Here is a 72089-nt window from a genome sequence, read left to right as displayed (position 1 = left end):
CTTCAATCCACATTTCTATTCCCCTAGGAACGAAATTGTTACCCGCGTACGTAGTCTTATTTTTACGTCCATATAAAGAGGAACGAAAACATGATTTCGGATGCAAAAAAGAAGTTACCCCATCAATGGACGATTTACTGGCCATCCATCGTGAACTCAAATCAACGAACTTGAACAATTATCAAGTATGCTATAAGGGTCCTCGCGTTAGTATTAGTAAATAGCGCACACACACTGCACGCTATTTTATACGTGTGAGTAATTTTCGTGTACGATACAAAAAAATCTAGCTCACCTGTAGCGTATGTGAAACCACGTTGAACTCAAACATCGATGCATGCACACGTACATGGGAGAGAGAAAGAGATGAACGAATTCGTTTTGGGGGAAGTCACTTCAAAATGCAATGAGAACAATTTGACTGAGAAGAATGAATTGATATAGTCGAGTCGGTATAGGGGGAAAGCGACTAAACACCCGACTGACTGTTTAGTCGCTTTGGCGAAGAAACTGCGTGAAGAAGCCAAAAGTCATTACTAACTGAATACGGATATAGTCAGTCAGATAGTCAGCTGATTATCCTTAGTTGACTATGACTATGCCCTGCTTGCAAGTATCAAATATCATTCCACATGTTATTTAGTATTGCCTCAATAGAATCGCATCTCAAGACGTCGTTCGTACAACGTGAATCAACCAGCACCAAACAAGCGTTCAACATAGCATGCATACAGAGCCATACATTAGTCACTTGAAGCAACTAGGAATATAAACACTTCTCATCATTTTACGCAATTCTCAAAAGAAACACTTCTATAAATATTACTGGCCTCGAAAAAAAGTTGCATTACTTTATCATGCTCAAGATAAACGCAGCAGTCATACTCAGTGAAGAAAGTTTTGCTACTGGCAGGCGAAACCAAATCACATACAAAATTCCAGTATGACATTTACTTTCTTAGTGACTAAATAAACGAAATAAACTCTTTCTGTTAATCTAAATAACCTCGAAAAGACTAGCATTGCCTTGCATTGCATTGCAGAAGCATTATAATCAAGATTCGCGCAAATGCAATACTTGAAGGCAGTTTTGCAACTGGCACGCGATCCCGAATAACTCGTAATATTCCAGTAAGACGTTCACGTTGGTCTAGCTTGGTATTCAACAAATATTTTTTTGGCGCACAACCTTAACGCCTGCTTCGCCATAGCGTCAGTTCAATGTATTGATGCAATGTCGAATGTACCAATGGAGCTTTTATGAAGACGGAAAACAAGGGGTGTTAACTGCTTGAAGTAATAAAAAAGACAGAGTGTTTGCCTCAGCTATCTCCCCTTTTTGTTTATATTTATCATCACGTCTGCATAATTAGCACCACCAAACAATCATCCATCATAGCATGAAAAAAATCAGACGATTGTTGCATCGAGACAGGACCAATGTACAAGGGAGCAGATACAAAGCGAAGCGAAGTTGTACTATTTTCTGGTACGGGTTATGAAGCACGCACGTACGCACACACATATCCATAAATCGATGGCTTGAAGTAACTAAATATACACACACTTATCTCCGCTTTGCGCTCTTTTTAACTTTTAAACGCAAAAAATCCGGATTTTTGACCCCCTCCCCCCCTACGCGTTACGTAATTTGTGCACGACGCCAAACAAGGAAGAACAAGTGGTGTTCATTGCTTATACTGGACGAGACTGAAAATTTGCCTCCACGAGATCCAATATGTATACTCTAGGCCAGGGATGGCTAAACGGTAGTCCGCGGTCTACCGGTCGCCCGCGTAGGTACTCCTAGGTGCTCGCCAGCTGGTCTAGGATAGTGTCACCTCCAAAGGCAATGGATGTTAATTTGTTGAATGACCAATCTGTAAGATATAGTCATCAATAGAGCACCTAGTAAAGGAGAAATTATAAATTTCTAAAATTATAAAATCTTGAAGCACATGTGGTTTTGCATCTGACCAATAACATATATTTTGCTTGTTGACCATTGTTGGCCATTGGGCCAGAAATGGGCCTCATACATGAAGTCGCCAGAGGCCAATCGGAGAAGTTTCAGCGCTAAGCACAATCTGCCTGCTGGGACGATTATTACGGCCGAAAATTGGAGTAAGCGCTCTTAAAGTTACAACCACCGACTCCGAATTTCGGTAGAAATTTTAGAAAATTATTAAGTGTTGCTCGTACGTGTACTTCACCATCTTAAAAATGTTAATTTTGACTAACGTTTCGACTTTGATAAATCATTACAATGTTTTATGGGTTAGTTCACACGAAGACACTAAAAAATAAAAAATTACTATCATTGATAGTCATTGTTTACTAGTATTATTATTAATCATCTAGTAACCGATAATTATTTTTATTTGATAAAATTATTTATCTATGAATATTTATTAGTATGACCTATGTTTTTCCTTTAATCAATCCTCTCACAGTCTCGGTCGCACAGACTCAATAATTTTATTTTGAGGAGGCTTGCATGACTATAACAAACAGAATGAAAAAAAAATTCTGGAGTTTTTTCATTTAATAATATATTTTTTTTACTTAAACGTATAAAATTGCAAAATTACAGAGAGACGCACAGTCTGTGACATACGAGTTATAATTTCGCACGCGAGTACAGGAGGGTTAAAACTATGTTTTATTATCTAGTACTGCATTCGTTTTCTAATGAATTCTTGCTACAGTCAACGTTGGTAGATCGCGATCTAAGATTTAAACAATTAGTCGCCCGTACTGGTCAAAAGTTTGGCCACCCCTGCTTTAGGCAAATATTTCCCTTCGTTGCTCGTTATTGATGGCACGGGTACGGAAGCTCTTAAATCAGCTGAGCAAATGTATGGGAAAATGGAAACGTTTCAAGTTTTCATGAATTTTAACCATTTACACATCAGGGGATTGTGATGTATAGCATATCTTAAGGAATCTTAGGGAATTTCCGATTCGTTTGGTATGAAAATCGCCAAAATCCGTTCATGGCAAAAACAATTATTAACGTTAACGTTATTTCATAAAAACGTGACCTGTGTCTGATTTGGCACTCTTAATGAAAGACGTAGTTCTACGTCAAAAAAACAGCCAATTCTATTAAACTACACGATTGACGAATTGATCTTAAAGAGAGTCAGTCAGGTCAACGACTTGGACGTAGTTCTCGAACATAAGTTCTTTTTCGATGCACACCGTTCTGTGCTGATCACTAAGGCTACACGTCAGCTTAGGTTTATATCAAGAATTTCTAGGTACTTCACTGATCCTTACTGCCTGAAATCACTCTACTCTTCTCTTGTTCGGTCGAAACTGCATCGGTAGTATGGATCCCTTACCAGCACATGTGGAGCATCAGTATTGAGCGGATTCGAAAATGCTTTATTCGTAGAGCGCTCAGGCATATGTCTTGACGCGATCCCCGGATCATGGCGCCATATTCAACCAGATGACGCTTGCTGAACTTGAGTTGACAAAGGGGTATTCAATAAGCCATTTTCATTGCCAAACTTCTTTGTGGTTAAATTAATGCGCCTTACTCACTTGAGGGGGTGAACTTTCGCACTCACAGCAGAATTCTGTAGTCCTGATACTTGCTGCTACCACTTCATGCCGTTTTCATCATCTGAGACGTCCACTGGGAACTTGAAAGGTATTAAGCGGACCTTACACGGTCAATATGATAACATTTGAGAGCATAATGACAGCTGAACATAGATGACGACGCACCAATCTGGATTTTCTGATTTTCGAGCATTAATATCGTGACCCGGCAAACTTCGTCCCGCCCAAAATTTGTTTTTTGTCATCAATACCTTCAAACATTCACCTTCTCATACTAAGCGCATGTTCATGAGTCCAAACGCAGAACTGTTCATTGATTGATCTTCTAATCGACCCCGTTGAATTTACCTTTTACTAAAAAAATTCCTAGTACTTCTATTCTCGTTCAAGATTTTCCAACCACTTGCTAATAACATGTTTCTCTGTTACATGGAATAAATGTTTGATACAGAAAATATGATAGAATGAAGACGAGGTTTCCCCTTAGAGAGGGGGAGGAGTGTCTATCCACCATAGAATCATTTATTGCATCCTAAAACCTCCAGATGCCTAGTTTGGTGGCATTTGCTTGATTAATTCTCGAGTAATGTATTTGTGCTCCATTTGTATGGCAGTCCCCTCTTAGAGAGGGGAGTGGAATGTCTAAACACCATAGAAACATTTATTGTACCCTAAAACCTCCATATGACTAATTTCGTTTCATTTGCTTGATTAATTCTCGAGTAATGCAGAAATTTGTGTTTCATTTATATGGCAGAAACTTGCGTTAATTTAAGGTATACGGTGAATATGATCTGTAAATTATATATGAAGGGCTCAATAAGAAAAGGGGTGACTCCGCTGCTCGGATTGTGTTTGCAGCTAAGTAATAAGCAAAAGAGAGAGAGTTATGAGTGAAAATAATGTTTTTCGGATAAATAAGTATTCTAGGTAAATGCAAATCACTTTTTTTCTGCAAGTGGTGAGAAAATCCCATTCGAAAATTGTGTCTGAAATTGATTTTATATTATAAAAATAAGTTTTAGTAAAACTACCGGAAAATTTAGAGGGAATATGTTAAGTTAGGGTTAGAACTACGTGCGTAAAAAATGCCAAGTAGAAATTTTCATTCAAATTTTGCCAATAAAAAATTGCCTTTGAACCTTATAATCTGATGAAGAATAGTTTGGATCCCAAACTCGAAATTCGTCACTAATCATCGCGGTTGACACGGGTTAATGGGGATATTGACCGTGTAAGTTGGCAAAATATTGATTGAGGTTAGATAGAACCAGAAAGCCTGGCTGTCATAATATTGGAGACATTTTATTGTCAGTATTTTTGATCGTGTATGGTGCCCATTACTTTCAAACCGGTTTTGAACAACCAAAAATGTTACAGAAGCGATGTAGAATATAAGAGAGTTCCCTGTAGGGTGTAGCGTATTATACACATTTTCCCTAGTTAGAAAATCAAATTTTGTTTATTTACTTTCGTTGCTAATATCCGAAATCGCCAATCAGTAACAAGTCCGAATTGAACAGAAAACTGGTTCGGAATCTATTGACGAGTAAATTTTATTAAATGTCAAAAACAAGTACATCCTCTAAATTGCCTGTTAAAGCCAGAAATACCAGTTTACCAAGCTGGCTGGACCGCTAGGGAAATTAATATGAAGGATTTAAAAACTGAATATATCTATTTCTATTGGAAAATGCTTGTGGGCAAACAACAGTTTTCGGTTTTCCTCTATGCAATATATCTAAGACTAAGCATTTATCCATCTAGAATATGGTCGATGTGTTTGTTGAGTAGTTTTTTTGCCATAGACATTCAAACATATGAGATTTTTCGGTGACAAGAGAGGGTAGTTTTTTAGAGGGCTGCGGAGTCGTACACCTAACCAAAAATGCGTTCGCATAGGAGAATGGGTGTCACAGTGCCAGTCTACTGACGTTTCCGTCCACATCCATCATTCAGTGACAAAAATAAGCCTCCACTTTCAGTTTCGCAAAGGGGTCTATCTTTTTTTTTTCCTTTTTTCTTCATCCGTCGGTGTCTGTAATGAACGCTGGGCGGTGGTATACTGAATTATTCATATCCTCATTCCGCAGATTTCCATTTGAGATTAAATTGTGATGAAGATAAAATATTTAAATTCACCTAAATGTATGCTGAATAGTATGAAGGTGAGGAAAAAAATAGATGCGCTTCTCGGTTAGCGCTGGATGAAACGGGTGATGATCCCTGAAGAGAGAGTGTTAAACAGAAAAAAAGTTTACTTCTAGAAGCGCTAGCATAACTGCTTCAATGAGAGCCCCAGGCCCATTCGAGATAGTTCCCTGCAATCTAGTAGATGCATTTTGTTTATACATTTATGACTGGCAGAACGATTTAAAATATGTCAATGAATATTAGAATATCTAGTAAGTGACCTTAATGGTCTAGAACTTGACTCCATTTTGAAGCTGAAAATAATAATCAAGTTAAATCAGCTTACCACAGAAAGTGTCATCACCGCGAATTGGAGAGAACTCCCAGCAAACGAAGTATACATCAAAAGAAATCACCCACTAAGTCTAGATCCGAGCTTTCCATCCGTTATCTGCACTTGTTGACGATTTTTATGCAGCGTTTCTTTACGAGCGCAATTCCAACTGAAAGATGTTTTTTTCTCTTCTTTACAGACACTGCCCTCATCCCTCAATACATGCCGGGTTTTTAAAAAGTCTCAGTTTTATCATGTTTAAAAATCTTTTTCATACCATCAAGTATGCTGACGACAGTAAATAGAAATATTGAGGTGGGTGAGGCTGTAAAAAACTTGCGCATTTGTCCTCAATATCAGGACAACTATTCTCTTCATGTTCCATAGTAATACTGCAACGCATATAAATGGAAAAGCAGTATCATTTCCTATTGATAATGTGTTAAGTAGTTGAAAATTGGACCCGCATTTTGAGGCCTTCCTACTTTCCAGCGCCACGTTGAAGAGCAGACAGGAGAGTTTATCGCCTACAAAATGACGTTCGGGTTTACTATGTCAGGTCTTTTCTAATCTTTTCTAATGAAAATTAGTTCAGTCTGGATAGTATTTTTCTATCTGGTTCTATAGTTATGAAACCATCTTTACAGGGCTGCTGACCGGCATCTTGCAACATTTTCTGCCCATCGCACAAGTCCAACCTTGGCGACTTTCTGGACTTGCTGGGTTCGCCGTAGAGTTGCGCCAGTTCGTGATCCATCCTTCTTCTCCATACTCCGTTTTCCTGTATACTGCCGTATGTTGTTCTGCGTACTCGACGTTCGAAAACGCCAAAAAGAATACTCCCGAACAGCTATTTGAGCTATTTGTACATGGTACACTTCGTTGGCGTTTGTTGGATCTTAAGGATCTGTGGAGCCCGTAGTAGGCTCGAGTTCCGTTGACGGAATTTAACGGTTGTTGTTGTTGTCGGTTGTTATCAACGAGCCAAGATAGCGAGATTTCTTGCCCACTTCGAGCTCGTAGCCGTCGATCACAACACTACTAGGGAAAAGGATTCTGTTCCGATCAGCCTTCACTTTTAGCATATATTTAGTTCTAAATCCCAAGCTCGCATTGATCCCAAGCTCAATCAGCCCTGCTTGGTGCTTTAATCGGTTATACAAGTCCGCTACCGTCGCATGTATTCTTCCGATTATGTTCACGTCATCGGGGAAGCAGATAAACTGGCTAAACTTGTTGAAAATCTTACTATAAATAAAATCGCTAAAAAATAAAGCGCGGTCGTCGTGAACAGTCGTAAACGGTCGTAAATGGTCGTATTCTTGACGTAAACACAAACAGAGTGAGAGAGTGAGCAGCTGCGATGTGTTTTTTGTGTGAGAACGAGCCAGCACCCGCAGTACGCAGTGTGTATAACACTGCCCCGTCGGCGATGAAGGTGATATTTACAGAATTCGTTTGCATCTCGTTCTCGTTGGGAGACTTGCACACCAAACCCGTCGAGCGCGATTATGTGACCGATGATGTCAAAAATGGTGTCCCAACGTTGAAGGATTTGGGCGTGAATTTCACACTGATCAGTATACAATAATTAAGTTTTATTTGGTGACTTATCGTGTCTTCTATCACATTGGTTCCACTATAGTATGTGAAACTTTAATTCATTAACTAGGGCTCGCATAGAAGTATACAAATAACACCTGGTACATTTTTTTGCTCTTTATTATAGAGATAGCGGCCCGTCCCATGTTTTCCCAAGTTTCCCGCATACTCATTGAAACAAATGAGCCCTGGTGTTTGGTTTGTTCAAATTGATTATTCAATCTTTCCACTTAAACGCGCTGGAAAAGGGAGTTGTATGTATGTAGTGTGTATGCATGTCTTCTATCTCTCTGTCTCTCTGTCTCTCTTTTCTCTCTCAGAAAATTTTAAAATTACCTTTTAGCCTCGAGGAAGCCTGTTGACTGACTGGCTAGAGCGAGAATAGAATTTAAATTTTCTTCTTACTATTATAGAGGTTTGAAACACCAAAGTTCATTTTCCTCTTACCTTGAAAAGTCCAATGAGGATAGCAAAACTAACTCTCTCGTAACCTTTGAAAGAACGATTTTTAAAGTTATTTAATGGCATATTCATTCTACAGTTTTGCATTTTTATTATTATTTGTAGCATTGTGAGAAACATATCAGCCATTTCTCCATCAAGGGGGGACCCCGATCTGGAAAATCGAAAAAATCGAATTTTTGTTTTTTGCATTTTTGAGTACTTATGCCCTAGGAAATGTTATCCTAAAAGTATTTTTCGTAAAAATGGATTATCTGAAGCGTTACATAACCGTTTTTCATATTCCTTTATTCCATTTTTTTGAGCTTCTAAACAACGATTTTTCATGTAAAATAACTTATTTTTAAAAAAGACCGCCATTTTGGCATTTTTTTCGAATTTTCAAAAACTATGCAACGCCTCAGGTACTGCCTTCAAAATATACATTGGAATTTGTTCTACGACACCCCGTTGCTTCTGTACTACGGATCCAGCTGTCAACAGTGTTATAATTATTATTCGTGCATTAAAAAAATGAAAAATACAACTTCATATAAACCTTAAAAAATAACCAAAATACCTGAACACAGAAGTGTATATAATATTGCCATGCCTGGAAAGCATCTAATTATTTGTTAATTTGTGTTGTGTTATTTGTAGTACCGTAAACCAGGGGCAAATCACGATTTTCAGAAAAATGTAAATATTTCCGATTTTTTTTGTTAGATTTAAACCTAATTATTTTTGAAATCAGTACTGGTGCTAAGGCCACAAAACGTTATGGAATTTGTTGAAAAAAATCCTTGAGCGTTAATTTGGAAAATTTTTAGCAGAAAATTTCAAAATTTTACTTCGGGGTGAAATTGATAAATCTATGTTTTTCAGGATTTTCTAGTGTCATACGCACAAAAATGAATACAAAATCTATTATTTCTTCACCTACGGTCATTTGAATGAGATTTGAACACTGAACTGTAGGTCATCCGGAGACCATTCCGGTTATCCTAATGTGAAATCCTTGAAATTGTCACCAATAAGCTAGTTTTGCCAAACCAAGATGTTCGATATGTCGCATGATGGGATTCGGTTCTGGTCATGCGTCGTGCTGTTTTTGTAAAATAGTATGTTTTTTACTTGTTTGAATAGTAACTACAAGTATTTGAATGCTTATTCAACTCATCAAGTATCGGCTAGAAGTGGATTAATATGTTTAGCGTCTATAAATATTGTTTTGATTTGTAGAAAATATGTTTCTTTACCATAGTTGAAAATGAAAACGAAAATGCTATTTAGAAAAATATTGTTTTTTATGCAATTTAATAAGGGATTCGTTGAGAGCCATTGGCAAAAAGAACCTTCAGATGATGCTTGAACATGTCAGATCAAAAAATTATAAAATTAAATTAAACTAAATTGATCTGAAAATTTATGTTTGTTTTCATCAATACGTTTGATCAATTTGCCCCCGGATGACGGTACCGTGTTCTTTGTAGCACCGGGGTGAGATTGGATCAAATCGAAAGAAATGGCAGTTAGTGATATCTAGACAAGTATTGCAAATATTTTTGAAAGCTGTGAACCGTTTAGGAGGAGATATATTTTCACTACTTCCAGTGCATAATACTTTACTGTAATACAAATAGTTATTGTTTAGTAATTTATCAAAATTTGATGTATTTACACATCAAGCTTAGACCCATTCTCATCCCCATCGACGGTACTTTAGCGAATTAATCTAATCTTACTATAAATAAAATCGCTAAAAAATAAAGCGCGGTCGTCGTGAACAGTCGTAAACGGTCGTAAATGGTCGTATTCTTGACGTAAACACAAACAGAGTGAGAGAGTGAGCAGCTGCGATGTGTTTTTTGTGTGAGAACGAGCCAGCACCCGCAGTACGCAGTGTGTATAACACTGCCCCGTCGGCGATGAAGGTGATATTTACAGAATTCGTTTGCATCTCGTTCTCGTTGGGAGACTTGCACACCAAACCCGTCGAGCGCGATTATGTGACCGATGATGTCAAAAATGGTGTCCCAACGTTGAAGGATTTGGGCGTGAATTTCACACTGATCAGTATACAATAATTAAGTTTTATTTGGTGACTTATCGTGTCTTCTATCACATTGGTTCCACTATAGTATGTGAAACTTTAATTCATTAACTAGGGCTCGCATAGAAGTATACAAATAACACCTGGTACATTTTTTTGCTCTTTATTATAGAGATAGCGGCCCGTCCCATGTTTTCCCAAGTTTCCCGCATACTCATTGAAACAAATGAGCCCTGGTGTTTGGTTTGTTCAAATTGATTATTCAATCTTTCCACTTAAACGCGCTGGAAAAGGGAGTTGTATGTATGTAGTGTGTATGCATGTCTTCTATCTCTCTGTCTCTCTGTCTCTCTTTTCTCTCTCAGAAAATTTTAAAATTACCTTTTAGCCTCGAGGAAGCCTGTTGACTGACTGGCTAGAGCGAGAATAGAATTTAAATTTTCTTCTTACTATTATAGAGGTTTGAAACACCAAAGTTCATTTTCCTCTTACCTTGAAAAGTCCAATGAGGATAGCAAAACTAACTCTCTCGTAACCTTTGAAAGAACGATTTTTAAAGTTATTTAATGGCATATTCATTCTACAGTTTTGCATTTTTATTATTATTTGTAGCATTGTGAGAAACATATCAGCCATTTCTCCATCAAGGGGGGACCCCGATCTGGAAAATCGAAAAAATCGAATTTTTGTTTTTTGCATTTTTGAGTACTTATGCCCTAGGAAATGTTATCCTAAAAGTATTTTTCGTAAAAATGGATTATCTGAAGCGTTACATAACCGTTTTTCATATTCCTTTATTCCATTTTTTTGAGCTTCTAAACAACGATTTTTCATGTAAAATAACTTATTTTTAAAAAAGACCGCCATTTTGGCATTTTTTTCGAATTTTCAAAAACTATGCAACGCCTCAGGTACTGCCTTCAAAATATACATTGGAATTTGTTCTACGACACCCCGTTGCTTCTGTACTACGGATCCAGCTGTCAACAGTGTTATAATTATTATTCGTGCATTAAAAAAATGAAAAATACAACTTCATATAAACCTTAAAAAATAACCAAAATACCTGAACACAGAAGTGTATATAATATTGCCATGCCTGGAAAGCATCTAATTATTTGTTAATTTGTGTTGTGTTATTTGTAGTACCGTAAACCAGGGGCAAATCACGATTTTCAGAAAAATGTAAATATTTCCGATTTTTTTTGTTAGATTTAAACCTAATTATTTTTGAAATCAGTACTGGTGCTAAGGCCACAAAACGTTATGGAATTTGTTGAAAAAAATCCTTGAGCGTTAATTTGGAAAATTTTTAGCAGAAAATTTCAAAATTTTACTTCGGGGTGAAATTGATAAATCTATGTTTTTCAGGATTTTCTAGTGTCATACGCACAAAAATGAATACAAAATCTATTATTTCTTCACCTACGGTCATTTGAATGAGATTTGAACACTGAACTGTAGGTCATCCGGAGACCATTCCGGTTATCCTAATGTGAAATCCTTGAAATTGTCACCAATAAGCTAGTTTTGCCAAACCAAGATGTTCGATATGTCGCATGATGGGATTCGGTTCTGGTCATGCGTCGTGCTGTTTTTGTAAAATAGTATGTTTTTTACTTGTTTGAATAGTAACTACAAGTATTTGAATGCTTATTCAACTCATCAAGTATCGGCTAGAAGTGGATTAATATGTTTAGCGTCTATAAATATTGTTTTGATTTGTAGAAAATATGTTTCTTTACCATAGTTGAAAATGAAAACGAAAATGCTATTTAGAAAAATATTGTTTTTTATGCAATTTAATAAGGGATTCGTTGAGAGCCATTGGCAAAAAGAACCTTCAGATGATGCTTGAACATGTCAGATCAAAAAATTATAAAATTAAATTAAACTAAATTGATCTGAAAATTTATGTTTGTTTTCATCAATACGTTTGATCAATTTGCCCCCGGATGACGGTACCGTGTTCTTTGTAGCACCGGGGTGAGATTGGATCAAATCGAAAGAAATGGCAGTTAGTGATATCTAGACAAGTATTGCAAATATTTTTGAAAGCTGTGAACCGTTTAGGAGGAGATATATTTTCACTACTTCCAGTGCATAATACTTTACTGTAATACAAATAGTTATTGTTTAGTAATTTATCAAAATTTGATGTATTTACACATCAAGCTTAGACCCATTCTCATCCCCATCGACGGTACTTTAGCGAATTAATCTAATCCGGCGAACAAAACAGTAGAAAATTAGTAACTTCGATATACCAGGTGAGAGACGAACCAACCTACGGCTTAAAGTCTCTATAATAAAGAGCAAAAAAATGTACCAGGTGTTATTTGTATACTCCTATGCGAGCCCTAGTTAATGAATTAAAGTTTCACATACTATATTGGAACCAATGTGATAGAAGACACGATAAGTCACCAAATAGAACTTAATTATTGTATACTGATCAGTGTGAAATTCACGCCCAAATCCTTCAACGTTGGGACACCATTTTTGACATCATCGGTCACATAATCGCGCTCGACGGGTTTGGTGTGCAAGTCTCCCAACGGGAACGAGATGCAAACGAATTCTGTAAATATCACCTTCATCGTGAAAGTAGGATCGTCCCGTAAACGCCAATAGCTCTACCAGCTTTCATTCTTGCACATCACCTGGTGGAACCAATCGATCATTTCCGACAACTTGTACCGGCGTAGACCAACAGTCTGATAGATTTGGTCTGGCTGTCCGGGCAACATTCGAACAGTATTGCTGTTTGTCGGTGCGCTTGGACCACAATGGCATGTCGCGGAGCGATCTTCCTGGTACATACCTAATGGGCGGAATATGACCGCCTCGAGGAACTCACAAACCGCAAGTTCACATATTTACTCTTGTGAGTACCTCCGAGGAGAAAATTTTTGTCGATTAGATTTGTGACATAAGTTGAATTTTGTCACTGTACACTTTAATCGATTTACGTGTTGGCTACTCATGCATTTGCAGATATTCAGCTGATTTTCTTCAACATTTCATTGACATGCAACAAAGCAAGCTGTTCACTGCTAATTCTCTTTCTCTTTGTGTGTTAACAAAACATGCTCTCTGTTTATTTACACCGCGCTTTTGGACACGAAATTTATAGTGAGAAAACGAACACATGCACACACGCAGACGCGCACACTTCGCGCAGTGATAAAATGAACAAACTGTTGTGTGCTGTATGCTGGGGGGACTTGGACTTTAAGCCGTAGGTTGGTTCGTCTCTCACCTGGTATATCGAAGTTACTAATTTTCTACTGTTTTGTTCGCCGGATTAGATTAATTCGCTAAAGTACCGTCGATGGGGATGGGAATGGGTCTAAGCTTGATGTGTAAATACATCAAATTTTGATAAATTACTAAACAATAACTATTTGTATTACAGTAAAGTATTATGCACTGGAAGTAGTGAAAATATATCTCCTCCTAAACGGTTCACAGCTTTCAAAAATATTTGCAATACTTGTCTAGATATCACTAACTGCCATTTCTTTCGATTTGATCCAATCTCACCCCGGTGCTACAAAGAACACGGTACCGTCATCCGGGGGCAAACTGATCAAACGTATTGATGAAAACAAACATAAATTTTCAGATCAATTTAGTTTAATTTAATTTTATAATTTTTTGATCTGACATGTTCAAGCATCATCTGAAGGTTCTTTTTGCCAATAGCTCTCAACGAATCCCTTATTAAATTGCATAAAAAACAATATTTTTCTAAATAGCATTTTCGTTTTCATTTTCAACTATGGTAAAGAAACATATTTTCAACAAATCAAAACAATATTTATAGACGCTAAACATATTAATCCATCTAGCCGATACTTGATGAGTTGAATAAGCATTCAAATACTTGTAGTTACTATTCAAACAAGTAAAAAACATACTATTTTACAAAAACAGCACGACGCATGACCAGAACCGAATCCCATCATGCGACATATCGAACATCTTGGTTTGGCAAAACTAGCTTATTGGTGACAATTTCAAGAATTTCACATTAGGATAACCGGAATGGTCTCCGGATGACCTACAGATCAGTGTTCAAATCTCATTCAAATGACCGTAGGTGAAGAAATAATAGATTTTGTATACATTTTTGTGCGTATGACACTAGAAAATCCTGAAAAACATAGATTTATCAATTTCACCCCGAAGTAAAATTTTGAAATTTTCTGCTAAAAATTTTCCAAATTAACGCTCAAGGATTTTTTCAACAAATTCCATAACGTTTTGTGGCCTTAGCACCAGTACTGATTTACTAATAATTAGGTTTAAATCTAACAAAAAAAATCGGAAATATTTACATTTTTCTGAAAATCGTGATTTGCCCCTGGTTTACGGTACTACAAATAACACAACACAAATTAACAAATAATTAGATGCTTTCCAGGCATGGCAATATTATATACACTTCTGTGTTCGGGTATTTTGGTTATTGTTTAAGGTTTATATGAAGTTGTATTTTTCATTTTTTTAATGCACGAATAATAATTATAACACTGTTGACAGCTGGATCCGTAGTACAGAAGCAACGGGGTGTCGTAGAACAAATTCCAATGAATATTTTGAAGCTTTAAGGCAGTACCTGAGGCGTTGCATAGTTTTTGAAAATTCGAAAAAAATGCCAAAATGGCGGTCTTTTTTAAAAATAAGTTATTTTACATGAAAAATCGTTGTTTAGAAGCTCAAAAAAAATGGAATAAAGGAATATGAAAAACGGTTATGTAACGCTTCAGATAATCCATTTTTACGAAAAATACTTTTGGGATAACATTTCCTAGGGCATGAGTACTCAAAAATGCAAAAAACAAAAATTCGATTTTTTCGATTTTCCAGATCGGGGTCCCCCCTTGATGGAGAAATGGCTGATATGTTTCTCACAATGCTACAAATAATAATAAAAATGCAAAACTGTAGAATGAATATGCCATTAAATAACTTTAAAAATCGTTCTTTCATGGTTACGAGAGAGTTAGTTTTGCTATCCTCATTGGACTTTTCAAGGTAAGAGGAAAATGAACTTTGGTGTTTCAAACCTCTATAATAGTAAAAAGAAAATTTAAATTCTATTCTCGCTCTAGCCAGTCAGTCAACAGGCTTCCTCGAGGCTAAAAGGTAATTTTAAAATTTTCTGAGAGAGAAAAGAGAGACAGAGAGACAGAGAGATAGAAGACATGCATACACACTACATACATACAACTCCCTTTTCCAGCGCGTTTAAGTGGAAAGATTGAATAATCAATTTCAACAAACCAAACACCAGGGCTCATTTGTTTCAATGAGTATGCGGGAAACTTGGGAAAACATGGGACGGGCCGCTAGTCCGGCGAACAAAACAGTAGAAAATTAGTAACTTCGATATACCAGGTGAGAGACGAACCAACCTACGGCTTAAAGTCTCTATAATAAAGAGCAAAAAAATGTACCAGGTGTTATTTGTATACTCCTATGCGAGCCCTAGTTAATGAATTAAAGTTTCACATACTATATTGGAACCAATGTGATAGAAGACACGATAAGTCACCAAATAGAACTTAATTATTGTATACTGATCAGTGTGAAATTCACGCCCAAATCCTTCAACGTTGGGACACCATTTTTGACATCATCGGTCACATAATCGCGCTCGACGGGTTTGGTGTGCAAGTCTCCCAACGGGAACGAGATGCAAACGAATTCTGTAAATATCACCTTCATCGTGAAAGTAGGATCGTCCCGTAAACGCCAATAGCTCTACCAGCTTTCATTCTTGCACATCACCTGGTGGAACCAATCGATCATTTCCGACAACTTGTACCGGCGTAGACCAACAGTCTGATAGATTTGGTCTGGCTGTCCGGGCAACATTCGAACAGTATTGCTGTTTGTCGGTGCGCTTGGACCACAATGGCATGTCGCGGAGCGATCTTCCTGGTACATACCTAATGGGCGGAATATGACCGCCTCGAGGAACTCACAAACCGCAAGTTCACATATTTACTCTTGTGAGTACCTCCGAGGAGAAAATTTTTGTCGATTAGATTTGTGACATAAGTTGAATTTTGTCACTGTACACTTTAATCGATTTACGTGTTGGCTACTCATGCATTTGCAGATATTCAGCTGATTTTCTTCAACATTTCATTGACATGCAACAAAGCAAGCTGTTCACTGCTAATTCTCTTTCTCTTTGTGTGTTAACAAAACATGCTCTCTGTTTATTTACACCGCGCTTTTGGACACGAAATTTATAGTGAGAAAACGAACACATGCACACACGCAGACGCGCACACTTCGCGCAGTGATAAAATGAACAAACTGTTGTGTGCTGTATGCTGGGGGGACTTGGACTTTAAGCCGTAGGTTGGTTCGTCTCTCACCTGGTATATCGAAGTTACTAATTTTCTACTGTTTTGTTCGCCGGATTAGATTAATTCGCTAAAGTACCGTCGATGGGGATGGGAATGGGTCTAAGCTTGATGTGTAAATACATCAAATTTTGATAAATTACTAAACAATAACTATTTGTATTACAGTAAAGTATTATGCACTGGAAGTAGTGAAAATATATCTCCTCCTAAACGGTTCACAGCTTTCAAAAATATTTGCAATACTTGTCTAGATATCACTAACTGCCATTTCTTTCGATTTGATCCAATCTCACCCCGGTGCTACAAAGAACACGGTACCGTCATCCGGGGGCAAACTGATCAAACGTATTGATGAAAACAAACATAAATTTTCAGATCAATTTAGTTTAATTTAATTTTATAATTTTTTGATCTGACATGTTCAAGCATCATCTGAAGGTTCTTTTTGCCAATAGCTCTCAACGAATCCCTTATTAAATTGCATAAAAAACAATATTTTTCTAAATAGCATTTTCGTTTTCATTTTCAACTATGGTAAAGAAACATATTTTCAACAAATCAAAACAATATTTATAGACGCTAAACATATTAATCCATCTAGCCGATACTTGATGAGTTGAATAAGCATTCAAATACTTGTAGTTACTATTCAAACAAGTAAAAAACATACTATTTTACAAAAACAGCACGACGCATGACCAGAACCGAATCCCATCATGCGACATATCGAACATCTTGGTTTGGCAAAACTAGCTTATTGGTGACAATTTCAAGAATTTCACATTAGGATAACCGGAATGGTCTCCGGATGACCTACAGATCAGTGTTCAAATCTCATTCAAATGACCGTAGGTGAAGAAATAATAGATTTTGTATACATTTTTGTGCGTATGACACTAGAAAATCCTGAAAAACATAGATTTATCAATTTCACCCCGAAGTAAAATTTTGAAATTTTCTGCTAAAAATTTTCCAAATTAACGCTCAAGGATTTTTTCAACAAATTCCATAACGTTTTGTGGCCTTAGCACCAGTACTGATTTACTAATAATTAGGTTTAAATCTAACAAAAAAAATCGGAAATATTTACATTTTTCTGAAAATCGTGATTTGCCCCTGGTTTACGGTACTACAAATAACACAACACAAATTAACAAATAATTAGATGCTTTCCAGGCATGGCAATATTATATACACTTCTGTGTTCGGGTATTTTGGTTATTGTTTAAGGTTTATATGAAGTTGTATTTTTCATTTTTTTAATGCACGAATAATAATTATAACACTGTTGACAGCTGGATCCGTAGTACAGAAGCAACGGGGTGTCGTAGAACAAATTCCAATGAATATTTTGAAGCTTTAAGGCAGTACCTGAGGCGTTGCATAGTTTTTGAAAATTCGAAAAAAATGCCAAAATGGCGGTCTTTTTTAAAAATAAGTTATTTTACATGAAAAATCGTTGTTTAGAAGCTCAAAAAAAATGGAATAAAGGAATATGAAAAACGGTTATGTAACGCTTCAGATAATCCATTTTTACGAAAAATACTTTTGGGATAACATTTCCTAGGGCATGAGTACTCAAAAATGCAAAAAACAAAAATTCGATTTTTTCGATTTTCCAGATCGGGGTCCCCCCTTGATGGAGAAATGGCTGATATGTTTCTCACAATGCTACAAATAATAATAAAAATGCAAAACTGTAGAATGAATATGCCATTAAATAACTTTAAAAATCGTTCTTTCATGGTTACGAGAGAGTTAGTTTTGCTATCCTCATTGGACTTTTCAAGGTAAGAGGAAAATGAACTTTGGTGTTTCAAACCTCTATAATAGTAAAAAGAAAATTTAAATTCTATTCTCGCTCTAGCCAGTCAGTCAACAGGCTTCCTCGAGGCTAAAAGGTAATTTTAAAATTTTCTGAGAGAGAAAAGAGAGACAGAGAGACAGAGAGATAGAAGACATGCATACACACTACATACATACAACTCCCTTTTCCAGCGCGTTTAAGTGGAAAGATTGAATAATCAATTTCAACAAACCAAACACCAGGGCTCATTTGTTTCAATGAGTATGCGGGAAACTTGGGAAAACATGGGACGGGCCGCTAGTCGTCCAGAAGAAAAGTTAAAAAAAAAGTAGAGTATATTTCGGAGTCACCTTCCAAATGAAGGGATTTAGAATCTACGAATATTATGGCAGTGCAATTTACTCAACATTTTATCACCATCAACCGTTGCGCGTCATCCCCAAAATACTGTACAGCAAGTGATAAGGGGCTGTCTACATACCACGTGGACAGAAAAAGTACGATTCTAGACACCCCCTCCCCCTCCGTGGACAAGCGTGGACATTTATTATACCCCTCCTCTCTTTGGACATTTGGACATTTCTATCTTTTTTTGGAGAAAAAATCGATTTTTTTTTCTTATTTGTTTTTTTTTGGAAAACCAAAAAAGTTGTAGGGTTGTGTCCGAACCATGACTACATAGTTAACGTAGGATTACGTTACGATATTTGTTGTATGTTAATTTTTAATATCTCCGAACAAGATGAGATTCTAGATTCGAAGAACATCATCGTGAAATAATCAAGGGGCGAGATTGTGTCACTTGTTATGTCTCAGGGGTATAGCTTGCGATACGTTAACGAGGAGGGAGGTCCAAAATCCATATTTTCTAGCGTTATGCAATTTGTGAACAATGCCACACTATCGATCTAATCACTAATGTCGAGCTGTATTTATTGGAAATTAACGACTGATTGTTTGTAAGAAGCTCATAACAGGAACGTCAAACCTCATGTCTCCTCGACAATCTGGCAAGCAATTTTGGAGTTTGACAGGAATGTGTTCCTGAAATAGTTGATGACCTTCTGCGGGTGAGGGCTGACTTTGGTAATAGATAACGGTTTATGTCGATTATCCCAACAATTTTCCACTCAAAATTGTTATAAATTATAAGACTATTCATCGCTCATCACGATTTTTTTTACAAAAACGGCGTTTTTAACGTATACAGAACGAGTCGCAGATAAAGATGTGATTCATTCGGTCAAATAATGTGGAACCCATACGCCGTAGCAGTTTGCTAGCTGCACTAGATGTTCAGGGACGATGGTTATTGGATATTAGTAGTGAATCTGTTAACTGATCTGTCGCGTACCGAATATTATTCTTAATGGATTCCTCGATTTGATTGACATCAATAGCGGCACGAACTTTCCGGTCCAACCCATAGAATATTTCACAAATTACCACATTTCAATAGAGGGCAATAAAGAGCTTCGCTGCTCGTAACCCTTCTTCAAAGAGCCGTGCACCTTTAAAAGAATTTGTTGTTCGTCTTCCAATTTTGCAAAACCTTGGAAGTTCTGAAGAGATAGAAAGGAAGTGATTTTTGTATCATGAACAGAAACTGGATCAAAGCCCGCATCTAAGAAAACAATGTCGACCATTTTTTATATTACAATACCAAGCCTGTGATGTTATCTTCATCCTGACGGAATAAATTATCCTTTACTAACAATGAAAATGAATCGATCGCTCACAATTTATGTGCATTGGTTTCAGCATATAGATTTCAATGATAAAGATCAAGAAGAGAGAAGTATGGATGCCCGACCGGCACTCTCAGAGTTTCTTTACACAGTACCAGCACCTGCTGAATCGGTCGAAAATTGCATTCTACCTACTTAAAAGTTTTTTTTTGTTTTGACATGGGCCAATCGCCACATACATGCATACAGATTAGACGTAATGTATTAAAAAAAATGAGTCCACGTGGAAATTATCTATACCCCCTCCCACCTTACCGTGGACAAGCGTGGACATTTCGTGACCCCTACCCCCCTAAAGTTGTCCACGTGGTATCTGGACAGCCCTAAGACACATTGTAGAGAAGCGACGATTACCATGTAAGAACATGAATTATGATTTGACGTTTCCCCAAAATATTCCTTTTTTTCTAGGTTTGAAACGAGCATAGTCGTTTCAAATAGAGTTTAAGTAGATTTAACGCCTAGTAGTAGACAACCTATTGGAATCAGACTTAAGTGATAAATCGATGTAGACTCCATATTCAAAAAATGACGCGGCGGGAATTAAGTCACGAACAATATTCGTGAAACCGGAAGCAGTAAGAAAAAAGGACAGGAAAAAGTATTCTAGAATATTCGATAGGTTTCGAATTCACGAAACAAAACCGACTCGATCTTTTCCTTCTGAGCCGCCGAGCGAATCAGTTGATTCTTGGAGTGTTAAATTTCAATAGTTGTTTTGGTGAGATAATATTTAGTCAAGTAAAGTTTTGTGATTTAATTAGAAATTCCTATTCCAGAAATTTTCGGAGTTTTTTTTTTAATAAAAATCGTGAGTTTGTGTGGAATTAAAAAAAACAATAGAAATGAGTCATTTATAGAATTAGACAATAAGTTTTTTGTGTAATTTTAATTTTATTTGTGAATAGGATTATTGTAGAACAATTCTACAAGAAATACGGTTGCAGCAGTTTTTGCGCACCAAGGGAACGGAGGTAAATTTAAAACTAAAAATAAAATATGTATTTTCGGTAGTAGACAGGGCATTAATGACACCATTAATTTATGTAGCCTTGTGGCTCCGCGTCCGGAGTATATTCAATTTATCATTGTGAATCGGTGCGTCGGTAGAATCCCCCGGAGTGGCCTATCGCCTCGTAGTTGCGTACTACTATAGGCCATTCTGGAGTGCGTTGGTCATCGGTGAGGAAGCTCGGTCCCACGGCTGCCGTACGCTACAAGCGGCAACACTCCACCGTGGTTTTTGCCTCAGTCAAGGGAAAAGACTGCCAACGCCAGCGAGATTCCCGAAAACTCACGTCGGTGAGCGGAACACTGTGCGAGCGCATCAGCAAACATCACGCTGCTCCATCGTTCCATCACCGGTGCTGCAACGTCATCGTTCGATTCGTGAGTACCCTGAAACAAAAGTGTGCGCACACAAACCCCTTCCAAGTAGGGAAAACCATTATAGAGATAGGATATACACATAGAGTAGGGCTAAGAGCGACGTCATCGTTAGGAGTTAGGGTTAATTTGGAAAAAATAGACGATTGAAAGAAGGAAAGTTTCTGGATTAGTTTTTTTTTTTTTTTTTTAATTTCACTTAATTTTTGGTGAGTTAATCTAACTGATTTGGTCGATTTGGTTGTTTCCGAAATCGAAAATTTCGGATCGGTTGTAAGTTGGTTGAAAAGTCAATTGAAGGTGGATACTGTCGCGTGGCCAAGCGAAAACGCTAGTCCGGGCAACCATAACTTTGAATCCCGACAGAGGGCCGTGGTCCTCTGGCGCGAAAGTCGGAGATTTTGAAGACCCGAGCAGGATCCCCCTTACATTGGCGCCCAACGTGGGGCTCGAACCCACGACCCTGAGATTAAGAGTCTCATGCTCTACCGACTGAGCTAGCCGGGCGAATCAGTTGATTCTTGGAGTGTTAAATTTCAATAGTTGTTTTGGTGAGATAATATTTAGTCAAGTAAAGTTTTGTGATTTAATTAGAAATTCCTATTCCAGAAATTTTCGGAGTTTTTTTTTAATAAAAATCGTGAGTTTGTGTGGAATTAAAAAAAACAATAGAAGTGAGTCATTTATAGAATTAGACAATAAGTTTTTTGTGTAATTTTAATTTTATTTGTGAATAGGATTATTGTAGAACAATTCTACAAGAAATACGGTTGCAGCAGTTTTTGCGCACCAAGGGAACGGAGGTAAATTTAAAACTAAAAATAAAATATGTATTTTCGGTAGTAGACAGGGCATTAATGACACCATTAATTTATGTAGCCTTGTGGCTCCGCGTCCGGAGTATATTCAATTTATCATTGTGAATCGGTGCGTCGGTAGAATCCCCCGGAGTGGCCTATCGCCTCGTAGTTGCGTACTACTATAGGCCATTCTGGAGTGCGTTGGTCATCGGTGAGGAAGCTCGGTCCCACGGCTGCCGTACGCTACAAGCGGCAACACTCCACCGTGGTTTTTGCCTCAGTCAAGGGAAAAGACTGCCAACGCCAGCGAGATTCCCGAAAACTCACGTCGGTGAGCGGAACACTGTGCGAGCGCATCAGCAAACATCACGCTGCTCCATCGTTCCATCACCGGTGCTGCAACGTCATCGTTCGATTCGTGAGTACCCTGAAACAAAAGTGTGCGCACACAAACCCCTTCCAAGTAGGGAAAACCATTATAGAGATAGGATATACACATAGAGTAGGGCTAAGAGCGACGTCATCGTTAGGAGTTAGGGTTAATTTGGAAAAAATAGACGATTGAAAGAAGGAAAGTTTCTGGATTAGTTTTTTTTTTTTTTTTAATTTCACTTAATTTTTGGTGAGTTAATCTAACTGATTTGGTCGATTTGGTTGTTTCCGAAATCGAAAATTTCGGATCGGTTGTAAGTTGGTTGAAAAGTCAATTGAAGGTGGATACTGTCGCGTGGCCAAGCGAAAACGCTAGTCCGGGCAACCATAACTTTGAATCCCGACAGAGGGCCGTGGTCCTCTGGCGCGAAAGTCGGAGATTTTGAAGACCCGAGCAGGATCCCCCTTACAGGTTCAATGTTGTGTGTGCGAGCCGAAAACATTTGAAGAGGTAAACGATCAGCCATTTCATGCCAAACTGATATAGTGGTTCTCAGATTTTTGTCAAAAGTGGTTATTTTTTTCGTTTATGAGATATCATTTTTCAATGGCTGCGATAGGAGAAATAAGGAAAAGTGGCACATTGCAATGATGGACGAAATAGAGGCACTGAAATCGAATGACACCTGAGAATTGGCTTATTGATGTCCAACCGGGTTTGGAACAATCAATTGAACACATATCTTTTTGATTCTAAGATTCCTTTCCAATAAAACTTTTTTTATTTCGACTCAAACCATTCGCCAATCCATTTTCACCATCTTTAAATACGGCGAAGTGCTGCTCTGCAAATACGTTTGGATTGGTTTAAGGTTATAATAGAACAACAAGAATAATAAAATAATAAGCTCTACAAAATCAATAATATCTCTCGAAGAAATGCCCAAATGTGTCCGGAATTCAACCCTTTAAGGTAAAGGTGGAAGGAAGCCATTGTAGTAGTGAAGGTAAAACCACGTGTAAAAATGAGGTAATAGTGCGTAACATGAGCAAATTTATAACACATGTGAATTGGGGCTGTTATGAACACGTTAAGACCCATTTTTTGACTTTTGACGTCGACTTTTTCTGAAAGCATAGGCAGCCGTCGCAGTGTTCCTAGCTCTGCAATATAATTTTCTTAACCAATGTTAAAGTTGCTAAAACTTACATTATAGACCCATTAAACGTAAAAATAATAATTATATTGATATCAACACAATTTTATTTTATTGATTTTCATGACATGAAACGCTATGACTCAGGAATAACATTTCATTAAGGGGTTTTTATAGCTGTTTCGATTATATTGTCTGGCATCAGTGTCGAAAAAATAACGATGCTTTCACCAATACAAACAAAACCATTGCAGAAAATTGAAAAATTAAAATTTAACTTTCAGAGCAGTAGCCCGAGTTTTACGACGTTTTCACTATACAGTGCGACGGCAGATGAAAATTTAATATCTTGTGAGTAATCGATTAGTGTCTGGTTGATATTACTTGATGGGAAGTGTGCGAAAACGACTATTTTCTTCACACTGTTTCGCAAGATCATTGATTTTCGGGCGAGGAGTGAGCGAGGGAGATGAAAGAAATGAGCGCCATTGTGGCAGCCATTTGTGGCTTCCTTCCACCTTCACCTTAACGGGCCGTGAGCAGTAGGCATGTAATCAACGCAAACTACAATACCTACAACATCGACATTTTTACATGCTAAAATACACAAAAACAGTTTTTTTCAATACGCAAAACATTTAAAAACATTGAAAAAAATGATGGCAATATAGTTGCCACTGCCCGTCTAGCGGCATACACTTGATGGTAAACATGTTTTTTTCATATTTGCATTTTTGATTTGATGTTAGTTTCTACAAAAAAAACTAATAAAACTCATGATCAGACTCAGCTGGTCCTAAACAGTTCATATGTATTGAAAACTACAACAAATTGACTGTGCTTCCATGACTTTTCGGAAAATTTGCCTTGCCGCTCTAAATTGGTAGTTGTTAACACGAAAATGGCTTCAAAATGAATAGTTTTTTTAATTTTTCGCGCTCATAAAAACCAGGTGTGTTGCTTATCTAGAACTAGTTATTACATAAGGCTAGAAGTGATAATTTATTGTTAAAGAAGAGAAAAAAATAAAATGGTTGGTGACAATATAGTTGCCACTACCCGGAAAAGGGTTAAAGCAAAAGTGTTGGGAATTGAATATTTTCATGGTTTTCATGGTGATTCCTAAAACCGGACAAACCATGATCAAAGATGGACAAATCATGATCATAATTTCTCTTTGAAGGAAATCGTTAACGCCTCGTTTGAACGCCTTAAATGCGATTCACATACAACATCCACGTCACGTCCACGTTCCGTCACGTCCACGTTCCGTCACGTCACGTTACGTCAGTTATTCTACCATGCATTTCTTATGGAAACATTCACATACACCGGCAACGTAACGACCCGTCAGCATACGTTCAACGAAAACGACCGGCAGGATTTGTAGAAAAGAATAATTGACGGAGACGGACGGCTCGTTTGGTTTTTGTCTGGGCTTTGTGTCTCGGCTTTTTTTCGGTTGTATTTTTTATGCCAACATATCTCTTGATTCCAAACTTCGGAGTCAAAATCATTCGCGACTAGCCGAGAAAAATAGTCTATATATTATTATTGTTGGATAAGGGTCAGGACTACGGGGTTTAAGCATTCAAATAACATAATTCAATGATTTTCATTCATTTTCTCCATATTTAGAACTGATTCTAGGTATGCTGATTCGAAAGAGGTCATTGCAAGTTAAAACTGTTGTAGGTGGCGACACCATGAATAACATTTAATAAATCATTCATTTGACATTTGACGTGACGGTGCTGGTGTGAGCATTGACTGCATGTATGAATTGGTGAAGACGTTGACAGAACGTGAACGTTCTTTTCCGTAACGTTCTATGTGAATCGCACATTATGGTATTAACTAGAGACTTGAGGCTTTTCAACAAATTCAAACTCGTCTTGTTTACATATGATTCCCATGAAGAAAAATCGATTTATACTTACTAGCTAGGTAGTGCGGACTGAATCAAAACGGCTGTCAAAAAAGATCCAATTGAAATGTCAAAAGAGATCCAACGATCAGGAGTGTTATTTTTCTTATGATAATCAACACCATAAAAGAGGTATTGTTGTCAAGGGCAAAAATAATTAAAATTATAAAATGAACGAACTACATTTTTCCGTCAATTATTTAATTAACCATTGCATCTCTGGAAGAGCATCTCAGCCTTTCACTGAGCAACGCATTTTTAATGTCCCTTCTCTTTGACATAACATTTTTCCGAACGAAATAAAAGCAAACGAAGTCAAAGTCACGTAAATGTTTACTCCTGCGATTTGAAAATATTCGATAAAAAGTGGAAGGAAGAGATGCCAGATGATTTTTAAAAAAAGTCTGTAAAAACATGTGAATGTCTGTTAAAAATGTGGAAAAGTCTGTAAAAGTGTGCAGATCTATAGAAATGTCTTTTAACGTTAATTTTCACATATTCATTAATACTTTGTACATCGCGATGCACGTAAGATTGTATTTTGTATATATATATAAGTTATGTCAGCTCAACTGACCCGCCTCAAAGAGCAGCAACGGACATTGGAAGAAGCACTAAACGCGCTTCAACCAACAGAACAAAACCAAGCTCAGAAACTGAAACAATTGAGCAAACAACCAAAACAAACATAAACACAGACCTCAGCCACATGGAAGAGATAAGCTACGACGAGAATAGGAAATGCGATAGGAGAACGAGTTTTTACCACCAGCGATGAAGCGATACACAGGAGACTGCGATAAGGATAAGTGCAGCGTGACATAGAAACGTTTCTCGCTTGGTTAAAGAATAATAATAAACCAGTCTTAAGTCAGATGTCTTAGAGTTTACATCATTCTTCCGAAAGCCCGAATAGGGTCCTTAACTTATATACAGCCATTCCATGCCAAACCAATATAGTGGTTCTCAGATCTTCGTCAAAAGTGGTAATTTTGTTCTTTATCGCAAAACATTAAACTCGTATTTTTTTTATTTTTTCATTCGGGTGCCCATTTCCGTTTTAGGGTGATCCAAAAAATTATTTTTTCCACTTTTCCCAGAATGACTTTTTTCAAAAATTTATAATTTTTAACCGATTTAGATGATCGACATATCAAATTGAAGCCAATGAGCTTTAATTGAGAAATATTGAACTTGCAGATAATATGGATCCTATTTTCGTAATTATTGATTGCAGTCGTTTTTTTAATGTTTGCATGGCTTTGGACTTGAAAGCTGAGAGTTTTTTACATAAAATATCTCGATATCAGAGATGCTATTTTTTCGTTTATGAAATATGATTTTTCAGAACTAATCGATGGTTCGAAAAACAATTTTTCCCCATTTTTCCCACTACAAAAAGTCATAACTTTTGAACTATTGGACCGATTCATATCATCGGCATATCAAATTGAAGCTTACGAGTTATTTTTCTTTGAAAAAATATTACTTTTGAGAAAAATTGAATTTTTGTTTTTGTAATTATTGATTGAGTTAGTTTTTCATAGTTTTCTCGGTTAAAGATAGGAGCGCTATATTTTTTTATATTTTTTATGGAAAGCTGAGGATTATTTACCTAACATATCTCGATATCAGAGATGCTATAATTATCGCTTTTAAGTTATAATTTTGGAAATTTAACATGTTTTAAGTCTTCGATCAATATTCATGTGTGACTAAACTAGACCTATGCTACTAGAACCCAATGTTCCCGCAATTGTGATATTTTTCAAATTTTCTTCAATTTAATATATCGATCATCTAAATCGGTTGAGTAGTTCAGATGTTATGATTTTTTGCAGAAAGTTATTTTTGGACAAAGGGGGAAAAATGATTTTCCGAACCATCGGGTAACTTTGAAAAATCATATCTAAAAAAACGAAAAAATAGCATATCTGATATCGAGATATGTTATGTAAAAAATCCTCACCTTTCAAGAAAAAATATAAAAAAATATAGCGCCCTCTAGTCCAGAGTCATAAAAAAATAAAAAACGACTACAATCAATAATTACTAAAATATAACTATTTTTTTCGCAAGTTAAATATTTTCCAATAAAAGGCTATGTCATTAGTTTCAATTTTATATGTCGATCATCTAAATCGGTTCAGTGATTCAAAAGTTTCATTTGTCATTTTTGGGAAAATGTGGAAAAATTTGATTTTTCGGACCACTTAATAACTTATGTGTTGTAAGTGTGTTTAAATGTTTCAACGATCTACACATACATACACACACATACATACGCGCTATTAATTTTTATAAAAATCAGTATTTCTTCATTGATATATTGGACATCCACCAAGGCTTGCGGTCTTGTTGTTGATGAAATTTATAAGAAAATGCAGTGTATATTTTCCATCCGCCATGCAAGGCTATACAAGTTTTAGATAACCCCACGGTCATGAACCATGTCTGTGGTAACAATATCGAACAGTAACCCATATTTTGTCATAAGCAGACCCGAAAGCGAATGTAAGTTGTTGAAAAAAGAATGAAAATTTTTATTCGATGTTGTTTAAATACTCAGAAGACATAGTCCTGACACTAACTTAACTATTTATCAATAAATCTACTTGCATTTCAGCAAAACAATCTTATCTAGAACAGAAAATAATTATCAGAGACAATTTTCGTTCAAGATTTTTCCTTACCTGCAGAGAATGCAATTTTTCATTAATTGTGAATAACTCTCTTTCGTCTGCAATGATGTCAGGGCAAAAGTACTTATGTGTATGAGTTCCAAACTTCATACACACCAGATTGGCCAACCAGAAAGACTGCTGGGCCACAGGTTGAGTATCGCTGGTCTAACGTCATGTGTATTGATATAAACTAAATATAATAACTTTTCTGTATTAAAACTATGGAAAAATGTCATATGGTGAGTCAAATATCTTTGATGTGATGAATAGAGCCTCTTATTTTCCAAAAACCTGTAAAATATTGTTATATCCAAAAAGTCTACGACAAAAATAAGTTTTTTACAGATATGTCTGTAAATTTACAAACATATTTGTAAATCTGGCATCTCTGGTGGTCTGAAAATTTATTGCAAGAAATCGCTTGAAAACATGCATGAATTTGCTTGAAAATGAAGTGGACTGAGTCCGCACCACTTAGCTTACTAGTTGCGTGAAACCCTAAAACAGACAAACCAACAATATTGCTACTCCGACATTAAGACGGAGCCAAGATATATTCATACAAAAAATGTCACTATTCTACTGATCCAAAATCCGGAACAGACCCACGATCGCATAACCAGTGAGTAACGGCCGTGGAACTCAAGGTTTTGTTAAAGCCAAAAATTTAAATTATCGCGAAACCCTACTGGAAGCGCTATAGGTGTTTAAAAACGGAAAAATGAAGATGAAGATCATCTTCATCCAAAATTCGGCCTTCGGATTGCCCGACAGTTCCTTGGCCAGAATTCAAGAGCACGAGCACTTAGATACGTATCTTCCTATGACATCAGGAAGTGCCGGACAGATAAAAGTTTCTGATTAACTTATAGTGCCAAATTCTGCAAAAACTATAAAGTTAATAAGGTTTATTAGAGGAAGATAAAAAAAATCTCAAAAACTGTCACTATTTTTTTACCTCTAAAGTGTTATTTAAAGTTACACTTAGAATGATGTGAGGGTTCTGTTTATTGGAAAATTCTTCCAAATCTGGAAGCTATCATATGGAAGCACTAGATTTATCACTTAGCGTATCAGGCAAACGTATGCCGTCCGACACTCGTTAAAGCTCGGTCGGACATTGCAAAAGGATCGTATCCTATGTTTCAAACTAACCGGGCAATCAGTGGAACACAGGTTTGGGTGTTAGACACCGCCGCTTCCGACGGCGAGTCGGCGGTGGACTCGAATCGCGCATCTTGGCGGTTTGGGCCTCGATTCTAATTCTTGTTAAATTGGGATTTCGCCCCAATTACATTCATCTCAAAATAAATTTCGAAAAACGAAAACGAAATATTAATCTCTATATATATAAAAATGTTCTGTTCGTTTGTGTACGCGTCAAAAACTCGAAAAGTACGGAACCGATTGAGCTCAAAGTTGTACACAATATACAATCCACTTCAAGGAGTGTTGTTACGGCATAAAAAATTGGAAAATTGGAAAAAAGATGATTTTATATATGACCAGAGTGCGTTTCTGAAATTGAGCTTCTAATGAAAATCGACTATTCAGTAATGAATATGTGTTCTATGTGAGTGAAACATCTTTTTTCCACGTGTTTGACAAAATCATGAACTGAAACTGTGTTTCGAAGTGATTTAAAATTTATCGATTTCCGTCATCTATCTCTATACATATAAAAGTTTTCTGTTCGTTTGTGTGCGCGTTAAAAGCTCGAAAAGTACTGATTGAGGTCAAACTATGATACAATATACAAAACAACCAAACACATCTCGGATTGTTGTTACAACATAAAAAAATGAAAAATTCAACTCAACCATGCAACCACAATGTGACACAGCAAAGCGTGACAGGGTACAGCTAGTTTATAATAGAAAATCTGTGAGGCATTTAGAACCATCATGTTTTCCCCCGCCACAATATTTCTAGACTACTACACTTTTTCTGAACGGTCGTTCCTGTTGCACTCGCTTTCTGGTGCGATTTATTCCGATCACGAACAAAAGCATTCATGGTATAATAGAAAAAAAATCAATCAATGCATCCAAGTTTGACATCTGTCAGAGTACAAGTATTATAATATCTCCAGGTGTATGGCACGATTCTCGCTATCTCACTGTACCTACCGTCACCGCCTATCTCACTATCCGTCTGCTGTAAAAGTTCATCATCGACATCAGTCGGATATTGATGTGCTTACCAAATGGTGTGATGTAAATGGCATGGAAGTAAATGTACGGAAGTGCAATGCTAAAACATTCGCTAGGTCACGTTCACCAATTATTTTCGGCTACAAAATGTCATCCTCGAACTTTGAACGAGTCACCGTAATAAAAGATCTCGGTGTATATTTGGATCACAATCTAAAATTCGCTGAACACGTAGTATTAACCACCGCCAGATGTCGGGTGTCATACGTAGGATCACTCTATCATTCGAAAATGTGTACTGCCTGAAAACCTTGTACTGTTCTATTGTTCGCAATGTACTAGAGTATGCCGCTCCAGTATGGGCACCATTTCATAATGTTCACATCCGGAGTATTGAAAGCGTGCAAAAGTGCTTCATCCGCTACGCTCTTCGCCGGCTACCGTGGTTGGATCCTCTACACTTGCCTGCCTAGAAAATAGGAGAATAATTCTACAGCGGCTGTTAATTTTCGATATCGTTTCCTACAACATCGACTATGTTGAACTACTAGCAAAAATTCATTTTCACGCACCATTGAGACCGACTCGACATGTTGAGTTTCTCCCAGAACAAAACTCATCGTACTCAATACGGACAGAACAACCCACTGGATACATGTTGCCGTTTATTTAATGAAGTTTTCGAAAAATTTTACTTTAACATCTAAAAAAATACGTTTAGATTAAGAATTAGTTCATAAGTGTCTGAGCGATGTATTTTTCTCGAAGACTTATAATATAATAGCTATCACGGTAAATTGATAATTCGCGATGACAGTGGCATAACGTCGACGTCTGGTGGCGACTTCAAATTAGGGCCATAATTTGGGTCCCAAACTCGTTAGTGTAATCTCTATCAGATTAGAAGACACGAAGCCGGTTTTTAAATTTTTAAATTTGATTGAAAATTTTTACATCATGTTATTTAATTACGTTAAACATGTATTTCTGACTTTCATTCAATCATATGGCTATACAATTCCAACATTGTTGCTGAATTTTTTCGTTATAATATAAAGTTGTCTTCATAAACAATTTTCTCATGAGACTTTTTTCACCACCTGCAAGGAAGGAAGGAAGGTATTGAATTAGAGAGACTTTAAACTCTGAGAGTTCATTCGTCTCTTACCACCTGCAAACAAAAATGATTTTAATTTAAATAGAATACTAATATGATATAGAAAAGCTTATTTTCATTCATAAAAAAAGTCTGCAGTCTGCGGGGGCTATTACGCTCCCCTAAACTAGTGAGCGAAGCTGAATGCCGTCAACGCTGATCGCTGTTTTGAAGAAAATAAATACTTTTGACGTTTGAGATGATGGCACCAAAAACATGGCGGGTGCCGTACAGCTGAATATTCCGAACCACGAAAAAGATAATTCTATATTACAGAATGAATACAAAACAGAGAGTAGATATTATGATATCATGTATGTATTCAAGTAATTAAAACCGAAAAGAAAACATATATGTGTTAAATATATTTATAAAATAAAGCAAATGCATATATATTTACATATATAAAATTTATAAATCAAAACAAATAATAATAATTAGTAAACTACGGAAAACTTCTTGAAAAATGTTTCATCAATTTTTCGTTTAATTTCTCCTATTTGAATACTTCTCATCAATTCAAGGCAGTGGTTGTCAAGTGCAAATTGAGATTCAAATGTCCACGTGAACAAATCGAACATGATTTGTACCATGTCAACTCTCTTGTCAATTAGCAACTTTTTGGTGATTCCTTCCTCACCGACGCTGCTCGCGAACACGCGCAAGACTTCGTTGTATTCGAGGAAGCATCCAACCGATGCCTTACAATACGTGTCTTTCGCCCATTTGATTACCTGCTGCAAAATCTGACTGTTATTGTGCCGAACAATCAACTCCACATACCCCGCCAAACGCCTTGTGATATAGCCTTCAAGAGCCGCTCTTTCTTCCGCGCTGAATTCCGCTGACAACCCGATAAGCCAGTTGAAAACTTTCGGGAACGGTTTGCGACACGCCATGGCAATAAAATCTTCATCCTCAGCAAAGTCGGTCAAATATTTACGCACGAAATCGGTGGGGTTTTTCTTCTGCAGAATTGCCAACAATTGCACAATCTGATACTCGCCGAGTAATTTAAGATTGATTGCATGATCGATTACCGGTTGACTTCCGAATCGGAATTTTAGCTTTCCCTTGATAGAGGATGGAAGACTATCGTAGAGCACCTCGAAAACGTTGAACACGGAAGCGTTGAAGCTATTGCGAATCAACGTATATACGACTTTTTCGGTGCAGTGAAAGCGTAGATAGTTGTGTAATTGTTGCATCTTATCCGGATGAAGTCGGGTGGTAGGATGAGGTATGAATTGGTCACGTTCCTCTGAGGTTTCATTCTCACAGTCGATGGATTGAAGAGCCGTTGTCGCTTCAATATGGTCTATATGGAAATCCAAAAATCTCGAAGTAAGACAAACACGTGATGTGCACAGATGTTGATCCATGAATGCCCGGAATGTTCGTTCCTCTGAGGAATAAGTTAGATAGAACAATGCCAGAAAAAAGTTGAGATATGTTTGATGTATAAACCCAATCGAGGGCTTCAAACGCACTAATCCATACACCTGCAGCTCATCACACAGCTTCTGAATATCTTGTTGTTGTTGTGTTCGGGACACTTCACATTTCATATGCTTTTGCCTTTGTCTCTCTACGAGTTGGTCGTGAATAAGAAATGCCAATTTGATGTGTTCATTCATGATGGGAGTGCGCGCAGTTCTCATAATCAGTTCGTGTGCCCTGTTAGTGATACTGAAATGTTTCGATATGCTATCCAACTTCGAGTCCACAAATCGCATAACAACACTACCAATTTGGTACGACTGGGGTAGCTCAAAATCTTCGGAACGAATATCATTCTGATAGATAACGGCAATCATGTTCGTTTGCAGAGGAATCCCCAGAAGTGTATTATCTCGAAGAATATTTCTAAATTTATCAATAATACATTTCGTATTCTGTTCAACTCGCAAGCGTGTTGCCTCGTCTTCAATACTGTCTATGCACCAGAAGCTTTTCAAATAGTCGAACTGGTTGGATGGACTAAATGGATCCAGTTTACACACTAGGGAGTGAGGAAAAATGTTTTTGATGACATCTTCACAATGCGGTTTAGTTGCTATGAATAATTTGTTTATGTTGGTTCTCGAAATAGCTTCGATAAGCTGCTCCAGGGCTTCACTGCTCATGTTGCTAACCTCGTCGAAACTATCCATCAGCAGGACGACTTTTCTCGCGAAAAACATTTTCTTCACTATCAGCTGCTCTAAAGCATCATCTGCTTCCAGAATACGGAACATCATATCGATAACATCGCCTTCGAAATGCGTTACAGCTGCTTTGCAATCCATAAATGCCACCAAATAATCTGGATTATTTTTTCTCAGCGTTACCGCAATATTGACCAGTTCAATACTTTTGCCCATCCCGGATTGATCGGAAATAACAATTGGCGATGATATTGAACATTTCTCGAAATCAACGATTACATTTCCATTCTGTTTCAAATCTCTAGTAACAAAATGTGGATCCAACTCAAGATCATCCGCTCCAATGTATACATTCTTCTGACTTCGATAAAGCGCTAACGCTAATTCAGAATTCTCCTTTTTGAAGAGTTGATCGGAAAAAATATCATCTGCTTTTGTAAGTGATCCAAACAGGTGAATTTTTGTGTTCTTAATAACTTTCTTGTTACTTGGGGAGAGCAGATCAACATCGAATTCATCCTCGAAATAGAGACAATTAAATGGCATTTCCCCTATTGGTGTACTTCCAAGGAATATTATTTTTACCTCGGTGTTTTCGAATTCCATCATGATTCGATTTGCAACATCGCTGCTCACAAAACTAACGATAATGAATTCAAGACCATTCTTTGCAAGCTCTGCGATATTTAAAATTGTCTGGATTTGGTCAGAATTCCTAATGAAATTGTCTTGCCTGAAAGCTAGATACCGCTTTCCATGTGGCTGCAGCTCAGCCTCTACTAACGACAGGACCCTGTGAACACTGATTTCTAGGTCTTGAACAGTTTTTACATACAAATATTTCTTCACAACCTCTATTTGTTCCTTCAGCTTTTGAATGCCTCCGGATTGAAATTTCAGCTTTGAATTTACGGTATGATCCATCGTGTTCCGCAAGCAAAGCAATGTAAAAAGATGGTTTATTCGATCTCTTCCTATCATAGTTCCAAAAGTACATTTCTCTACCAATGTACAAAGCTCATCATAATCGACACAAAAGCTTTTCGACAGGAATTTCTTCATATCCTGCAGTTTGGGAACATTTACGTAGAAGACAAAGCGATTGAAAAAATCCTCCAGATCCTGCTGCACTGGTTCGTATCCGTCTATTTTCCACGTTGCTCCTTTGCCTTTCTTGAACTTCTGATCAACAATCAGCTCGAAATAGTTCCTATAGAACTCGCAATTCAAATCTTCCATGCGAAACTGGCCTAAATTCTTCTCGGAGAATTTTTTCATCATGGCTCGTTCGAAAAGTTCCCTGAATAGAAGGGTTCCCTCAAGTAGGCATTCATCTCCAGCGATAAACTCCTCGCGAAATTTCGCTATATTATTTACGACTTCTTCTCCTTCATAATTTTCAACTTCGTTTCCTTCGTTATTTATAACTTCTGTTGCCATCACCCGAAAGTAATCTTTCGCAGCACGCTTCGTGTCCCACAGTTGTTTCTTGAACATCACATCGACAAATTTCTCGGCGATAACTGCCAGAGGATGCGCCATTTTCAAGAACAATTGTGCGTAATCCTGGTACTGCACTATCCTATAACGATCGTATAGAAAATCTCGATCTTCCGAACCAAGAACATCAAATCCAACATCAGGATCATATTCTTCGCATAATGCCCGCGCATCACTGGCAAAATCCATATGCGTCCAGATGATCAGCTCCTGTAGTTGCTCTAGTGAAATCTTCTGTTTAATTTCAAGAAAAGATCTGAAATACTTGAACACATAGAACCTGCTTTTAGGACCATCCCATAGGCCGTGATTGTCAATTGATTTGTCCGTTTTTGCCTGCTTGACCTGCAAGGCATAGGTCATTTTGTTCCCGCCAGCGGGTGTGACATGAAATACAACATCGTCCAGCGCCCCGAACTCCCGAATAGCATTTCCGATATCGTATGTTTCGATACGGTTGTTGTTCTGCCGTAGTTGATGAATGCAGTACACAAGCGTTTGTAGCTGATAAAAGTAACCATCGGGAACATTTTCCCGCTGATTAGAGGATGCTCCGGCCATAGATGATAGATACAATGAAATATAAATGCTAAAAGTAAGTAGTTAGCAATAAAATGCAAGTATGATGAATACGAGTATACCTTTTCTAAAAATAATATTAGTAGATGGTGAACATGAGATGAATGATTCCAATGACTCATTATGAAGCCGCGATACCGGTGATTTGTTTTTGTTTTTGAAAATTTCAATCAATGGATGCAATTTTGCCACACGGGCAACATTTATAAATACGAACCAAGATGTTTGTACCAAGACGGGTCTATGGTACTAGGTGAGGCCATTTTGTCACTAAGTTGGTTAGGGGAGCGGTATATGAAAACAGTACGGAAGAAAGCAGAAGGGAATTATTTCCTTGAAGCGTGAAAGAGACAGACTGATCACGAGCGAGCTCCGGCACAAGCGTATTGTGTTTTGTTTACAAACTAAACACAGTAGATTTCCAAGATGGCTGAAGAGTGGTTTTAGCAAGTTGGCCCACCTTAGGATATACTTCTACGCGCCTTGGTTTGTACCAGGGGTACGACTAAAACGTCAAATCCCTCATATTGCCAGTGTACCCAATATTGCTGCGGTTTACTGACATTTTGGTTCAATCAATTACTGTTGTTTACAACTCGGTCCGGTTATATAGTCGAATAGTGGCTAACTTTAAACTCCATGTTAAATGTGAACACCTCCATGTGAAACCGAAATATGAAAATCGCTCATGCAGTTAGAATAAAGCAGCGCATTTTTCGATTTCAATCCTCGTAAATGATATGTTGATAAACAAATGACGCCATATTGATTTGGATTTTGGGTAGCCTATATTCAATTGATGTCTAACCCCTGGTTTGTACGGTAGGGGCTGTAACTACACCCAGAAAACAGATTACCAAAATAGGCTACCAAATCTTTGGTACGGCATTCTACGTACAGTAGAATGTACATATTTTCTGTTAATATTATCAACTGTGTGTGAAATTAATGTCAGTTGCAATACACATCCCCAAGATGGAAAGTGAAAAGTGGGAAGATTTTTAAAATCTGTGACAGATTTTGTTTATGTATGTTACAACACTTTTCCTATGTAGTGAACTATTACACTACATAGGAAAAGTGTTGTTACTAAAAGTAAAAATAAGCAAATGAAATGAACGAACTAGTTTTTTTTGCCTAAATCAATGCAAGCGTTCAAAATCATAAGGGCCCGACATTTTAACAGAAACTGAAATTTCAGTATTTTTGAAGGGTTCCAAATTTAATTTCAATTCAATTTTACTTCTCGTTACGTCGACCAAAAAAGTAAACGAACAAAGTCAGAGTCACACAATCTTTTGTTCCTTTGATGGATAAACATTTGACAGTGCATGGGAAAAAAGGTTGCAAGTTTTTTTCATGTAAAATGAACTTGAAAAATAAATTCAATTGACTCTGTATGACATAGATTGAGACGAAAAGTTTTCCGCTTGCATCTTATTTTTAGACGACTGAAGTTTTCAGCACCCTAATTGTGAAAAAAAATTACAATTGCTGACAAAAGTCAAACTTCCATGAAGTTGCTCTAGAATCCAAACATAGTAGACATTAGAATACTATTTCTGAAATCAAAAAAAAAAAAACATTTTAGTTCGTGATATGTTCTGTTTTTTTTCATAATGCGACTAGCGGCCCAATTCTATGTTTTAATAAGTTTACCGCAAAGTCATTGGAATAGCTTTGCTGTTGCACTCAAACAGACTCTCGCAACTTATTTTCTTTTCTTTTATTCAATGTTTCTTTTTTAGTCCAAATATCTCTATGTCTCGAATATCTACTCTTTCTCTGCGATCAATTGTTGCTCTTCCAATTTTGACTTTGAATTTCAACTCTCTACTCTCCATTCCCTACTATCTACTCTGTACTTTGTTCTCTCTTCTCTCCACTCTCTGCTCTTTATTTTAAACTTTCCACTTTCTCTCCACTCTCACTACTCTCTACTCTCTACTCTTTCTACTCTCTACTTTCTCTAATCTCTTTACTCTCTACTCTCTCTATTATCTACTCTCTACTCTCTACTCTCTCTACTCTATCTAATCTATCTACTGTCTACTCTATCTACTTTCTACTCTCTCTACTCTCTCTATTCTCTACTCTCTCTACTCTCTCTACTCTCCCTACTCTCTACTATCTCTACTCTCTACTCTGTACCGTCTCTACTCTCTACTCTCTCTACTCTCTACTCTCTCCACTCTCTACTCTCTACTCTCTCTACTCTCTACTCTCTCTATTCTCTACTATCTCTACTATCTACTCTGTACTCTCTCTACTCTCTCTACTCTCTACTTTCTACTCTCTCTACTTTCTACTCTCTCTACTTTCTACTCTCTCTACTCTCTACTCTCTACTCTCTCTACTCTCTACTCTCTCTACTCTCTACTCTCTCTACTCTCTACTCTCTACTATCTCTACTCTCTACTCTGTACTCTCTCCACTCTCTCTACTCTCTACTCTGTACTCTCTCCACTCTCTCTACTCTCTACTTTCTACTCTCTCTACTCTCTACTCTCTACTCTACCTACTCTCTACTCTGCCGTGGAGCTGCCGGCCTAGAATAGCACTTCGGGTCTACGTCCCTGTCCCTGTCGTAGAAGGCGACTAATCGGGTGACAACGCGAGTAAGGGCGCGGTAAAGCCTATGGAGAATGCACGGGGGAAATACCGTGTACAGGAGCAACGAGAGGAGTGCCGAGCACATCAGGATCGACGCCAGTAAGATCCTGATTACGACATACTGGTATGACATGGAAAACGGACAAGACACGAAAACGGATAACATGCGATGCTAAAAGCCGACAGTCGTGCTATTCTGCTCCCTGAGTAAGGAAGGGTGACACCTACCTGAAATGGCGTGTGGGTTAATAGTACGGTTGCCCCCGTCCCGGTAACAACTTGGCAAGTCTTCGGGTACGTTCGATGCTCGTCTAGGCCTTGGCACTAGGTACTAGGCATCAGATGTCACATTCCTGACTTGCGCTGATCCGGCTCTGAACACGGTCCCCATGAAGGACCGTGTCAACCCCTGCATGGCCTCACTGCTTGCATAGATAACCATGGGATCACAAAAAGGCGACTATGTACAACGAGCGGAGATAGCGGCCCGAAGTTGGGACCCAACCAAAATGGAGACAACCTACAAAACCAACGAAGAACGAAGAGAGAGTATGATGGATACAGGTGACCAAGCCAACGCGTTCATTCGTAGTAAAAAGCTTCTGCGATCGCCAATACTCAAACAAGTGGAAACACCAGGCCCTAGCGGCAGTAATGGAGGAATACCTGAGACCCAGCAAAGTCGGGGGATCAATCCCCTGTTCCTGCCAAAGTCCAGCGGTAGTTTAACCCAGGAAGGAGGGCTGACTGGAGATAGCATCCTGAGCACGATCATGTTGAGGGTCAAAGAACTCGACACCTTCGTGCAGGACAAACCCAACGTGCATAAGGAGATCAAGACCAGGATGTCGGGTATAAGATCTCTCTTGGGACGAGCTTTGAAGGAGCACGATGGACTCGTCGAAAGGACGAAAACCGCCGAGAAGGCACTCGCAGAAGCGTTGCAAAGAGCTGCAGCTGGACAGGTGACGCCAAAGATTCGTCGAAACCGTTCGGAAAAAAGAAAAAAGGATTCACCAGCAGAAGAAGAAATGTTCAAAAAACGCAAGGACGATCACGACAACGATGATCAAGACGATAGTGCCGCCCAGGGCGACAGCGAAGAGCTGGGTGACAGCGATGACCAGATCAGCACCGATAGCAAGAGAAACGACTGGAGCACGGTTAGGAAAAGAAACAAGAAAAAACAAAGGAACGAAGAAAAAGAGAGGGAGAGAAAAGTGAAAATAGTGGAAAAAAATAAGGAAGAGAATGAAAAGTGGCAGGGGCCAAAAGACAAGAAGCCTAATCCTCGGCGGGCGAGAGACAAAGGCGATGCACTCATCGTCGAAGCGAAGGGCAACGTATCATACGCTGATCTCTTTAAAAAAATGCGAGAGGACCCTGGCCTCAAGAAACTGGAGGAGAGCGTGGTGAAGTCTAGGCGCACCCAGAACGGCGAAATGCTGTTCGAGCTGAAGAGAGACCCAGAAATCAGGAGCTCAGCATTCAAGGATCTTGTAGAAAGGGTTCTCGGCGATGGAGCGAACGTAAGGGCCTTATCCTCCGAGGCATCGATAGAATGCAGGAACCTCAGTCTGTTCACCACCGAGATAGACCTACGTCAGAAGTTGGAGGAGGAAAACATCCTGGGCAAAGTTCCGATGAAAATCCGACTACGAAAGGCGTATCGCGGGACGCAGACCGCAACGATTCGTCTCTCAACGGACGCAGCGAACAAGTTACTGAAGTTAGAGAGTATAAACGTCTGCTGGGCTGTGGGTCGTTTTAGAATCATTCCGCCTGTTCCCAAGCAACTGGAGCGATGTTTCAAGTGTTTAAACTTCGGCCACCTGGCGAAAGGCTGCTTGGGGCCAGATAGATCCAAACTGTGCAGGAAATGCGGAATAGAGGGACACTTTGCCAGCGACTGCAAGGGAAAACCAAGGTGTATGCTCTGCGAAAAAGAGGACAGTAATGACCATATGACGGGAGGCTTTAATTGCCCTGTGTACAAACAGGCGAGGGCAAGCCAACAGTGATGGAGATAACCCAAATTAATCTCAACCATTGTGACATCGCACAGCAACTGTTGTGGCAGTCAACGACAGAAACAAAATGTGATGTCGCAATTATCGCGGAGCCGTATCGCGTTCCCCCCGGTAACGGTAATTGGGTGACGGATAAAGTAGGAATGGCCACCATCCAGGTCATGGGCCGATATCCCATTCAGGAGGTAGTTTCGAGGTCTCGCGAGGGTTTCGTGATCACAAAGATCAACGGAATTTTTATCTGCAGTTGCTACGCACCTCCCAGATGGACGATGGACCAGTTCCACTATATGCTGGATGTCCTCACCGAGGAGCTCGCCGAACGAAAACCAGTCGTTATAGGAGGGGATTTCAATGCTTGGGCAGTAGAGTGGGGAAGCAGATGCACCAACGCGAGAGGGACTAGTTTACTAGAAGCTCTAGCCAAGTTGGATGTTACCCTGTGCAACGAGGGCACCACTAGTACCTTCCGCCGAGAGGGTCGAGAGTCCATCATCGACTTGACTTTCTGCAGTCCTTCGTTAATGACGAAAATGAGGTGGAGGGTATGTGAAGGATACACCCACAGTGATCATCAAGCCATCCGTTATACCATTGGCCAACGAAACTCCGTGGCAGTACGGATAAATAGGACATGCCCGCGCAGGTGGAAGGCAAAAACCTTTGACAAGGACCTTTTCATCGAAGCACTACGCGTGGAAAGCGACGTCTTGAACATGAACGCGGATGAACTGACGGAAACGCTAGCAACAGCATGTGATATAACAATGCCAAGAAAAAGGGAACCCAGGTATAAGCGACCTCCAGCCTATTGGTGGAGCGAGGCACTTGGCGTGCTTCGGGCCAACTGCCTTAGCGCCAGAAGACGTTTCCAACGGTCAAGCATAGACACCAGAGAAGAGCGGAGAGTGGAATTCAGAGAGGCTAGATCCACTCTTAAACGGGCGATTAAGCGGAGCAAATCTAATTGCTTCAGGGAGTTATGTCGGGACGTGGACGTCAATCCATGGGGCAATGCTTACCGAATGGTGATGGCGAAGCTCAGGGGCCCAAAGACACCTTCCGAAATGTGTCCCGAAAAATTAAAAATTATCGTGGAAGGGCTATTTCCGCAGCACGACCCAACGACCTGGCCACCCACGCCATATGGAGAGGATGAGGATAGCATCGAACGCAGAGATGTGACGAACGATGAGCTAGTTGCAGCTATCAAACGCCTAAAAACGAAGAAAGCGCCTGGCCCAGATGGAATCCCCAACGTAGCTTTGAAAGCGGCAGTCCTAGCATTCCCTGATATGTTCAGGACAGCCATGCAGAAGTGTCTAGACGAATGCTACTTTCCGGATCGATGGAAGGTACAACAGCTAGTACTACTGCCCAAGCCAGGAAAGACGCCGGGTGGTCCAGCATCGTATAGACCCATATGCCTGTTGGACACTCTTGGGAAACTTTTGGAGAGAATCATCCTTAATAGGCTGACGGAATGCACGGAGGGAGTTCGTGGACTGTCCGATAATCAATTCGGATTTCGGAAAGGGAGATCCACGGTAGATGCCATTCGCATAGTGGTCGAAAGAGCCAACAGAGCATCCAAACAGAAGCTCAGAGGAAATCGATACTGCGCAGTGATAACGATCGACGTTAAGAACGCGTTCAATAGTGCCAGCTGGGAGGCCATCGCGACTGCGCTCCACACGATGAAAGTCCCAGACTACCTATGTAGAATACTGAGAAGCTACTTCGAGAACCGTGTGCTGGTGTACGAGACAAACACGGGCCAGGCGCAGATTAAAACTACGGCGGGAGTTCCGCAGGGCTCTATCCTGGGCCCATCGCTCTGGAACAGTATGTACGATGGTGTACTAAAACTGAATCTGCCCAGAGGTGTGGAGATCATTGGCTTCGCGGATGACATCGTTATTCTCGCGACAGGGGAATCTTTGGAACGGGTCGAAATGCTCGCGACCGAGTCGATAGACATGATCGGAAGGTGGATGCAAAGTGTGAAACTGCAGATAGCCCACCACAAGACGGAAATGCTGATTGTCAGCAACCGCAGGGCGGTGCAACGTGCAGAAATCACAATTGGAGAGCACTCGATAACCTCGAAGCGAGACCTAAAATACCTGGGGGTGCAAATCGATGATCGACTGAACTTCAACAGTCACGTCGACTACGCTTGTAAAAATGCAACGAAGGCAATCAATGCACTGACACGAATCATGCCCAACAACTTTGGCCCAAGCAGCAGCAAGAGGCACCTCTTGGCTAGTGTCTCCTCATCGACACTACGTTACGGTGGTCCAGCCTGGATCGCGGCGTTAGAAACTCAGCGGAACACGAAGAGGCTGAATAGTACGTACCGGCTCATGGCGATGCGAGTCGCGAGTGCGTACAGAACCGTGTCAACAGAAGCGGTCTACGTCATAGCCAGGTTGGTCCCCATAGACATCATCTTGGCGGAGGACAGCGAGTGCTATAGGAGGAGGGGAACCAGAGGAATCCGGAAGCTAATGAGGGCGGAGTCGATGGCTAGGTGGCAGCAAGAGTGGAGTGCCGCGCAAAACGGCAGGTGGACGCACAGGCTCATACCGACACTAATGGGCTGGGTGAACAGGAAACACGGAGAGGTAAATTTCCATCTAACGCAGTTTTTGTCTGGTCATGGCTGCTTCAGGCAGTATCTGCACCGGTTCGGACACGCAAGATCGCCTCTTTGTCCGGAGTGTGGAAATGTGGAGGAAACACCGGAACACATCGTATTCGAATGTCCCAGATTTACCACAGTGCGTGAGGGTCTGCCTACCCTTCATGCTGGGAACATCGTGGAGGAAATGTGTCGTGACGAGGGCACCTGGAACGCAGTAAACAGTGCAATCGTACATATCATGTCCGAGCTACAGCGGAAGTGGAGGACCGACCAGCATGCGGATAACGCCTGACCATAAGAGATGAATAATCGAGACGGCTGTAGTACCGGATATTCCCCCCCGAGAGCCGCCGTGACGGAGTGCGCGTCATGTTGGAGGGCACTACCTAATCGGCGCTCCGCTGGGAGAGAAATCCTGCGAGGGTGACTGTGACGGGGCGCGCGTCAAGTTGGAGGGCGCTTCCTAATCGGTGCACGTCTCGACAGGTAACCGGATACTGCCACGGAGAAGAGCAAAAATGCCTGCCTGGCAACGCCTGATCGTGACCTGGATGGAGAAACACTGCGAACGTTTCGAAGGAGCGAGCATCAAGGATGAAACCATGATCAAAATGGTGCATACCCCACGAGAGTAGCTGTGACGGAGTGCGCGTCATGTTGGAGGGCACTACCTAATCGGCGCTCCGCTGGGAGAGAAATCCTGCGAGGGTGACTGTGACGGGGCGCGCGTCAAGTTGGAGGGCGCTCCTAATCGGTGCACGTCTCGACAGGTAACCGGATACTGCCGCGGAGAACAGCAAAAATGCCTGCCTGGAAACGCCTGATCGTGGCCTGGATGGAGAAACACCGCGAAGGATGAAGCCGTGATCAAAATGGTGTATACCCCACGAGAGTAGCTGTGACGGAGTGCGCGTCATGTAGGAGGGCACTACCTAATCGGCACTCCGCTGGGAAGAAAAATCCTGCGAGGGTGATTGTGACGGGGCGCGCGTCAAGTTGGCGGGCGCTTCCTAATCGGTGCACGTCTCGACAGGTGAGAAATCCCGCGAGGGTGACTGTGACGGGTTGCGCGTCAAGTTGGAGGGCAATTCCTAATCGGTACACGTCTCGACGGGTAAATGGATGACTGCGAAGAGGACATAAGCGCAGTGGAATGAAAAGCGAATAGAGAGAAAAAATGTTGAGAAAAAGGGAAGGACAACGCTAGTCAGCGTTGAAAACTCGAAGAGTGCATGAGCACAGCCGCCCCCTGAAGTAGTCGCCTAGATGTGGTCCCAGGGGGAATAAGGCAACGAGTAGAGGGCTTGGTTTTTGTGGGTGCGATCCCCACTCGACGTCTGGGTTAACCCTTCCCAGATAAGGCTGGTAGAGCGTTCCTCACCTCTATAAAAAAAAAAAAAAAAAAAAAAAAAAACCTACTCTCTACTCTCTCTATTCTCTACTCTGTACTCTCTCTACTCTAATGGCATCTACCGTGGATCTCCCTTTCCGAAATCCGAATTGATTATCGGACAGTCCACGAACTCCCTCCGTGCATTCCGTCAGCCTATTAAGGATGATTCTCTCCAAAAGTTTCCCAAGAGTGTCCAACAGGCATATGGGTCTATACGATGCTGGACCACCCGGCGTCTTTCCTGGCTTGGGCAGTAGTACTAGCTGTTGTACCTTCCATCGATCCGGAAAGTAGCATTCGTCTAGACACTTCTGCATGGCTGTCCTGAACATATCAGGGAATGCTAGGACTGCCGCTTTCAAGGCTACGTTGGGGATTCCATCTGGGCCAGGCGCTTTCTTCGTTTTTAGGCGTTTGATAGCTGCAACTAGCTCATCGTTCGTCACATCTCTGCGTTCGATGCTATCCTCATCCTCTCCATATGGCGTGGGTGGCCAGGTCGTTGGGTCGTGCTGCGGAAATAACCTTTCCACGATAATTTTTAATTTTTCGGGACACATTTCGGAAGGTGTCGTTGGGCCCCTGAGCTTCGCCATCACCATTCGGTAAGCATTGTCTCATGGATTGACGTCCACGTCCCGACATAACTCCCTGAAGCAATTAGATTTGCTCCGCTTAATCGCCCGTTTAAGAGTGGATCTAACCTCTCTGAATTCCACTCTCCGCTCTTCTCTGGTGTCTATGTTTGACCGTTGGAAACGTCTTCTGTCGCTAAGGCAGTTGGCCCGAAGCACGCCAAGTGCCTCGCTCCACCAATAGGCTGGAGGTCGCTTATACCTGGGTTCCCTTTTTCTTGGCATTGTTATATCACATGCTGTTGCTAGCGTTCCCGTCAGTTCATCCGCGTTCATGTTCAAGACGTCGCTTTCCACGCGTAGTGCTTCGATGAAAAGGTCCTTGTCAAAGGTTTTTGTCTTCCACCTGCGCGGGCATGTCCTATTTATCCGTACTGCCACGGAGTTTCGTTGGCCAATGGTATAACGGATGGCTTGATGATCACTGTGGGTGTATCCTTCACATACCCTCCACCTCATTTTCGTCATTAACGACGGACTGCAGAAAGTCAAGTCGATGATGGACTCTCGACCCTCTCGGCGGAAGGTACTAGTGGTGCCCTCGTTGCACAGGGTAACATCCAACTTGGCTAGAGCTTCTAGTAAACTAGTCCCTCTCGCGTTGGTGCATCTGCTTCCCCACTCTACTGCCCAGGCATTGAAATCCCCTCCTATAACGACTGGTTTTCGTTCGGCGAGCTCCTCGGTGAGGACATCCAGCATATAGAGGAACTGGTCCATCGTCCATCTGGGAGGAGCGTAGCAACTGCAGATATAAATTCCGTTGATCTTTGTGATCACGAAACCTTCGCGAGATCTCGAGACTACCTCCTGAATGGGATATCGGCCCATGACCTGGATGGCGGCCATTCGTACTTTATCCGTCACCCAATTGCCGTTACCGGGGGGAACGCGATACGGCTCCGCGATAATTGCGACATCACATTTTGTTTCTGTTGTTGACTGCCACAACAGTTGCTGTGCGATGTCACAATGGTTGAGATTAATTTGGGTTATCTCCATCACTGTTGGCTTGCCCTCGCCTGTTTGTACACAGGGCAATTAAAGCCTCCCGTCATATGGTCATTACTGTCCTCTTTTTCGCAGAGCATACACCTTGGTTTTCCCTTGCAGTCGCTGGCAAAGTGTCCCTCTATTCCGCATTTCCTGCACAGTTTGGATCTATCTGGCCCCAAGCAGCCTTTCGCCAGGTGGCCGAAGTTTAAACACTTGAAACATCGCTCCAGTTGCTTGGGTTGCTTCTAAAACGACCCACAGCCCAGCAGACGTTTATACTCTCTAACTTCAGCAACTTGTTCGCTGCGTCCGTTGAGAGACGAATCGTTGCGGTCTGCGTCCCGCGATACGCCTTTCGTAGTCGGATTTTCATCGGAACTTTGCCCAGGATGTTTTCCTCCTCCAACTTCTGACGTAGGTCTATCTCGGTGGTGAACAGACTGAGGTTCCTGCATTCTATCGATGCCTCGGAGGATAAGGCCCTTACGTTCGCTCCATCGCCGAGAACCCTTTCTACAAGATCCTTGAATGCTGAGCTCCTGATTTCTGGGTCTCTCTTCAGCTCGAACAGCATTTCGCCGTTCTGGGTGCGCCTGGACTTCACCACGCTCTCCTCCAGTTTCTTGAGGCCAGGGTCCTCTCGCATTTTTTTAAAGAGATCAGCGTATGATACGTTGCCCTTCGCTTCGACGAGGAGTGCATCGTCTTTGTCTCTCGCCCGCCGAGGATTAGGCTTCTTGTCTTTTGGCCCCTGCCACTTTTCATTCTCTTTCTTATTTTTTTCCACTATTTTCACTTTTCTCTCCCTCTCTTTTTCTTCGTTCCTTTGTTTTTTCTTGTTTCTTTTCGTAACCGTGCTCCAGTGGTTTCTCTTGCTATCGGTGCTGATCTGGTCATCGCAGTCACCCAGCTCTTCGCTGTCGCCCTGGGCGGCACTATCGTCTTGATCATCGTTGTCGTGATCGTCCTTGCGTTTTTTGAGCATTTCTTCTTCTGCTGGTGAATCCTTTTTTCTTTTTTCCGAACGGTTTCGACGAATCTTTGGCGTCACCTGTCCAGCTGCAGCTCTTTGCAACGCTTCTGCGAGTGCCTTCTCGGCGGTTTTCGTCCTTTCGACGAGTCCATCAGTACTCTCTCTACTCTGTACTCTCTCTACTCTCTCTCTACTCTCTCTCTACTCTCTACTCTCTACTCCCTACTCTCTACTCTCTACTCCCTACTCTCTACTCTCTACTCTCTACTCTCTCTACTCTCCCTACTTTCTACTCTCTCTACTCTTTACTATCTCTATTCTCTACTCTGTACTCTCTACTCTCTCTACTCTCTACTCTCTACTCTCTCTACTCTCTACTCTCTACTCTCTACTCTCTCTGTTGCATATGTGGGTGGTTTCCCGAATCGTAGTAATAACACGGTTTGGATAACATATAAATCTAACGTTTATTTAATTGTATTCATTACAAATAATGATTATTAATCGAGCGATAAAATGTACGCGACTTGCGATTTCGTTATTCTGTCTCTAACTGACAGCTCGTGTACACTCAGGTTGGAAGTTAGACAAGTGCATACATAACATTTCCTCCCTCTTTTAAGGAAGAAATCTAAGCAAACTACGGAGAAAATCGAAGAGGGGGACGACGCTGTCTGTCTGAACGGCGTAGCATAGGTGATGAGTTCTCACTTGACCGCTCCGGACTGTTACTCGGTGTCAAGAACCGTGCATCTGGCGTATCCGTCCAATTGGAAGACGACTCTGACATTGAACTGGATCGTTCGTTGATTGTCGGCTGGCGTGACGTCATGATACCTCCGTAAAAATGCATCCTACGGGATTTGTCACCTGATTCGCATAACATTGGTTCGTTCGCAATTGGTATGTACCTTTCGTTATAATCTTTGTCGTGGAAATGTCGAATCTGATCAATATGACGTTTGAGATGTTTACCTTCGTAAATAATGTCGTAGTGCAAATCTCCCAATCGAGCAGCAATAATACCCGGAATCCACTTATCCATTCGAGGATTTCCTGATAGACAATAAACTCGCTGTCCTGGGGTGAATGACCGGAACGAAGAGTTAAACGATGCTTGTTGTTTTTCAGAAACCTTTGTGCTGGCATCTAGTGGTCTAACTAGATCCAACCGTGTTCGGATGTTTCGACCTAGAAACAATTTCGCTGGTGATTCTCCGGTTTCGGCATGTGGAGCTTTTCGGTACTGTTGCAGGAACTCGTTTATGTTGGCTTGCAAAGTGTTGGTTGTCGTTCCCATCGCCTTCAGTGCTCTTTTTATTGTCTGTACGTAGCGCTCGGCCTGCCCGTTCGTAGCTGGATGGTAAGGTGCAGAAAACTTGTGATACTTTACACCGCCTCGCTGGAGAAACGTCTTGAATTCCTCGGCAGTGAATTGTGGACCGTTGTCCGATACAAGGGTGATAGGTGCTCCGTAAGCAGCGAATAATGTGTCGAGAATGTTGATAGTAGCAGCTGCTGTTGTTGAGGTGGCGATTTTGACTTCCACCCACTTGCTATATGCATCAACAACGATTAGCAGCATCGCACCCGCCACTGGGCCTGCGTAGTCGACAGGGATACGCTCCCACGGACCGTTTGGATACTCCCAATGGTGACTGCTGAATTTCGGTGGTGCTGGTGCATGTCGTGCGCATTCTGTACAGGATTTGGCTGTACGTTCGATGTCTGCATCGATTCTTGGCCAGTATACAAAGGAACGTGCTAGTCCTTTCATTTTGACGACTCCGATGTGTGCCGCATGTAGGTCATTCAGGATTGCTTCACGCAAAGTTGGTGGTATGACGACACGATGTTCGAAAAGTAAACAGTTGGCAGCTAGGGTGTATTTTACTTCCGGGGCCTTGTAGTTTGACTGCGCGAGATTTCGTCCTAATTCCAGCTCTCGATAAATCTTTCCAAGATGAGGGTCTTTTCGTGTCTCGCGTGCAATGTGTTCAGCGCGCACTGGCAGCTGCTGGATCTGGTTTAAAGCAAATTGTTCGAATTCGTCTTCGTTTTTCCTTCCCTCGTGCAGAGATAATCTGTCGACATCGGTTTGTGTAGATTGACTTGGAATTCTGGAACAGTAATCAGCGTTTGTGTTCTGACTGGTTGGCTTGTAGACCACATCGAAGTTGAAGTGAGCCAGATAATCAGCGTAGTTCGCCATTCGGCTAATGCAAAGTGTGGGGAGTGACTTTTCTGGATGTAGTATCTGTGTAAGCGGCTTGTGATCCGTGATCAGCGTAAACTTACGCGCGTACAGATAGTGGAAGAATTTCTTTACGGCCCATACGATAGCGAGAGCCTCCTTGTCGATTTGCGGGTATTTTTGCTCAGTGTTGGACATGATACAACTGGCGTATGCTATCGGTCGCTCCGTTCCGTTGATCAGTCGGTGTGATAGAACGGCACCGAGACCAGTTTTGCTGGCATCTGTTGCTAGGATTAGCGGTAATGCTGGATCGTACTGCATCAGCACTTGCGGAGAAATTAGAACCTGTTTCAAGTCTTGATAGGCCATGTCTGCTTCGGGTGTCCATTTAAATGTATCAGCAAGCAACATATCACGTAAACGTCTGGCTCTAGAAGAAAGATTGGGGATAAATGAGTTGTAGTAGGTTGCCTTACCCAAAAACAGCTGCAGTTCCTCCGGAGTAGCCGGTCGTGGTGCATCACGAATGGCTTCGATATGCTTGTCCGATTTATGTAGACCATGACGATCTATTCGATGACCTAGGCATTCGAGTGATGGTGTAGCGAAGACACATTTCGATTTGTTGAGCTGCAGGCCGTTTTGCTTCATCCTCTCAAGTGTTGCGGTGAGAGCTAGCAGAAGCTCGTCGAAGTTTCGTGCAAAAACGATAATGTCGTCGTAGAAGCTGACGACGTTATCTAATCCTTGAAGAACGGACTCCATGCGTCGTTGCCAAATAGCTGGTATATTAGCAGCTCCGTATACAGCTCTTGTGGGACGAATGAGCCCATGCGTCGTAGTGTTGAGGGTAAGTACATGGCGAAACTCATTGTCGATTGGAAGGTGCGTGTAAGCATCGGTTACGTCGAGGTGACAAAACAAAGCAGCTCCCTTCATTTTGTTGAAGATCGTTTCAATTTTCGGTATCGGATGTTCGTCAATTATCATCCTTGGGTTGACAGTCGGTTTATAGTTACCGGTGATTCGGATGTTTCCATTTTTCTTTACAACGATATGGGTCGGCGATGCCCACTCGGAATAGTCTACTTTTTCGTAGAATCCTAAAGCGAGTTTTTTGTCGATCTCCGCTGCATATCGATCACGTAGTGCGAGAGGTACGTCTCGTGCTTTCACGAAAGCTGGAGATACATTAGGTTTTAGATGAATTTTCGCTGATGGTCCTATGAGCTTTCCTGGAACATCGCTGAAGATGCTACCAAAGTTATCCAGTAAAGCCGACAGATGCGTTGCTTGATCCGGAGTAAGTTCAGTGCTCGTAAGTGAATTGACGGATGTGTTTGAAGAGAAGATTCGATTCAGATTGATTTCGTCAGCGAATTGCGCGATCCATTCGCGCCCAAAGAGAGAGTCGGACTCTCCGGACACAATGTACAAATTCAGTCTGCGCGTTGTAGATCCGATGGATACATGCACAGGAAGACGACCGAGACAGTTGATGATATGACCAGTATAACTTGAGAACTGTCTGTCTGTTGGTAGCAGAGAAAACTTCGGTTTGATTCTTTTTAGCGTCGATTCAGCAATGATTCCACACGGTGCTCCTGTATCTAGTTCCATTTGCAAGCGGTGACCGTCGATTGCGACGTTGATCATTTTCTTTCCGGTTGAAGAGACATTGTGGATTTTACTCAGTGACTGTATCAAGTCGACTTCTGAAGCTGGATTTTCATGAGTTTGAACCTGATCGGTGGAAGAGTATTGGGACTTCGATTTTCCTGATCGGCAGACTTTGGCTATGTGGCCCTTCTTGTTACAGACGTTGCACGTGACGTCACGGAAACGACATTGACTCCGCAGATGCTGTCCACCACAGCCGTTGCAGGAACCTGATCCACCAGCATTGTTCGGGTGACTTTTGGTTCGATATCTGTCGTCTGATTTATTTTCTTGTTGTTCCCGGTGAGAGGATGTCGTGGGATGATAAGGTTGGGGTTTCTTAGCTCTCGGCTTCTCGTAGCCAAGTTTGTTAGTAGCTTCTGAATACGTCAATTGTGTGAACGTGTTGACTTCTCGTGTCGTGTTCCGGGTTGCTTCCAGCATGTGCGCGACTTGCGATTTCGTTATTCTGTCTCTAACTGACAGCTCGTGTACACTCAGGTTGGAAGTTAGACAAGTGCATACATAACACTCTCTACTCTTTACTCTCTTTACTCTCTTTACTTTCTACTCTCTACTATCTCTACTCTCTACTCTGTGCTCTCTCTACTCTCCCTACTCTCTCATCTCTCTACTCTCTCTACTCTCCCTATTTTCTACTCTCTCTACTCTCTATTCTCTCTACTTTCTACCCATTCTACTCTCCTTACTCTCTACTCTCTCTACTCTCTCTTCACTCCTCATACTCTCCCTACTCTCTACTCTCTCTACTCTCTATACTCTCTACTCTCTACTCTCTACTCTCTCTACTCTCTCTACTCTCTACTCTCTCCACTCTTTTTTTTTTTTTTTTTTTTTTTTTTTTTGGTGAAGAAGGTGGAGATCTTCATAGACACCCAGTCGCCATGTTGACTGGGTAGTGTGAGATTCTTACTCACTAAAACCACCTCCTATGCGCCTTGCCTTTCCCCCCCCGGAACCACCGTTTGGTATTACTTCGGGAGGAGGCTGTGCTCATGCACTCATCTCTATGAATTGCTACTTCTTTGTTCTTCTCTCCATCTTCGTTGGAGCATCGTGAGTATTTTGGTAATAGCAGAATTAACCGCATTCCACGTGCTCTCTTTTTCGCACATTCGTTGAACAACGTTTCCAGCGTTCACATCTGGGCTGATCTCCCGGTACATTTGTTCTCTTTCTTGGACAAAGCGAGGACAGTAGAAAACCACGTGCTCCGGCGTTTCCTCTATTCCATCACACTCAGGGCAAAACGGTGAACTTGCATGGCCGAATCTGTGCAAGTACCGTCTAAAGCAACCATGTCCGGATAAGAATTGCGTCAAGTGGAAATTGACTTCACCGTGCTTTCTTTGTACCCAATTGATTATATTTGGGATCAGTCTGTGGGTCCATCTACCGTTAGGGGTGCTGTTCCACTCCTGCTGCCACTTCCTCATGGAGTCGGCTCTTGCTGTTACTCGAGCTGCTCTATTGCTCTGTGTGCTTGTCGTTCTCAGATTGTAGCACACACTATCTTCGCTCAGAGTGATTTCGATAGGAACCAATCCGGCTATGACACATACCGCCTCCGCAGATATCGTTTTATAGGCACTGGCTACTCTCATCGCCGTCATCCGGTAAGTTCTGTTCAACAGTCTACGGTTTTGTTGTAATTTAAGCGCTGCTGTCCAAGCCGGACCACCGTATCGCAATATCGAAGTGGCTACACTGGCCAGAAGGCGCCTCTTACTACTGCTTGGCCCTGCATTATTGGGCATTATCCTAGCAAACGCCGTGGAAACTTTAGCCGCTTTTTCACACGCGTATTTCACGTGGCTCTTAAAATTGAGTCGGTCGTCTATTATAACACCCAGGTATTTAAGTTCGCGTTTGGAGACGATAGTATGCGCCCCAACTGTTATTTCTGCCTGCTGTACTGCTCTGTGGTTGCTGATTATCACCATTTCTGTTTTGTGGTGTGCGATCCTCAGTTTAGCATCGTTCATCCAATCTTCAACAGTTTGTATTGCCTCAGTAGCCAACATTTCTACCTCCTCTCGGGACTTGCCTGTTACCGTCAAGGATATATCGTCGGCGAAGCCGGTAATCACTACACCCTGCGGAAGCTTCAACCTCAGCACTTCATCGTACATTCCATTCCATAGTGTTGGACCCAAGATGGAACCCTGTGGGACACCCGCTGTTATGTTAAATGACTCCTGTCCCATGTCTGTGTCATAAATCAAAACTCGGTTCTCGAAATAGCTTTTCAGGATCTTACAAACATAGTTTGGTACCGTCAGTCTGTGCAACGCTTCGGCGATAGCTTCCCAGCTGGCACTGTTGAACGCATTTTTTACGTCGACCGTAATTACTGCGCAAAATCGATTTCCACGTTTTTTCTGCTTCAACACTTTTTCAGCTGCTTCGACAACTGACAAGATGGCATCCACCGTAGATTTATTTTTCCGAAATCCGAACTGCATCCTCGAGAGTCCGTGTTCACTTTCTGTGCATCTCGACAGCCTGTTGAGGATGATCTTCTCTAACAGTTTCCCAAGGGTATCAAGGAGGCAAATCGGTCTATACGAGGATGGATCCCCTGGTGGCTTCCCTGGTTTTGGCAGTAGCACCAGTCTCTGCTTCTTCCACATGTCTGGAAAGTACCCCTCATCCAGGCACTTTTGCAGCGTTGCCCTGAAAATGTCAGAGTTCGCTTGTATTGCGGCTTTAACCGCCACATTTGGGATTCCGTCGGGGCCAGGTGTTTTGTTGACTTTTAATTTTCTTGCTGCCGTAATCAGCTCCTCTGTTGACACTCTCTCGACGCGTTCTTCATCATCGCCATATGGCGTTGCTGGCCAGGTAATCGGATCATGCTTCGGGAAGAGACCTTCTACGATTTTCTTCAGCTTATCCGGACAGCTTTCACGGGGCATCGATGGGCCTCTGATTTTGGCCATCACTACCCTATATGCTGTGCCCCAAGGGTTCGCATCGGCATCGCGACATAACTCTTTGAAGCAGTTTCTCTTGCTGGATCTGATTTCGTGCTTAAGGGCGGCTTTTGCCGTTTTGAATAATTCTCTACGCTCTATTCTTTCGCTAGTAGTTCTAGCCCTCTGCATTCTCCTTCTCGCTCGGAGACAGTCCGAGCGAAGGGAGTTAATCACCTCGTTCCACCAATAAACTGGGCAGCGTTCGTTTTTCGGTGTTCTTTTTCTCGGCATGGCGACGTCACATGCTCTCACCATTATACTTGTCAATTCACTGGCGCTCGTGTTATTGACTGATCGTTCCTCTCGGAGTGCTTCCAGGAAGAGATTTTTGTCGAATTCCTTCGACTTCCATCTTCGACCCTCTGTTCTCATTATTCGTCTTTTTACTAAGTTCTGGCTGCCGACGGTATAGCGAATTGCTTGGTGGTCGCTGTGAGTATAATCATCACACACTCTCCAATTAATGTTTGATGCCAGTGTCGGACTGCAAAATGTGACATCAATAATTGATTCTCGACCATCTCTATGGAAGGTGCTGGTGCAACCTTCATTGGCCAGTCTCACATTCAGCTTTGCCAGAGCTTCCAGCAGACTAAAGCCCCTCGTGTTGGTAAATCTGCTACCCCATTCCACTGCCCAGGCATTGAAGTCTCCGCCGATGACTATAGGGCTCCTTCCTACGAGATCTTCGGTTAGATTGTGGAGCATCTGATCAAACTGCTCTATCGTCCATCTCGGGGGGGCATAGCAGCTACATACGAATATTCCATTTATTTTGGCTATCACGAACCCTTCATATGCGTTGGATACCACTTCCTGGATGGGGTATCTTCCCGTTGTCTTCACTGCAGCTATTCTAGCTTTGTCGGTCACCCAGTTTCCGTTATCTGGAGGTACTTGATACGGCTCTGCTATGATCGCTACATCGCATTTGGTTTCTGATGCGGCTTGCCATAGCAATTGTTGCGCCGTGTCGCAGTGATTCAGGTTTATCTGGGTTACCTCCATTTGGTTATTGCTGCCATCGCCCTTTTAAAGACCGGGCATCTCGGTCCCCCTGTAGCGTGGTCCTTCTCTTCCTCAGTCGTGCAGAGCAAGCACCTTGGGGGCTTCGTACAATTCTTTGCCAAATGCCCCTTGTCGCCGCATCTTATACAGAGCTCCGATCTGTCAGGTCCTTTACAGTACTTTGCTTGGTGGCCAAAGTCCATGCATTTGAAACACCTAGATACTTGCTGGATAGCTCTCAGGGAGCACACCGTCCATCCGACTTTCATCTTACCAGCCTCCAACAGCTTGCTGGCTGCGGTTCTTGGCAGTCTTAAGGTTGCTATTTGGGTATTTCCAAATGCTTTCCTCAACCTGATTGATATGGGGACTTCTCCCAGCTTAAACTGTTCATTCAGGGCTTCTTTCAATTCGGTATCTGTAGTGATCTCATCCAGGTTTCTACATTCTACCACTGTTTCTTGGGACAGAGCTTTCACTTTCGCTGTTTCGCCCAACGATTTCTCGACAAGCTCTTTATAAGTTGAGCTTTTAATCGTTGGGTCCTTCTTTAATTCGAACAGCAATTGTCCATTTTGAGTTCGCCTTACTTTGGCCACGTTTTCTCCGAGATTTTTCAGGGACGGATCCTCTTTTACTTTCCGCAAGATCTCAGCATATGTTGCAGCGCCCGCTGTAGCCACAATCAGAGCGTCCGGCTTTGGCCTCTCCAGCCTAGGCTTTAATTTTTCTTTCTTCTTCTCTTCTTTTTTCTTTCTTTCGATCTTTTTCCACTCATTTATCTCTTCGTTGTTCTGTTTGCTTTCATCATTAGCCACTTCGCTACCATCTTTCTGTTTCTTTGCTGCCCTTTTCTCTTCAGGAGTTAGTCTTTTCCTTTTCGCGGTTAACGGGGTACTGTCACTCATTGGTGTCGAGATCGCTTCTATCGGCTTACTCTGCACATTCTCTTTCAGTGCGTTCTCCGCCTTTTCAGCTTTTGCTCTCCAGAATTGTTGCTCGCGTTCGGCTGCTGCAAGCGCCGATTTGATTTTAATCGTCAAGGTCCTTATGACGGCGTGAACGTTACTGCGAGGCTTAATGTACTCGTAGAGTTCATCAGATGCCCTTTTGGCCTCACCCAGCTTAGTTTTCTCGTGTTGCAGGTTTGGCTGCTCTCCGATGTATTTATCGCTTGTGGATTTTGGTGCTGGTGGTTGGCTCAGCGGCGGAGATCTCATCACCTGTCCCCTTCTGGCAAAGATGCCTACCTCTTCGATTTCGCTCTCGATTTCTGTTGAATTTGTTTGGAAACTCATTTTTGTTGTTGGGTCCCAACTCCGGGCCGCTATCTCCGCTCGTTGCACATAGTCGCTATCAGTGATCCCATGGTTATCTATGCAAGCAGTGAGGCCATGCAGGGGGTTGACACGGTCCTTCATGGGGACCGTGTTCAGAGCCAGATCAGCGCAAGTCAGGAATGTGACATCTGACGCCTAGTACCTAGTGCCTGAGCCTAGACGAGCATCGAACGTACCCGAAGACTTGCCAAGTTATTACCGGGACGGGGGCAACCGCGCTATTAGCCCACACGCCGTTTCAGGAAGGTGTCACCCTTCCTTACTCAGGGAACAGTATAGCACGATTGTCAGCCTTTAGCGTCGAAAGTAGTTCTCATCCTTAACATGTCCGTTTTCCGTGTCGTACCAGTATGTCGTAATCAGGATCTTACTGGCGTCAACCCTGATGTGCTCGGCACTCCCTACGTTGCTCCTGTACACGGTATTTCCCCCGTGCAATCTCCATAGGCTTTACCGCGCCCTTACTCGCGTTGTCACCCGATTAGTCGCCTTCTACGACAGGGACAGGGACCAAGACCCGAAGTGCTATTCTAGGCCGGCAGCTCCACGGCTAAACTCTCTCCACTCTCTCTACTCTCTCTTCACTCTTCATACTCTCCCTACTCTCTACTCTCTATACTCTCTACTCTCTACTCTCTCTACTCCCTACTCTCTACTCTCTCTACTCTTTACTCTCTCTACTCTCTTTACTTTCTACTCACTACTATCTCTACTCTCTACTCTCTCTACTCTCTACTCTGTGCTCTCTCTACTCTCCCTACTCTCTCATCTCTCTATTCTCTCTACTTTCTACTCATTCTACTCTCCTTACTCTCTACTCTCTCCACTCTCTCCACGCTCTCTACTCTCTCTCTTTTTTTTTTTTTTTTTTTGGCAGACTTATCTCACTTCTTAACTAGGCGAACCTAGCCAGAATTTTCACCTGCCCCCGGGCTTCTGAATGCCAAAGGGGGACTAGGCTCTGCGGAATGCACGTATCTGCATGCTCGTGCTGTTTCAGTCCTGACCGAGAAATTGTCGGACAATCGCGCAGGTGCTAAGGATGACCGACTTTTGGATGCCGGCCAATTCCTTCTCTATATTCAACACCTTTAGCGCTTCCAGAAGTGTCTTCGGGACAATTCCAGTTCCAGAGAGAACGACTGGAACAATTCTTGGGACCTCCCTTAGCCCCCACAGTTCCTTGAGCTCCACGGCCAATGGTCGGTACTTGCAGATTTTGCGACCGTGGGTCTCCTCCAGATTCTGGTTCAGTGGAATAGCGACATCGATGATGGTGACTTTGCGGTCGCTCTTGTCGTAAACCATTATATCTGGCCGGTTGTGGTGGATCGAGAGGTCGGTCAGAACAGTGCGATCCCAGTACAGCTTGAAACGGTCATTTTCCAGGACAGGTGCAGGCAGGTACCGGTAGTTTGGTACGTTGTCTTCCAGTAGAGCACATTGGAGCGCCAGTTGTCGATGAACAATACGGGCCACGTTGTTGTGGCACTCGGTGTAGGCTGCGTTGGCCAAAACGGGACAGCCTCCCATAATGTGCTCTATGTTTTCACCTGGTTGATGGCACATCCGGCAAATGTCATCAACGTCTTGATGCCAGACGTACCGCCTGCAGTTTCTCGTCGGCATTATCCTGTCCTGGATGGCTATCATGTCGGCTTCTACTACTGAAGAGAGTTCACCACGCGTTAGCCACAGATTAGATGCGGCCTTGTCGACGTGTGGCCGATCCAGTTGATGGGGGTGGGCACCATGCACTGCCTTCTGCTTCCAAGCTGCAATCTTCTCCTCCACTGTCTGCAGATTGCAGTTGAGTTGGTACTCCGCTTGCGCCAAGTGCAGAGCGCTGTATCCTCTGTCGGCGGCGCAGACAGCCCGGTATAGCGCGTTTTGGTTGGCGCGTTCTGCGAAGTACTCGCGCAGTTGTCGTACCTGGGCAACATACAGTGCAGATATGTCGACTATTCCAAGTCCCCCTTCTTTGCGTGGCAGTGAAACTCTCTCCAGTGCCGATTGAGGATGGTGCATTCCGGCCTCTTTAAATGCTTTCCTCATCCTCCTCTCAAGGTCCTCTAGGTCAGTTTTGCTCCATTTGACTACACCAAAACTGAAGGTCAGTAGGGGAACCGCGAATGTGTTGATCGCGCGTACCTTGTTCCCCGCGTTGAGGAAAGTCCTCAGGACACAGTTCACTCGACTCAAGAACTTGTCTCGCAGCTCCGTCTTGATGTCGGAGTGGCGAATCCCGGTGAGCTGTCGGAATCTAAGATATTTATAGGATTCGCCACGAACCATGTCTCTTATGAACTCGCCGTCATAGACCTCGTAACCTCCGGATTCGGTAAGCTGCCCTTTCAGCAGATGGACACAGCGGCACTTGTCAAGGCCGAACTCCATGCAGATGTCCCTGCTTATGTCTTCGACAACCCGGATAGCTACACCTAGACGCTGACGTGAATCAGCGTAGACCTTGAGATCATCCATGTAGAAGGTATGGGTCACTTCTTCGTGGGCGCCGTCGCCATACCTTATTTTATAGCCATGACCGTTTCTATTGAGCGTTCTACTGAGGGGGTTCAGTGCCAGACAAAACCAAAGCGGGCTGAAAGAGTCGCCTTGGAATATCCCCCTCTTTATCTGCAGCGTTCTAGACTGCAACACATTTTCCCCATCACTGAGGTGCAGAGACGTACTCCACTGCCTCATCGCATGCTGCAGGAACCTAACGACGACGGGATCAATTTTGTAGAGCTCCAATACCCGGACGAGAAACGAGTGAGGTATGGAGTCATAAGCCTTCCTGTAATCGATGTAGGCCATACTTAGGTTCCGCTGGTTATATACCGCCTGGCCGACTATGGCTGCGTCGATGATGGCCTGGTCTTTGCAGCCATGCGTATTTTTCCTGCATCCTTTCTGCTCTTCTGCGATGATGTGATGCTGTTCGCAGTGAGCAGAAACTTTGGCGGTAATTATGCTGCTCAGTATTTTGTACAGACTCGATAGGCACGTTATCGGTCTGTACTTTGATGGGTTCAATGTGTTGCTGTCTTTCGGGAGGAGGAAGGTGACGCCACGGGTGGCGAATTCAGGAAGGTTGTGTGGGTCACGTAGCACCTTGTTGAAGCACTCAGCTATCTTTGGATGTGCGACGGTCAGCTTCTTGTGCCAAAAGTTCTGGACACCATCGGGGCCCGGTGCTGCCCAGTTCCTCAGGTACCGCGAGGCTTCGCGGACATCGTTCTCTCCGACGATGATAGCTGGCATCTCTCCAATTTCACCACAACTCTCCTCCTCCCGTCTTAACCACATTTGCCCGTCGCGATGTTCTACTGGGGTCTCCCAAATACCAGCCCAGAAGTTCGTCACATCGCTAATATCTGGCAAACCTTCGCGGTAGTCGGGCTTCTCGTCGCTAATGTGGTCGTAGAACACTTTCTCGTTATCTCTGAACATCCGATTTTGTTCCTGGCGCTTTGCAGAGTCAGAGTAACGTTTCAGCCGTTTTGTAAGGACGCTCAATGGCTGTACCAGTGTGTCGAGTTTTTCCGTCAGCTGGTGAGCTCCCAGCTGGCGAAGTTCAGTAGGCCGCACGATCACAGCAACTTGGCGACATAATTTCACCGATCTGCTGCCTCTTTTGTACGCCATCAGTCTTCCAATTGCGGCGCGCTTGTTTAGGATCCGTTGCTCCAATCTCCTTCGCCATGGAGGCTCACGCCTTTCACGGAGATGTTGGAGCAGTCCGCCTCTTGGCCTAATACGGTATCCTAAACTTTTGGCGGTCGCCACAGCAGCACAGTAAACTTTCAGTTGCAGCTCCTCCATGTTCTCAGCATCAACCAAGTGCAACGGAAGAATGTGCTCGTTCATGAGCTTTACTGCACTTGTCAGCCTGCGGGAATGCTGCAACTTCGGGATCCTGGGGCGCGACAAAGGGTCCGTGTCGCGGAACTGTGAGATCGCCTCGTCGTAATGGAAGACCAGATCGCGTAGTAGTTGTTGATCTGGCTGTGGATCTTCCGGCTCAGAGGGTTGTTGTACTGTGGCCTCCACTGGTGCTGATTCGCGTGCCCCACTCGCGAATGAATTGCTCAGCCGTACTGAACTTCGTCTCGACACATCGCTTGCTCTGCTTGTTCTGGAGCTTAGTTCTCTCTGCACCTGCTGCTTGATCTCGTCGACTTGCGTTTGGGAGAGCATATTGTTGCGTACAATCGCTCTACGCCTCGCGTTCATCGCGTTTTGGTCAAGCCTCCCGACGAACTCTGGATACGCTTCCTCGAACATTGCGAGTATTCGAGGGCGACCGCTCATGTCCGTCTCCAGAGCAGTGCAGATGTAATAGGCGCGGATCACGAATTCGTTCATTTCGTGTGTCCACATGATCCGTCGCCTAGTAGTACCCACAAGTGTGGACGACTGTCGTCTGACAGTCGCAACACGCCTCGTAGGCGCAGCGTTTCGTTGGTGATGTCGATGGCTGCTGTTTCCGTGTGGCGGTAGCTCTTCGGGTTGAACCCGGCTGGTGGCCCGCTCTTACACTTCGCCCTCCAGCCGCTGGCCGCTCGCTCTTACGCCCGTTCCAGAACCAGCTCCAGTTCGGGGACCCTCCTCGGGTGATCGCATTCGTAGTATTCGTCTTGACCTTAGCTCCATTGTCTGGGTGTATCTCCTTTGCCCGGGAGACAGCGGGTTGGCAAGGCCTCCATGACCCGGGAGGCCTTCCCCGGGAGAGATATAGCGCTCTGACTCGCTCGCACCCCCTCACTTAGCCACTTTCGACACCCGTTCTCGGAACCAAGACCAGGTGTGTGTTTCCAGTTCACGCCCGATCTAAAAATGTCGTCATATGATCTTCGTGGAGGCGTGAGATAGGAACATTTGAGACCAACAGGTAGGCTCCTACCCTAGTGTTGATCCCCATTTGAGAACCTTTTTTTTTTTTTTTTTTTTTTGGCAGACTTATCTCACTTCTTAACTAGGCGAACCTAGCCAGAATTTTCACCTGCCCCCGGGCTTCTGAATGCCAAAGGGGGACTAGGCTCTGCGGAATGCACGTATCTGCATGCTCGTGCTGTTTCAGTCCTGACCGAGAAATTGTCGGACAATCGCGCAGGTGCTAAGGATGACCGACTTTTGGATGCCGGCCAATTTCTTCTCCATATTCAACACCTTTAGCGCTTCCAGAAGTGTCTTCGGGACAATTCCAGTTCCAGAGAGAACGACTGGAACAATTCTTGGGACCTCCCTTAGCCCCCACAGTTCCTTGAGCTCCACGGCCAATGGTCGGTACTTGCAGATTTTGGTTCAGTGGAATAGCGACATCGATGATGGTGACTTTGCGGTCGCTCTTGTCGTAAACCATTATATCTGGCCGGTTGTGGTGGATCGAGAGGTCGGTCAGAACAGTGCGATCCCAGTACAGCTTGAAACGGTCATTTTCCAGGACAGGTGCAGGCAGGTACCGGTAGTTTGGTACGTTGTCTTCCAGTAGAGCACATTGGAGCGCCAGTTGTCGATGAACAATACGGGCCACGTTGTTGTGGCACTCGGTGTAGGCTGCGTTGGCCAAAACGGGACAGCCTCCCATAATGTGCTCTATGTTTTCACCTGGTTGATGGCACATCCGGCAAATGTCATCAACGTCTTGATGCCAGACGTACCGCCTGCAGTTTCTCGTCGGCATTATCCTGTCCTGGATGGCTATCATGTCGGCTTCTACTACTGAAGAGAGTTCACCACGCGTTAGCCACAGATTAGATGCGGCCTTGTCGACGTGTGGCCGATCCAGTTGATGGGGGTGGGCACCATGCACTGCCTTCTGCTTCCAAGCTGCAATCTTCTCCTCCACTGTCTGCAGATTGCAGTTGAGTTGGTACTCCGCTTGCGCCAAGTGCAGAGCGCTGTATCCTCTGTCGGCGGCGCAGACAGCCCGGTATAGCGCGTTTTGGTTGGCGCGTTCTGCGAAGTACTCGCGCAGTTGTCGTACCTGGGCAACACACAGTGCAGATATGTCGACTATTCCAAGTCCCCCTTCTTTGCGTGGCAGTGAAACTCTCTCCAGTGCCGATTGAGGATGGTGCATTCCGGCCTCTTTAAATGCTTTCCTCATCCTCCTCTCAAGGTCCTCTAGGTCAGTTTTGCTCCATTTGACTACACCAAAACTGAAGGTCCGCAGGGGAACCGCGAATGTGTTGATCACGCGTACCTTGTTCCCCGCGTTGAGGAAAGTCCTCAGGACACAGTTCACTCGACTCAAGAACTTGTCTCGCAGCTCCGTCTTGATGTCGGAGTGGCGAATCCCGGTGAGCTGTCGGAATCTAAGATATTTATAGGATTCGCCACGAACCATGTCTCTTATGAACTCGCCGTCATAGACCTCGTAACCTCCGGATTCGGTAAGCTGCCCTTTCAGCAGATGGACACAGCGGCACTTGTCAAGGCCGAACTCCATGCAGATGTCCCTGCTTATGTCTTCGACAACCCGGATAGCTACACCTAGACGCTGACGTGAATCAGCGTAGACCTTGAGATCATCCATGTAGAAGGTATGGGTCACTTCTTCGTGGGCGCCGTCGCCATACCTTATTTTATAGCCATGACCGTTTCTATTGAGCGTTCTACTGAGGGGGTTCAGTGCCAGACAAAACCAAAGCGGGCTGAAAGAGTCGCCTTGGAATATCCCCCTCTTTATCTGCAGCGTTCTAGACTGCAACACATTTTCCCCATCACTGAGGTGCAGAGACGTACTCCACTGCCTCATCGCATGCTGCAGGAACCTAACGACGACGGGATCAATTTTGTAGAGCTCCAATACCCGGACGAGAAACGAGTGAGGTATGGAGTCATAAGCCTTCCTGTAATCGATGTAGGCCATACTTAGGTTCCGCTGGTTATATACCGCCTGGCCGACTATGGCTGCGTCGATGATGGCCTGGTCTTTGCAGCCATGCGTATTTTTCCTGCATCCTTTCTGCTCTTCTGCGATGATGTGATGCTGTTCGCAGTGAGCAGAAACTTTGGCGGTAATTATGCTGCTCAGTATTTTGTACAGACTCGATAGGCACGTTATCGGTCTGTACTTTGATGGGTTCAATGTGTTGCTGTCTTTCGGGAGGAGGAAGGTGACGCCACGGGTGGCGAATTCAGGAAGGTTGTGTGGGTCACGTAGCACCTTGTTGAAGCACTCAGCTATCTTTGGATGTGCGACGGTCAGCTTCTTGTGCCAAAAGTTCTGGACACCATCGGGGCCCGGTGCTGCCCAGTTCCTCAGGTACCGCGAGGCTTCGCGGACATCGTTCTCTCCGACGATGATAGCTGGCATCTCTCCAATTTCACCACAACTCTCCTCCTCCCGTCTTAACCACATTTGCCCGTCGCGATGTTCTACTGGGGTCTCCCAAATACCAGCCCAGAAGTTCGTCACATCGCTAATATCTGGCAAACCTTCGCGGTAGTCGGGCTTCTCGTCGCTAATGTGGTCGTAGAACACTTTCTCGTTATCTCTGAACATCCGATTTTGTTCCTGGCGCTTTGCAGAGTCAGAGTAACGTTTCAGCCGTTTTGTAAGGACGCTCAATGGCTGTACCAGTGTGTCGAGTTTTTCCGTCAGCTGGTGAGCTCCCAGCTGGCGAAGTTCAGTAGGCCGCACGATCACAGCAACTTGGCGACATAATTTCACCGATCTGCTGCCTCTTTTGTACGCCATCAGTCTTCCAATTGCGGCGCGCTTGTTTAGGATCCGTTGCTCCAATCTCCTTCGCCATGGAGGCTCACGCCTTTCACGGAGATGTTGGAGCAGTCCGCTTCTTGGCCTAATACGGTATCCTAAACTTTTGGCGGTCGCCACAGCAGCACAGTAAACTTTCAGTTGCAGCTCCTCCATGTTCTCAGCATCAACCAAGTGCAACGGAAGAATGTGCTCGTTCATGAGCTTTACTGCACTTGTCAGCCTGCGGGAATGCTGCAACTTCGGGATCCTGGGGCGCGACAAAGGGTCCGTGTCGCGGAACTGTGAGATCGCCTCGTCGTAATGGAAGACCAGATCGCGTAGTAGTTGTTGATCTGGCTGTGGATCTTCCGGCTCAGAGGGTTGTTGTACTGTGGCCTCCACTGGTGCTGATTCGCGTGCCCCACTCGCGAATGAATTGCTCAGCCGTACTGAACTTCGTCTCGACACATCGCTTGCTCTGCTTGTTCTGGAGCTTAGTTCTCTCTGCACCTGCTGCTTGATCTCGTCGACTTGCGTTTGGGAGAGCATATTGTTGCGTACAATCGCTCTACGCCTCGCGTTCATCGCGTTTTGGTCAAGCCTCCCGACGAACTCTGGATACGCTTCCTCGAACATTGCGAGTATTCGAGGGCGACCGCTCATGTCCGTCTCCAGAGCAGTGCAGATGTAATAGGCGCGGATCACGAATTCGTTCATTTCGTGTGTCCACATGATCCGTCGCCTAGTAGTACCCACAAGTGTGGACGACTGTCGTCTGACAGTCGCAACACGCCTCGTAGGCGCAGCGTTTCGTTGGTGATGTCGATGGCTGCTGTTTCCGTGTGGCGGTAGCTCTTCGGGTTGAACCCGGCTGGTGGCCCGCTCTTGCACTTCGCCCTCCAGCCGCTGGCCGCTCGCTCTTACGCCCGTTCCAGAACCAGCTCCAGTTCGGGGACCCTCCTCGGGTGATCGCATTCGTAGTATTCGTCTTGACCTTAGCTCCATTGTCTGGGTGTATCTCCTTTGCCCGGGAGACAGCGGGTTGGCAAGGCCTCCATGACCCGGGAGGCCTTCCCCGGGAGAGATATAGCGCTCTGACTCGCTCGCACCCCCTCACTTAGCCACTTTCGACACCCGTTCTCGGAACCAAGACCAGGTGTGTGTTTCCAGTTCACGCCCGATCTAAAAATGTCGTCATATGATCTTCGTGGAGGCGTGAGATAGGAACATTTGAGACCAACAGGTAGGCTCCTACCCTAGTGTTGATCCCCATTTGAGAACCTTTTTTTTTTTTTTTTTTTTGGCAGACTTATCTCACTTCTTAACTAGGCGAACCTAGCCAGAATTTTCACCTGCCCCCGGGCTTCTGAATGCCAAAGGGGGACTAGGCTCTGCGGAATGCACGTATCTGCATGCTCGTGCTGTTTCAGTCCTGACCGAGAAATTGTCGGACAATCGCGCAGGTGCTAAGGATGACCGACTTTTGGATGCCGGCCAATTTCTTCTCCATATTCAACACCTTTAGCGCTTCCAGAAGTGTCTTCGGGACAATTCCAGTTCCAGAGAGAACGACTGGAACAATTCTTGGGACCTCCCTTAGCCCCCACAGTTCCTTGAGCTCCACGGCCAATGGTCGGTACTTGCAGATTTTGGTTCAGTGGAATAGCGACATCGATAATGGTGACTTTGCGGTCGCTCTTGTCGTAAACCATTATATCTGGCCGGTTGTGGTGGATCGAGAGGTCGGTCAGAACAGTGCGATCCCAGTACAGCTTGAAACGGTCATTTTCCAGGACAGGTGCAGGCAGGTACCGGTAGTTTGGTACGTTGTCTTCCAGTAGAGCACATTGGAGCGCCAGTTGTCGATGAACAATACGGGCCACGTTGTTGTGGCACTCGGTGTAGGCTGCGTTGGCCAAAACGGGACAGCCTCCCATAATGTGCTCTATGTTTTCACCTGGTTGATGGCACATCCGGCAAATGTCATCAACGTCTTGATGCCAGACGTACCGCCTGCAGTTTCTCGTCGGCATTATCCTGTCCTGGATGGCTATCATGTCGGCTTCTACTACTGAAGAGAGTTCACCACGCGTTAGCCACAGATTAGATGCGGCCTTGTCGACGTGTGGCCGATCCAGTTGATGGGGGTGGGCACCATGCACTGCCTTCTGCTTCCAAGCTGCAATCTTCTCCTCCACTGTCTGCAGATTGCAGTTGAGTTGGTACTCCGCTTGCGCCAAGTGCAGAGCGCTGTATCCTCTGTCGGCGGCGCAGACAGCCCGGTATAGCGCGTTTTGGTTGGCGCGTTCTGCGAAGTACTCGCGCAGTTGTCGTACCTGGGCAACACACAGTGCAGATATGTCGACTATTCCAAGTCCCCCTTCTTTGCGTGGCAGTGAAACTCTCTCCAGTGCCGATTGAGGATGGTGCATTCCGGCCTCTTTAAATGCTTTCCTCATCCTCCTCTCAAGGTCCTCTAGGTCAGTTTTGCTCCATTTGACTACACCAAAACTGAAGGTCCGCAGGGGAACCGCGAATGTGTTGATCACGCGTACCTTGTTCCCCGCGTTGAGGAAAGTCCTCAGGACACAGTTCACTCGACTCAAGAACTTGTCTCGCAGCTCCGTCTTGATGGCGAATCCCGGTGAGCTGTCGGAATCCAAGATATTTATAGGATTCGCCACGAACCATGTCTCTTATGAACTCGCCGTCATAGACCTCGTAACCTCCGGATTCGGTAAGCTGCCCTTTCAGCATATGGACACAGCGGCACTTGTCAAGGCCGAACTCCATGCAGATGTCCCTGCTTATGTCTTCGACAACCCGGATAGCTATACCTAGACGCTGACGTGAATCAGCGTAGACCTTGAGATCATCCATGTAGAAGGTATGGGTCACTTCTTCGTGGGCGCCGTCGCCATACCTTATTTTATAGCCATGACCGTTTCTATTGAGCGTCCTACTGAGGGGGTTCAGTGCCAGACAAAACCAAAGCGGGCTGAAAGAGTCGCCTTGGAATATCCCCCTCTTTATCTGCAGCGTTCTAGACTGCAACACATTTTCCCCATCACTGAGGTGCAGAGACGTACTCCACTGCCTCATCGCATGCTGCAGGAACCTAACGACGACGGGATCAATTTTGTAGAGCTCCAATACCCGGACGAGAAACGAGTGAGGTATGGAGTCATAAGCCTTCCTGTAATCGATGTAGGCCATACTTAGGTTCCGCTGGTTATATACCGCCTGGCCGACTATGGCTGCGTCGATGATGGCCTGGTCTTTGCAGCCATGCGTATTTTTCCTGCATCCTTTCTGCTCTTCTGCGATGATGTGATGCTGTTCGCAGTGAGCAGAAACTTTGGCGGTAATTATGCTGCTCAGTATTTTGTACAGACTCGATAGGCACGTTATCGGTCTGTACTTTGATGGGTTCAATGTGTTGCTGTCTTTCGGGAGGAGGAAGGTGACGCCACGGGTGGCGAATTCAGGAAGGTTGTGTGGGTCACGTAGCACCTTGTTGAAGCACTCAGCTATCTTTGGATGTGCGACGGTCAGCTTCTTGTGCCAAAAGTTCTGGACACCATCGGGGCCCGGTGCTGCCCAGTTCCTCAGGTACCGCGAGGCTTCGCGGACATCGTTCTCTCCGACGATGATAGCTGGCATCTCTCCAATTTCACCACAACTCTCCTCCTCCCGTCTTAACCACATTTGCCCGTCGCGATGTTCTACTGGGGTCTCCCAAATACCAGCCCAGAAGTTCGTCACATCGCTAATATCTGGCAAACCTTCGCGGTAGTCGGGCTTCTCGTCGCTAATGTGGTCGTAGAACGCTTTCTCGTTATCTCTGAACATCCGATTTTGTTCCTGGCGCTTTGCAGAGTCAGAGTAACGTTTCAGCCGTTTTGTAAGGACGCTGAATTGCTGTACCAGTGTGTCGAGTTTTTCCGTCAGCTGGTGAGCTCCCAGCTGGCGAAGTTCAGTAGGCCGCACGATCACAGCAACTTGGCGACATAATTTCACCGATCTGCTGCCTCTTTTGTACGCCATCAGTCTTCCAATTGCGGTGCGCTTGTTTAGGATCCGTTGCTCCAATCTCCTTCGCCATGGAGGCTCACGCCTTTCACGGAGATGTTGGAGCAGTCCGCCTCTTGGCCTAATACGGTATCCTAAACTTTTGGCGGTCGCCACAGCAGCACAGTAAACTTTCAGTTGCAGCTCCTCCATGTTCTCAGCATCAACCAAGTGCAACGGAAGAACGTGCTCGTTCATGAGCTTTACTGCACTTGTCAGCCTGCGGGAATGCTGCAACTTCGGGATCCTGGGGCGCGACAAAGGGTCCGTGTCGCGGAACTGTGAGATCGCCTCGTCGTAATGGAAGACCAGATCGCGTAGTAGTTGTTGATCTGGCTGTGGATCTTCCGGCTCAGAGGGTTGTTGTACTGTGGCCTCCACTGGTGCTGATTCGCGTGCCCCACTCGCGAATGAATTGCTCAGCCGTACTGAACTTCGTCTCGACACATCGCTTGCTCTGCTTGTTCTGGAGCTTAGTTCTCTCTGCACCTGCTGCTTGATCTCGTCGACTTGCGTTTGGGAGAGCATATTGTTGCGTACAATCGCTCTACGCCTCGCGTTCATCGCGTTTTGGTCAAGCCTCCCGACGAACTCTGGATACGCTTCCTCGAACATTGCGAGTATTCGAGGGCGACCGCTCATGTCCGTCTCCAAAGCAGTGCAGATGTAATAGGCGCGGATCACGAATTCGTTCATTTCGTGTGTCCACATGATCCGTCGCCTAGTAGTACCCACAAGTGTGGACGACTGTCGTCTGACAGTCGCAACACGCCTCGTAGGCGCAGCGTTTCGTTGGTGATGTCGATGGCTGCTGTTTCCGTGTGGCAGTAGCTCTTCGGGTTGAACCCGGCTGGTGGCCCGCTCTTGCACTTCGCCCTCCAGCCGCTGGCCGCTCGCTCTTACGCCCGTTCCAGGACCAGCTCCAGTTCGGTGACCCTCCTCGGGTGATCGCATTCGTAGTATTCGTCTTGACCTTAGCTCCATTGTCTGGGTGTATCTCCTTTGCCCGGGAGACAACGGGTTGGCAAGGCCTCCATGACCCGGGAGGCCTTCCCCGGGAGAGATATAGCGCTCTGACTCGCTCGCACCCCCTCACTTAGCCACTTTCGACACCCGTTCTCGGAGCCAAGACCAGGTGTGTGTTTCCAGTTCACGCCCGATCTAAAAATGTCGTCATATGATCTTCGTGGAGGCGTGAGATAGGAACATTTGAGACCAACAGGTAGGCTCCTACCCTAGTGTTGATCCCCATTTGAGAATTTTTTTTTGGCAGACTAAAAGTGCGAGTCGTAGATGCGGCCACCATGGGGGTCTCCGTAGCCACATTGGTTGCGCGTTCGCTTAGTAAGCGATCGATCGTGAGTTCAAAACTCAGGGCCCCCATTGACCATCTTTGTGTTGTTACAGAATAACTACGTCCACGCAACAATCATCAGCGATGGAGATCGATCCACGGTCGAAATAAGATCGATTCATCCATACAACTGCTCTGCTCTGCAGAAATATAGGGCTGTTGTTCTATAAATAACTCAACAATGGATCAACGACTGTCTCCGCTCTCCAGTCTTAACTGTGGATAATGGAAGAACAGATAGAAAACTCTTTCGCCTAAATGGCTACTGTGTAAATATGTACCATTTGCAATGGTATAGAAGGGAATACTCTAACGCCGAAAAAATGGCAACTGTGTAATGTGCTAATTATAGATATGATAAATATGTGACATGTACACGATTAAAATTCGGCTCTGTTACAGCTAAAATGCTAATGAGCCTAAAATAAACAAAAGGGATAAAAAAAGAGGTGAGGAACGCTCTACCAGCCTTACCTGGGAAGGGTTAACCCAGACGTCGAGTGGGGATCGCACCCACAAAAACCAAGCCCCCTACTCGTTGCCTTATTCCCCCTGGGACCACATCTAGGCGACTACTTCAGGGGGCGGCTGTGCTCATGCACTTCTCGAGTTTTCAACGCTAACTAGCGTTGTCCTTCCCTTTTTCTCAATATTTTTTTCTTTCCATTCGTTATTAATTCCACTGCGCTGATGTCCTCTTCGCAGGCATTTTGAATTTACCCGTCGAGACGTGAACCGATTAGGAATTGCCCTCCAACTTGACGCGCAACCCGTCACAGCCACCCTCGCGGGGTTTCTCACCTGTCGAGACGTGAACCGATTAGGAAGCGCCCTCCAACATGACGCGTGCCCCGTCACAGTCACCCTCGCAGGATTTCTCTTCCCAACGGAGCGCCGATTAGGCAGTGCCCTCCAACCTGACGCGCACTCCGTCACAGCTACTCTCGTGGGGTATTCACCATTTTGATCGTGGCTTCATCCTTGATGCTCGTTCCTTCGAAATGTTCGCGGTGTTCCTCCATCCAGGCCACGATCAGGCGTTGTCAGGCAGGCCTTTTGCTGTTCTCCGCGGCAGTATCCGTTTACCTGTCGAGACGTGCACCGATTAGGAAGCGCCCTCCAACTTGACGCGCGCCCCGTCACAGTCACCCTCGCAGGATTTCTCTTCCCATCGGAGCGCCGATTAGGTAGTGCCCTCCAACATGACGCGCACTCCATCACAGCAGCTCTCGTGGGGTATACACCAGTTTGAAGACGCCCTCCTTGACACTCACTCCGTCGTAGTTATTAAATCGGCATCCGTTTACCTGTCAAGACGTGCACCGATTAGGAAGCGCCCTCCAACTTGACGCGCGCCCCGTCACAGTCACCCTCGCAGGATTTCTCTTCCCAGCGGAGAGCCGATTAGGTGGTGCCCTCCAACACAATGCGCACCCCGTCACAGCTACTCTCGTGAGGTACCATCTCTTGCAACAGCCGTCGCCGTTGTTCACCTTTCACCGTCGGACGTTGTCAGCACTTTGGTCAGCCCTCCACCTTCGCTGCAGCTCCGACATGATTTGTGTGATTGCACTGCTCACGGCATTCCAGATCATCTCGTCGCGACACATCTCCTCCACAATATTCCCGACATGAAGTGCAGGCAGCCCCTCGCGCCTTTCGGTGAACCTGGGACAGACAAAAACGACGTGCTCCGGTGTTTCCTCCATATCTCCACACTCCGGACAGAGGGGTGAAACTGCGTGCCCGAACCGGTGTAGATATTGCCTGAAACAGCCATGCCCAGACAGAAACTGCGTCAAGTAAAAGTTAACTTCACCGTGTTTCCTGTTCAACCAGGTCGAAAGTACCGGTATCAGCCTGTACGTCCATCTACCATTTTCTGCCGTATCCCATTCATACTGCCATTTGTCCAACGACTCCGCTCTCATCAATTTCCGGATACCTCTGCTTTCCCGTCGCTTGTAGCACTCGCTATCTTCCGCCAGAGTGATGCAGATGGGAATCATTCCGGCGATTACACACACAGCTTCTGTCGAAATGGTCCTATAAGCACTTACGACTCGCATGGCCATGAGTCGGAATGTGCTGTTCAGCTTCCTCCGATTTCGGTGGGTTTCCAGAGCCGCCAACCAGGCAGGGCCACCATACCTCAGTATCGACGAAGATACACTTGCCAAGAGACGCCTCTTGCTGCTGCTTGGGCCAAAGCTATTTGGCATGATCCTCGCCACCACGTTGATGGCCTTTGACGCCTTCCCACATGCATAGTCGACGTGCTGGTTGAAGTTCAGCCGGTCGTCGATCATGACTCCGAGGTACTTCACCGCCCGCTTCGAAACGATGGTATGTCCTCCGACCGATACCTCTGCCCGCAGCACTGCCTTACGATTGCTCACTAACAGCACCTCGGTTTTGTGATGTGCCATCTGGAGCTTTACGCTGTCCATCCAACTACCGATCATGTCTACAGCCTCAGTCGCCAACATTTCCACCTCCTGAAGCGTCTCGCCGAT

General features: G+C 43.5%; 2 protein-coding genes and 1 non-coding gene across 5 annotated transcripts; all 3 read right to left on the bottom strand.

Moving 5' to 3' along the window:
• Positions 1 to 20967: 20967 nt before the first annotated feature.
• On the bottom strand, positions 20968 to 36203 carry LOC129777615 (uncharacterized). 3 transcript variants are annotated; one of them, XR_008743267.1, is made up of 3 exons: positions 36004 to 36203; positions 31132 to 35951; positions 20968 to 31049 (listed from the first exon to the last, which is right to left on the bottom strand). XR_008743267.1 is itself a non-coding variant. In XM_055783989.1 (2 exons), exon 2 carries the CDS (start codon positions 35921 to 35923, stop codon positions 32153 to 32155), a length of 3771 nt encoding a protein of 1256 aa, XP_055639964.1. In that variant the 5' UTR covers positions 35924 to 35951; positions 36004 to 36203; the 3' UTR covers positions 20968 to 32152. The 3 variants fall into 3 exon arrangements, 1 of the variants encoding a protein (XP_055639964.1); XR_008743266.1 differs by having other exon boundaries at positions 20968 to 31028; XM_055783989.1 differs by having other exon boundaries at positions 20968 to 35951.
• Trnak-cuu (transfer RNA lysine (anticodon CUU)) lies at positions 21901 to 21973 on the bottom strand. Its single transcript has one exon. It is a non-coding gene; the product is annotated as a tRNA-Lys (tRNA).
• An 11668-nt stretch (positions 36204 to 47871) lies between the features above and the next one.
• LOC129774013 (uncharacterized protein K02A2.6-like) lies at positions 47872 to 51531 on the bottom strand. The gene has a single exon (XM_055777700.1). It carries the CDS (start codon positions 51529 to 51531, stop codon positions 47872 to 47874), a length of 3660 nt encoding a protein of 1219 aa, XP_055633675.1.
• Positions 51532 to 72089: the final 20558 nt, after the last annotated feature.

The sequence above is a fragment of the Toxorhynchites rutilus genome, chromosome 3, assembly GCF_029784135.1.
Source record: "Toxorhynchites rutilus septentrionalis strain SRP chromosome 3, ASM2978413v1, whole genome shotgun sequence".
In the NCBI taxonomy this organism is placed as follows: Eukaryota; Metazoa; Arthropoda; class Insecta; order Diptera; family Culicidae; genus Toxorhynchites; species Toxorhynchites rutilus.
Note: the sequence above shows the minus strand (reverse complement) of the source record. Positions and strands in the feature narration are given on the sequence as shown.

Coding starts and splice junctions, on each gene's coding strand:
- LOC129774013 (XM_055777700.1), bottom strand. CDS start 51,531: ATGCTGGAAGCAACCCGGAACACGACACGAGAAGTCAACACGTTCACA.
- LOC129777615 (XM_055783989.1), bottom strand. CDS start 35,923: ATGGCCGGAGCATCCTCTAATCAGCGGGAAAATGTTCCCGATGGTTAC.